Genomic DNA, 72,089 nt, shown 5'->3' with positions numbered 1-72,089 from the left:
TTGAATTTGCTCCCACTACAACTAATAAATTTGACTATGCTTATGTGGAGAGTAATAATTTTATGCATGAGACTCATGATAAGAATGCTTTATGTGATAGTTATATTGTTGAGTTTGCTCATGTTGCTACTGAAAGTTATTATGAGAGAGGAAAATATGGTTGTAGAAGTTTTCATGTTACTAAAACACCTCTCTATGTGCTGAAATTTTTGAAGCTATACTTGTTTTATCTTCCTATGCTTGTTACTTTGCTCCTCATGAACTTGTTTATTTACAAGATTCCTATGCATAGGAAGCATGTTAGACTTAAATGTGTTTTGAATTTGCCTCTTGATGCTCTCTTTTGCTTCAACTACTATTTCTTGCGAGTGCATCATTAAAACTGCTGAGCCCATCTTAATGGCTAAAAAAAAGAACTTCTTGGGAGATAACCCATGTGTTATTTTGCTACAGTACTTTGTTTTATATTTGTGTCTTGGAAGTTGTTTACTACTGTAGCAACCTCTCCTTATCTTAGTTTTGTGTTTTGTTGTGCCAAGTAAAGTCTTTGATAGTAAAGTAAGTACTAGATTTGGATTACTGCGCAGAAACAGATTTCTTTGCTGTCACGAATCTGGGTAAAATTCTCTGTAGGTAACTCAGAAAATTATGCCAATTTACGTGAGTGATCCTCAGATATGTACGCAACTTTCATTCAATTTGAGCATTTTCGTTTGAGCAAGTCTGGTGGCCTAATAAAATCCATCTTTACGGACTGTTCTGTTTTGACAGATTCTGCCTTTTATTTCGCATTGCCTCTTTTGCTATGTTGGATGAATTTCTTTGATCCATTAATGTCCAGTAGCTTTATGCAATGTCCAGAAGTGTTAAGAATGATTGTGTCACCTCTGAACATGTTAATTTTTATTGTCCACTAACCCTCTAATGAGTTGTTTCGAGTTTGGTGTGGAGGAAGTTTTCAAGGGTCAAGAGAGGAGGATGATATACTACGATCAAGAAGAGTGAAAAGTCTAAGCTTGGGGATGCCCCGGTGGTTCATCCCTGCATATATCAAGAAGACTCAAGCGTCTAAGCTTGGGGATGCCCAAGGCATCCCCTTCTTCATCGATAAATTATCAGGTTCCTCCCCTGAAACTATATTTTTATTCGGTCACATCTTATGTGCTTTTTCTTGGAGCGTCGGTTTGTTTTTGTTTTTGTTTTGTTTGAATAAAATGGATCCTAGCATTCACTTTATGGGAGAGATACACGCTCCGTCTGTAGCATATGGACAAATATGTCCTTGGTTTCTACTCATAGTATTCATGGCGAAGTTTCTCCTTCGTTAAATTGTTATATGGTTGGAATTGGAAAATGATACATGTAGTAATTGCTATAAATGTTTTGAGTAATGTGATACTTGGCAATTGTTGTGCTCATGTTTAAGCTCTTGCATCATATGCTTTGCACCCATTAATGAAGAAATACATAGAGCATGCTAAAATTTGGTTTGCATATTTGGTTTCTCTAAGGTCTAGATAATTTCTAGTATTGAGTTTGAACAACAAGGAAGACGGTGTAGAGTCTTATAATGTTTACAATATGTCTTTTATGTGAGTTTTGCTGCACCGGTTCATCCTTGTGTTTGTTTCAAATAAGCCTTGCTAGCCTAAACCTTGTATCGAGAGGGAATACTTCTCATGCATCCAAAATACTTGAGCCAACCACTATGCCATTTGTGTCCACCATACCTACCTATACTACATGGTATTTTCCCGCCATTCCAAAGTAAATTGCTTGAGTGCTACCTTTAAAAATTCCATCATTCACTTTTGCAATATATAGCTCATGGGACAAATAGCTTAAAAACTAGGGATTTCTATTTTCGTGCCCTCCGGTCCTTAGTTGTACTCAGTTTTCCCCAGCTCCTTAGTTTTTCCTCAGTTTTCCCCAAGCCCTTGTTTGAAACCCGCAGAAGCAGCTCAGACGGCGGGATTCCCGTTTAGTTGACCGTTCTGTCACGTGTGGGGCCGCGTCTTGTGGGGCCGAGTCGTGTGGGCCCGCGTCGCGTGGGGCTGGTAGAAAGGGCCCGCGTGGGACAGGACGAGAAGCGTTTGGTTGCACGTGAGCGGGAGCTGGGTTCTGTCTCTCTCGGCCCCAAATTGGCATCCCTATTAAGTGCACCTTTTTCCCCTCTTTCTCTCTGTCCTTTTCACCAAATTAGTATAAAATCTAGAGAAGCTTGCATTTCGACTTTCTTCAATTATTTGTGCCTTTTGGCCCTCGTTGTTTGCCCAATATGGCAGCAAATCTAGTACTCCCTACGGTTCATATGTATGTAGTTAAATCTAGAAGCAAATCTCCGGGATAATGTACGATAAATTCACGAGTCATAGTAAATCAAGAAAACTAAGTACGGCCAACAAAATATAGTAGACTAGGGATAGATAATCCCTAGATAATATGGATAGATAATAGAGCTGCATACACGGCAGCCAACATAGTAACGAGGTTCTTCACGGCACCATCATACTAACATAACAACAAGGGATCCCTAGCTAACAACAAAGGGATCCCAACAACAAACTAGGAGGCGGCGGCGGCGGCAGCACACGTCCGGGACTCCGCCTACCCCATCCGGCTCTCCCTCCACTTGTTGCTCTTGCTCCCCTTGGGAGCCTTGGGCTTGAGCGGAGGCATGCGCCCGGCGGAGATCTCCACCCGGCTGGAAGGCTGCGGAGGTGCATGCCGAGCGCCACGTGCTTGGCGCGGAAGGAGTGGACGTTCACCGTCGTGCCGACCTTGGGGAAGGTGTTGCTGATGTTCTCGGCATGCGTGACGAGGCGAGTTGAAGTCCGTGGCGCCGAGTCTCCTGGTGCAGAAGGGACACCTGTACACCTCCTTGGCGAAGTAGGAGATGTCTCGGCCGACCTGCGGCCTCCGCGGCACTGGCGAGTCTTGACGTCCTCCTGCTCTTCGTCGCTGCCGACGTCGCTGCCGGACATCCGATCCATATCAAACAGAAACTAGTGAATGAGTTGCAACGATGACTAACGTACATGATAACAAAGTTAAGAAAAACGAGTCAGCCTCGGTTAGAGTGGACATGATTATATATCTACGGGGAAGGGGTAAGCGAACTAAAGCTCATGCACAACAGATTTGTACACGGCAATGGTTCGCTGAACCCTCCCCGTAAAAATTTGTGCCCAACCATTCATCATAGGCAAAGAAACAGATTCTAGATCTGAACTAGATCTGAACTTGAACACATTCGAGATTATTTGCAAAATTAAACGGTTGATATCTTTTGATTAGTGCATAAAATAACTGATTGAGATCCCATGATTACTTGCATAAATTAAGCTGATTGAGATCCAATATTACTTGCATAAATTAACCGAACAGCCGAACCCCAAATCAAGAAGTGATCAAAACAAAATGGAATAAAATCGGCGCAAATATTAGCCCAATACTGATCCATCTACGGATCCATCTACACCAGCAAAAATAGGGTTCAAAAAGGAATGGGGAACAAAAAAGGAAGCAAACCGTAGTTACCTCGTTCCATGGGTCCTCCAGGGGAGGTGTCGTAGGGGTTCGGGGGCGGGACGTACGGCACGGGGTCGTAGGGGTCCCATCCCGCCGGGATCCGACGCCACCGGCGGCGGCGGCCTCCGATGCACCGGCGGCGGCGGCGGCGGCGGCGTCGTCCGTCGAGGGACGGGGCCGAAGATGGAGGCGTCGCGCTTCGAGCCAACCTCGACGATGGGATTGGCATTCTCCTTGTCCATCTCTCCGGCGGAGGAAGAGGAAGAGGAAGAGGGAGAGGGAGAGGGTTTTTGCTTTGGAGAAGATGATGGGACGTGGGAGAGAGTTGGCGATGCGTGAGCGAGTGAGAGTGACGAGAGACGGTGGGAGGAGGCGTCTATAAAGGCGAGGGGTGGTTAATGCGACCCGCGTCCTACGCGTGCACGGGTGCACGTACGCACGTCTTGGACTTACGCAACGCGACACGCGTCCACGATTGCACGTCTCGACTTCTCCACCGCGACCCGCGTCTACGCGTCAACAATTGCACGTGTCCTCGAGTCTAACCACTGGAAATTTAGATATACTCGGGTATACCCTCGAGTCTTATACTAGCATTTTTTGTGTGCTCAATTTTCCCCTCGAGTGCTAATACGGCTAGTGCAATATACTCAGTTTTACCCTCAAGTGGCTGGTCAACGAGAGAGTCAACAAATGGGATTAACTAGTTAAATGAGTCATTTAATGTGCAAAAAAATCCTAAAAAGAGTGGCACTTACTCATGGAGTCTTTACCACAAATTGACACTTCTCAAATCATAGATAAATCATAGATAAATCAAGTTTTACCACAAATTGCCACTTCTCAAATCACCTAGTAGCTATGAAGGTGCATGGTTTTCCACAATAAGCCCTTCCCAAAACAGCTTCCCCCAAATCATACTTTGTCTAAATGAGGCCACAATTCTCACAGCTGATGTATATTGGTATTGCAAATAGTTTGAGGTAGGCCAAGATGGGTTTCATTGTACAAAACACGCATTTTCCATTTTTTAAATCTCATATTTGAATCCCTTAGTCTATTTACTACTCGAGTGCCCTTGGTTTCTTGATAGTACTCGGTTTTGCCCTCTCTCTTCACAAATTCTCGCGGACGTGCATCATCGCTCCGATTGGTCTAGCCCATGTCACGCGGATCGTGCCCACCGACCGTTGATCGTATGATATAGGGAACGGGCGGGATAACCCCTCTCTCTCTCGTTGGCGGTTAATTAGCTTGCTGAAGGGCGGTTTTACGTATTATTTTTCACGCGCTAAAAATTATAAACTGTTTTAGGCGTTATTTTTCACGCAAAAAATGATAAACCATCACCGATTTGTTGTTACCATTACTTTTCACGCAAAAAAAATGATAAACCATCACCGATTTGTTGTTGCCATTACTTTTCACGCAAAAAATTGATAAACCATCAACAATTTGTTGTAGCCATTACTTTTCACGCAAAAAAAAATGATAAACCATCACCGATTTGTTGTTGCCATTACTTTTCACGCAAAAAATGATAAACCATCAACAATTTGTTGTAGCCATTACTTTTACGCAAAAAATGATAAACCATCAACAATTTGTTGTTGCCATTACTTTTCACGCAAAAATATGATAAACCATCACCGATTTGTTGTTGCCATTACTTTTCACGCAAAAAATGATAAACCATCAACAATTTGTTGTAGCCATTACTTTTCACGCAAAAAATGATAAACCATCAACAATTTGTTGTAGCCATTACTTTTCACGCAAAAAAATGATAAACCATCAACAATTTGTTGTAGCCATTACTTTTCACGCAGAAAAAACCTAATTTGTTACAAAAGCTGGTTTCGGTGAGACCTAACCAAGTTTGGCATACATGATGGCATACCTATAACAACAAGGAATATCTAAAAGGGAAAGTTTCGAGAAAATTTAGGGTGAAAATGATGCCATACATGATGCTTGTTTTTCGAGGTTTTGACCTCGAAAATCAATTGGGTATTGTAAAGGGAAATAAAAAGTTCGAAAAATGTAAAAACGAAACAATCTATCTATCTATGTATAGAAGATCAGCTGTATGAAATTTGAGGTTATTTAGAGAAGGTAGAAAAAATCACCTTGTTAGAAAAGCTGGTTTCGACGAGACGAAACGGCATGCGCTTAAGCAAAGTGATTTTTTCGAACATCTCCAAATGACCCCAAATTTTCCATACATGATGCCATACGTGTAACAACAAGGAACCCTATCTAAAAAGTGTCAAAAAGTTTGCCCAACCGTATAGCTCTATCAAAAAGAACCTCACCATGGCGCTAGTATAATTTTGGGATAGTTACAAACTTTCGTTACCTAACCTTCAACATGAAACTTGTTTCAAATTCATTTTGGCCTACAAGAAACAAATCCCAACTTGATTCGAGCACCACAGCCTCCAAACGATGCCGATGCCGATATCGGCATGGTCGAAACGGCTATGCTCGCCGCCATCTGCTAGGTCAACGTCGGGATGCACCCTCAATCCCGTCCCCTCATTCGATCAACGACACACCGAGAGATACCGCCGAGGCCAATGCCGAACGTACATGCTGATGCCAATGCCGATCATGCATGCACGCCGGCTGTGGGCACGGCCACGCCGACCCGCTATGCTTCGGACGCCACGGACCGCCGCGAGATCTTTCCCTTCGCCACCACACTCTCCTAGCACCCACCTATACACGCCGGAAAGGAGAGACACTAGTTTTCTCTACATTGCTCGCGTTCGTGTCCGACACGGTCGGTCAAAGTTTTGAGGTGGTCGTCGATGTCGTCGACCATTTCTTCTCTTCTTTGCATGGTTAAACGCGTCTAGTTCATATCTATCTAATGCGTCCGGTCTCGCCTCATGCGGTTCTTTGTGGACGTCGATCTCATCTCGGCACCCCGCATGCCACCTCCTCCGTGCCATCGCTGTAGAGCTCCGTTTAAAAATCTAATCCTACCCGTGTATTGCCCCTTGTATCAGCGTCATGGCCGTACTTGTCATTTGATATACCGAAGCCCCACTCGTTCGCGTTTTGGTCGGGGATACGGCGATGCTTACGGTCAAACAAAGATGGATGGTCCGACGTGTCTTTGCGGGCTCTACGTGGCCCCACTAGTCGGAAGATAACGGTCAACCGTCGGGCAACCGGCCGTTACATCACGTCCGATGGTTTCGGACAAACGCTTGGGTAAAGCCGAGGAAAAACTAAGGAGCTGGGGAAAACTGAGCACAACTAAGGACCCGAGGGCACGAAAATAGAAATCCCTAAAAACTATTGTGGTATTGAATATGTAATTATGCACTTTATCTCTTATTAAGTTGCTTGTTGTGCGATAACCATGTTTACTGGGGAACGCCATCAACTCATTGTTGAATTTCATGTGAGTCGCTATGCATGTTCGTCTTGTCCGAAGTAAGGGCGATCTACACCGAGTTGAATGGTTTGAGCATGCATATTGTGAGAGAAGAACATTGGGCCGCTAACTAAAGCCATGATTCATGGTGGAAGTTTCAGTTTTGGACAAATATCCTCAAATCTCTAATGAGAAAAGAATTAATTGTTGTCAAATGCTTAAAGCATTAAAAGAGGAGTCCATTATCTGTTGTCTATGTTGTCCCGGTATGGATGTCTAAGTTGAGAATAATCAAAAGCGAGAAATCCAAATGCGAGCTTTCTCCTTAGACCTTTGTACGAGGCGGCATAGAGGTACCCCTTTGTGAAACTTGGTTAAAGCATATGTATTGCGGTGATAATCCGGGTAGTCCAAGCTAATTAGGACAAGGTGCGGGCACTATTAGTACACTATGCATGAGGCTTGCAACTTATAAGATATAATTTACATGATGCATATGCTTTATTACTACCGTTGACAAAATTGTTTCATGTTTTCAAAATCAAAGCTCTAGCACAAATATAGCAATCGATGCTTTTCCTCTATGAGGACCATTCTTTTACTTTCAATGTTGAGTCAGTTCACCTATTTCTCTCCACCTCAAGAAGCAAACACTTGTGTGAACTGTGCATTGATTCCTACATACTTGCTTATTGCACTTATTATATTACTCTATGTTGACAATATCCATGAGATATACATGTTACAAGTTGAAAGCAACCGCTGAAACTTAATCTTCTTTTGTGTTGCTTCAATACCTTTACTTTGAATTATTGCTTTATGAGTTAACTCTTATGCAAGACTTATTGATGCTTGTCTTGAAGTGCTATTCATGAAAAGTCTTTGCTTTATGATTCACTTGTTTACTCATGTCATACACATTGTTTTGATCGCTGCATTCTCTACATATGCTTTACAAATAGTATGATCAAGTTTATGATGGCATGTCACTCCGGAAATTATCTTTGTTATCGTTTTACCTGCTCGGGACGAGCGAGAACTAAGCTTGGGGATGCTGATACGTCTCCAACGTATCGATAATTTCTTGTGTTCCATGCCACATTATTGATGTTATCTACATGTTTTATGCACACTTTATGTCATATTCGTGCATTTTCCGGAACTAACCTATTAACAAGATGCCGAAGTGCCGGTTCTCGTTTTCTCGCTGTTTTTGGTTTCAGAAATCCTAGTAACGAAATATTCTCGGAATTGGACGAAATCAACGCCAAAGATCTTAGAATCCCCGGAAGCATCCAGAACACACGAGAACCGCCGGAGAAGGGGCCGGGTCCACCACACCACAACCCGGCGCGGCCTAGGGGGCGCCCCCTAGGGTGTGGACCCCCTTCGACCTTCTCGCGCCGCCTCTCCGCCTATAAAAAGCCCCTGGATCAGAAAACCCGATACCAATTGACGAAACCCACGTAAACCTCGCCAGAGCCGCCGCCATCGCGAAGCCAAGATCTGGGGGACAGGATCTCTGTTCCGGCACCCTGCCGGAGCGGGGAAGTGCCCTCGGAAGGCTTCTCCATCGACACCGCTGCCATCTCCACCGCCATCTTCATCACCGCTGCTGCTCCCATGAGGAGGGAGTAGTTCTCCATCGAGGCTCGGGGCTGTACCGGTAGCTATGTGGTTCATCTCTCTCCTATGTGCTTCAATACAATAATCTCATGAGCTGCCTTACATGATTGAGATTCATATGATGATGCTTGTAATCTAGATGTCATTATGCTAGTCAAGTGAGTTTTACTTATGTGATCTCCGGAGACTCCTCGTCCCACGTGTGTAAAGGTGACAGTGTGTGCACCGTGTGGGTCTCTTAGGCTAGATTTCACAGAATACTTATTCACTGTTGAATGGCATAGTGAGGTGCTTATTTATATCTCTTTATGATTGCAGCATGTTGCATCACAATTTATCTATGTGCTACTCTAGTGATTTGTTATTAAACTAGTTTATTCCTCCTGCATGTGTGCAAAGGTGACAGTGCGTGCACCGTGTTAGTACTTGGTTTATGCTATGATTATGATCTCTTGTAGATTATGAAGTTAACTATTGCTATGATATATTGATGTGATCTATTCCTCCTACATATGCATGAAGGTGACAGTGTGCATGCTATGCTAGTACTTGGTTTAGTCTCGTTGATCTATCTTACACTAAAGGTTACTTAAACATGAGCATTATTGTGGAGCTTGTTAACTCCGGCATTGAGGGTTCGTGTAATCCTACGCAATGTGTTCATCATCCAACAAAAGTGTAGAGTATGCATTTATCTATTCTGTTATGTGATCAATGTTGAGAGTGTCCACTAGTGAAAGTGTAATCCCTAGGCCTTGTTCCTAAATACTGCTGAGTTACTACGGCTTGTTTACTACTGTCTGCGTTACTACTGCTGCGTTACTACTGCTTGTTTACTCGTCCCGGGCGAGCACTTTTCTGCCGTTGCTACTACTTATTCATACCACCTGTATTTCACTATCTCTTCGCCGAACTAGTGCACCTATTAGGTGTGTTGGGGACACAAGAGACTTCTTGCTTTGTGGTTGCAGGGTTGCATGAGAGGGATATCTTTGACCTCTTCCTCCCTGAGTTCGATAAACCTTGGGTATCCACTTAAGGGAAACTTGCTGCTGTTCTACAAACCTCTGCTCTTGGAGGCCCAACACTGTCCACAAGAATAGAAGCTCCCGTAGACATCAGCGAGCCACGGGAAGATCGCCGGGAATCAGAGGGCGGAAGCAAAAAATCTTACAGGCCCCCTCGCAGGTCCCCTTCACCACCACCCAGTGGCGGAGGCGGAGGCGGAAGCGGTGGCCGGAGATCTCGTTCTCGCTCAAAAACCCCGGGCGGCGGCCCACGCGATGCCCGAGAACGCCTCAATGAGTACAGATCTGATTACATTGGCCCAAAGTGCTTTGGCAGGATGATTCGAGAGGAACCAAAGCCAAGGATGAACCTCAAGCTACCCGGAAACTTGAAAAATTATGATGGCACTGAAAGGCCGGATACCTGGATTGAGGACTACTACAATGCAGTAACCTTCGCCGGAGGAACCCCTAATATTGCCTGCCGCATGCTTCAGTTGTACCTTGTAGGTCCAGCCCGGATCTGGCTCAGCGACCTCGAGAAGAACTCCATCTTTTGCTGGTTCGACCTGAAGAACGCCTTCGAGAAACACTTCAGAGGCACCTACAAAAGACCTGCCACAACAAGCGACCTGCAGGCATGTATTCAGAAGAAGGGTGAAACATCAAGGAGCTTCCTCACCCGATGGTTGCAAACCAGGAACGAGTGCGAGAACGTTGAAAACCGCACAGCAATGCATGCCTTGATTGGTGGCTTGCAGAGAGGAGGACTGATGCGGCACAAGCTGACCTGCTTGGTCAATGCAAATAAACTGACTTTGGATGACATGATCACCATCGCCAGTGATCATACTGCCGCCGATGACGACGCAGGCGGAGATCTAGCAGCTACAGCAATTCCCCTGCATCAGCAAAAGAAGAACCGTGACAACGGCAGCAGCAGCGGCACCAAGCGGAAAAATCCCCCTGATGACCAAAAGAGTGGCGGATCCGACTTGATCGCCATGGCCTTCCAGCGCGGAGGCCAAGGAGGCGGAAGAGGCCGCGGCCGCGGAGGCGGAGCTGGAAGGGGCCAGCAGCGTGGCGATGAGGTCACTGCTGCCGGAATCCGCCCCCCTGATGTCTACGGGAGCTTCTATTCTTGTAGACAGTGTTGGGCCTCCAAGAGCAGAGGTTTGTAGAACAGCAGCAAGTTTCCCTTAAGTGGATACCCAAGGTTTATCGAACTCAGGGAGGAAGAGGTCAAAGGTATCCCTCTCATGCAACCCTGCAACCACAAAGCAAGAAGTCTCTTGTGTCCCCAACACACCTAATAGGTGCACTAGTTCGGCGAAGAGATAGTGAAATACAGGTGGTATAAATAAGTATGAGCAGTAGCAACGGTGGCAGAAAAGTGCTTGGCGTGTAGTTGATGGTGGTGGTATTGCAGCAGTAGTAACGCAGTAAAACAGTAAACAAGCAGTAGTAACGCAGTAGTAGTAAACAAGCAGTAGTAACTCAGCAGTATTTAGGAACAAGGCCTAGGGAATAGACTTTCACTAGTGGACACTCTCAACATCGATCACATAACAGAACAGATAAATGCATACTCTACACTTTTGTTGGATGATGAACACATTGCGTAGGATTACACGAACCCTCAATGCCGGAGTTAACAAGCTCCACAATAATGCTCATGTTTAAGTAACCTTTAGTGTAAGATAGATCAACGAGACTAAACCAAGTACTAGCATAGCATGCACACTTGTCACCTTCATGCATATGTAGGAGGAATAGATCACATCAATATTATCATAGCAATAGTTAACTCCATAATCTACAAGAGATCATGATCATAGCATAAACCAAGTACTAACACGGTGCACGCACTGTCACCTTTACACACGTGCAGGAGGAATAAACCACTTTAATAACACATCACTAGAGTAGCACATAGATAGTAGTGATACAAACATGCTGCAATCATAAAGAGATATAAATAAGCACCTCACTATACCATTCAATGAGTAAGTATTATGTGAAATCTAGCCTAAGAGACCCACACGGTGCACACACTCGTCACCTTTACACACGTGGGACGAGGAGTCTCCGGAGATCACATAAGTAAAACCCAATTGACTAGCATAATGACATCTAGATTACAAGCATCATCATATGAATCTCAATCATGTAAGGCAGCTCATGAGATTATTGTATTGACACACATAGGAGAGAGATGAACCACATAGCTACCGGTACAGCCCCGAGCCTCGATGGAGAACTACTCCCTCCTCATGGGAGCAGCAGCGGTGATGAAGATGGCGGTGGAGATGGCAGCGGTGTCGATGGAGAAGCCTTCCGGGGCACTTCCCCGCTCCGGCAGGGTGCCGGAACGGAGATCCTGTCCCCCGGATCTTGGCTTCGCGATGGCGGCGGCTCCGGCAGGTTTCGTGGGTTTCGTCAATTGGTATCGGGTTTTCTGATCCGGGGGCTTTATATAGGCGAAGAGGCGGCGCAGGAGGGCTGACAGGGGGCCACACCATAGGGCGGCGCGGCCCCCTCCGGCCGCGCCGGCCTAGGGTTTGGTGGCCCCGTGGCCCCCCTCCGGTCCTTCCCGGGTGTTCCGGATGCTTCCGATGAAAATAGGAACTTTGGCGTTGATTTCGTCCGATTCCGAGAATATTTCGTTACTAGGATTTCTGAAACCAAAAACAGCGAGAAAACGGAACTGGCACTTCGGCATCTTGTTAATAGGTTAGTTCCGGAAAATGCACGAATATGACATAAAGTGTGCATAAAACATGTAGATAACATCAATAATGTGGCATGGAACACAAGAAATTATCGATACGTTGGAGACGTATCGGCATCCCCAAGCTTAGTTCTCGCTCGTCCCGAGCGAGTAAAACGATAACAAAGATAATTTCTGGAGTGACATGCCATCATAAACTTGATCATACTATTTGTAAAGCATATGTAGTGAATGCAGCGATCGAAACAATGTGTATGACATGGGTAAACAACTGAATCATAAAGCAAAGACTTTTCATGAATAGCACTTCAAGACAAGCATCAATAAGTCTTGCATAAGAGTTAACTCATAAAGCAATAATTCAAAGTAAAGGTATTGAAGCAACACAAAAGAAGATTAAGTTTCAGCGGTTGCTTTCAACTTGTAACATGTATATCTCATGGATATTGTCAACATAGAGTAATATAATAAGTGCAATAAGCGAATATGTAGGAATCAATGCACAGTTCGCACAAGTGTTTGCTTCTTGAGGTGGAGAGAAATAGGTGAACTGACTCAACATTGAAAGTAAAAGAATGGTCCTCATAGAGGAAAAACATCGATTGCTATATTTGTGCTAGAGCTTTGATTTTGAAAACATGAAACAATTTTGTCAACGGTAGTAATAAAGCATATGCATCATGTAAATTATATCTTATAAGTTGCAAGCCTCATGCATAGTGTACTAATAGTGCCCGCACCTTGTCCTAATTAGCTTGGACTACCTGGATTATCACCGCAATACATATGCTTTAACCAAGTATCACAAAGGGGTACCTCTATGCCGCTCTGTACAAAGGTCTAAGGAGAAAGCTCGCATTTGGATTTCTCGCTTTTGATTATTCTCAACTTAGACATCCATACCGGGACAACATAGACAACGGATAATGGACTCCTCTTTTAATGCTTTAAGCATTCAACAACAATTAATTCTTTTCTCATTAGAGATTTGAGGATGTTTGTCCAAAACTGAAACTTCCACCATGGAACATGGCTTTAGTTAGCGGCCCAATGTTCTTCTCTCACAATATGCATGCTCAAACCATTCAACTCGGTGTAGATCGCCCTTACTTCGGACAAGACGAACATGCATAGCAACTCACATGAAATTCAACAATGAGTTGATGGCGTTCCCCGATAAACATGGTTATCGCACAACAAGCAACTTAATAAGAGATAAAGTGCATAATTACATATTCAATACCACAATAGTTTTTAAGCTATTTGTCCCATGAGCTATATATTGCAAAGGTGAATGATGGAATTTTAAAGGTAGCACTCAAGCAATTTACTTTGGAATGGCTGGAAAATACCATGTAGTAGGTAGGTATGGTGGACACAAATGGCATAGTGGTTGGCTCAAGTATTTTGGATGCATGAGAAGTATTCCCTCTCGATACAAGGTTTAGGCTAGCAAGGTTATTTGAAACGAACACAAGGATGAACGGTACAGCAAAACTCACATAAAAGACATATTGTAAACATTATAAGACTCTACACCGTCTTCCTTGTTGTTCAAAACTCAATACTAGAAATTATCTAGACTTTAGAGAGACCAATTATGCAAACCAAATTTTAGCATGCTCTATGTATTCTTCACTAATAGGTGCAAAGTATATGATGCAAGAGCTTAAACATGAGCACAACAATTGCCAAGTATCACATTACCCAAGACATTTATAGCAATTACTACATGTATCATTTTCCAATTCCAACCATATAACAATTTAACGAAGAGGAAACTTCGCCATGAATATTATGAGCTAAGAACACATGTGTTCATACGAACCAGCGGAGCGTGTCTCTCTCCCACACAAGCATGATGTAATCCAATTTATTCAAACACAAACAAAAACAAAAGCAAACAAACAGACGCTCCAAGAAAAAGCACATAAGATGTGATGGAATAAAAATATAGTTTCATGGGAGGAACCTGATAATGTTGTCGATGAAGAAGGGGATGCCTTGGGCATCCCCAAGCTTAGACGCTTGAGTCTTCTTGATATATGCAGGGATGAACCACCGGGTGCATCCCCAAGCTTAGAGCTTTCACTCTCCTTGATCATAGTATATCATCCTCCTCTCTTGACCCTTGAAAACTTCCTCCACACCAAACTCGAAACAACTCATTAGAGGGTTAGTGGACAATAAAAATTAACATGTTCAGAGGTGACACAATCATTCTTAACACTTCTAGACATTGCATAAAGCTACTGGACATCAATGGATCAAAGAAATTCATCCAACATAGCAAAAGAGGCAATGCGAAATAAAAGGCAGAATCTGTCAAAACAGAACAGTCCGTAAAGATGGATTTTATTAGGCCACCAGACTTGCTCAAATGAAAATGCTCAAATTGAATGAAAGTTGCGTACATATCTGAGGATCATGCACGTAAATTAGCATAATTTTCTGAGCTTCCTGCAGGGCAGTGGGCTCAGATTCGTGACAGCAAAGAAATCTGGAACTGCGCAGTAATCCAAATCTAGTACTTACTTTTCTATCAACGGCTTAACTTGGCACAACAAAACTCAAAACTAAGATAAGGAGAGGTTGCTACAGTAGTAAACAACTTCCAAGACACAAATATAAAACAAAGTACTGTAGCAAAATAACACATGGGTTATCTCCCAAGAAGTTCTTTCTTTTTAGCCATTAAGATGGGCTCAGCAGTTTTAATGATGCACTCGCAAGAAATAGTATTTGAAGCGAAAGAGAGCATCAAGAGGCAAATTCAAAACACATTTAAGTCTAACATGCTTCCTATGCATAGGAATCTTGTAAATAAACAAGTTCATGAGGAGCAAAGTAACAAGCATAGGAAGATAAAACAAGTGTAGCTTCAAAAATTTCAGCACATAGAGAGGTGTTTTAGTAACATGAAAATTCCTACAACCATATTTTCCTCTCTCATAATAACTTTCAGTAGCATCATGAGCAAACTCAACAATATAACTATCAAATGAAACATTCTTATCATGAGTCTCATGCATAAAATTATTACTACTCCCAACATAAGCATAATCAATTTTATTAGTTGTAGTGGGAGCAAATTCAACAAAGTAGCTATCATTATTATTCTCATCATCAAATATAGGAGGCATATTGTAATCATAATCAAATTCACTCTCCATAGTAGGTGGCACCAAAAGACCACTATCATTATAATCATCATAAATAGGAGGCAAAGTATCATCAAAGAAAATTTTCTCCTCAATGCTTGGGGGACTAAAAAGATCATGAAAACCAGCTTCCCGAAGCTTAGAACTTTCTATATTATTGTCAACAATGGTGTTCAAAGCGTTCATACTAATATTACTACCAGCATGCAAAGAAGATTTCATAGGTTTTTTAATTTTCGCATCAAACAATCCATGTTTTAAATCAGGAAATAGAATAAGAAGCTCACTCTTGTACATTATGCCAAACTAGTGTAAACAAGAAACAAAAAGATGCAATTGCAGGATCTAAAGGAAATAGCTTTGAGCACACACACAACGGCGCCGGAAAAATACTTTACCTGAGACCGTAGTATGAGTGCCTTTTACCTTTCCTCCCCGGCAACGGCGCCGTGAAAAGTGCTTGATGTCTACGGGAGCTTCTATTCTTGTAGACAGTGTTGGGCCTCCAAGAGCAGAGGTTTGTAGAACAGCAGCAAGTTTCCCTTAAGTGGATACCCAAGGTTTATCGAACTCAGGGAGGAAGAGGTCAAAGGTATCCCTCTCATGCAACCCCGCAACCACAAAGCAAGAAGTCTCTTGTGTCCCCAACACACCTAATAGGTGCACTAGTTCGGCGAAGAGATAGTGAAATACAGGCGGTATAAATAAGTATGGGCGAGTAGCAACGGTGGCAGAAAAGTGCTTGGCGTGTAGTTGATGGTGGTGGTATTGCAGCAGTAGTAACGCAGTAAAACAGTAAACAAGCAGTAGTAACGCAGTAGTAGTAATCAAGCAGTAGTAACTCAGCAGTATTTAGGAACAAGACCTAGGGAATAGACTTTCACTAGTGGACACTCTCAACATCGATCACATAACAGAACAGATAAATGCATACTCTACACTTTTGTTGGATGATGAACACATTGCGTAGGATTACACGAACCCTCAATGCCGGAGTTAACAAGCTCCACAATAATGCTCATGTTTAAGTAACCTTTAGTGTAAGATAGATCAACGAGACTAAACCAAGTACTAGCATAGCATGCACACTGTCACCTTCATGCATATGTAGGAGGAATAGATCACATCAATATTATCATAGCAATAGTTAACTCCATAATCTACAAGAGATCATGATCATAGCATAAACCAAGTACTAACACGGTGCACGCACTAGTCACCTTTACACACGTGCGGGAGGAATAAACCACTTTAATAACACATCACTAGAGTAGCACATAGATAGTAGTGATACAAACATGCTGCAATCATAAAGAGATATAAATAAGCACCTCACTATACCATTCAATGAGTAAGTATTCTCGTGAAATCTAGCCTAAGAGACCCACACGGTGCACACACTCGTCACCTTTACACACGTGGGACGAGGAGTCTCCGGAGATCACATAAGTAAAACCCAATTGACTAGCATAATGACATCTAGATTACAAGCATCATCATATGAATCTCAATCATGTAAGGCAGCTCATGAGATTATTGTATTGACACACATAGGAGAGAGATGAACCACATAGCTACCGGTACAGCCCCGAGCCTCGATGGAGAACTACTCCCTCCTCATGGGAGCAGCAGCGGTGATGAAGATGGCGGTGGAGATGGCAGCGGTGTCGATGGAGAAGCCTTCCGGGGGCACTTCCCCGCTCCGGCAGGGTGCCGGAACAGAGATCCTGTCCCCCGGATCTTGGCTTCGCGATGGCGGCGGCTCCGGCGGGTTTCGTGGGTTTCGTCAATTGGTATCGGGTTTTCCGATCCAGGGGCTTTATATAGGCGAAGAGGCGGCGCAGGAGGGCTGACGGGGGGCCACACCATAGGGCGGCGCGGCCCCCTCTCGGCCGCGCCGGCCTAGGGTTTGGTGGCCCCGTGGCCCCCTCTCGGTCCTTCCCGGGTGTTCCGGATGCTTCCGATGAAAATAGGAACTTTGGCGTTGATTTCGTCCGATTCCGAGAATATTTCGTTACTAGGATTTCTGAAACCAAAAACAGCAGAAAACGAGAACCGGCACTTCGGCATCTTGTTAATAGGTTAGTTCCAGAAAATGCACGAATATGACATAAAGTGTGCATAAAACATGTAGATAACATCAATAATGTGGCATGGAACACAAGAAATTATCGATACGTTGGAGACGTATCACCCCCCAAACTTATGAAGAGTACAGAGACATGCCTTGCCTGGCCCATCTGGATCCGGTTACAGGGAAGTCCACTCACACCAACCGCAACTGCAAGTGGGTCAATGATCTAAAATCTGACCCGGAAGCAGGATACAAGCGAGCCCGGAAGCACCGCCCACGCGGCAAAGGAGGAAAGGGCAAGAACAAGGACAAGGAGGAAGACAGTTCCGAGGCGATGGACGAGGATGACGCTTCGCCGGATCCCAAAGCCGGATCCGCAGCAAAACCCAACCCCTTCGATAAAAAGAGTGCAGGCGCATACCACACTTTCCTTGGAACTCCAACAGTCCGTGCAAGCAAATCAGCTCTCCGGATGCTGAACGCCACAGTTCCCGCTGTGCCGCAGTATGTCAGGTGGTCGGAAACTCCGTGTACGTTTGATAGGCAGGATCATCCTACTGTCATTCCGAAAGAGTGATATGCCTTGGTCGTAAGTCCCCGCATTGATGGGTATGACTTCTCCAAGTGCCTCATGGATGGTGGAGCCAGCCTGAACATCATGTACCTGGAAACTCTGGAGCGGATGAACCTTACCAAGGAACAGCTAAAGCACAGCACCACTGAATTTCATGGTGTAGTTCCAGGTAAAAAGGTAAATTCCTTGGACAGCATCAGACTTCCCGTGGCCTTCGGCGATGCGAATAACTTCCGCCAAGAGATGATCACGTTTGAGGTCGTGCCCTTCAAAAGCTCCTACCACGTCATCTTCGGCAGGCCCACCTACCACAAGTTTCACGCAAGAGCGTGCTACATCTACAACAAGCTCAAGATTCCGGGTCCAAAAGGTATGATTACCGTATCCGGAGACTACAAGAAGGCTCATGAATGCGAGTTAGGCGAAGCCGCCTTCGCAGAGTCTGTGATATCTGGAGAGGAGCTGCAAGGCTACAGAGCCGCGGTGGATCCGACTGAGATGCAGACCACCAAGAAGCAGATCTCCGAACAGAAGACCTCGTTCAAGGCCGCGATAGAAACCAAGAAGCACGACCTCATCGTCGGAGACGCCTCCAAACAGGTTTCAGTCGGAGCCAACATGGACCCCAAATAGGAAGACGCGCTCGTCGAGTTCCTCCGCGCTAATATGGATATCTTCGCATGGAAACCTTCAGACATGTCTGGAGTACCTAGGGAACTCGCCGAGCACTACCTCAACATAAATCCGGGGGCTAAACCGGTGAAGCAAGCTATGCGACGCTTTGGAGATAAGAAGCGCCGCGCCATAGGAATGGAACTAGCTAAGTTACTAGAGGCAGGTTTTGTAGTAGAAGTTATCCATACTGATTGGGTCGTAAATCCCGTCCTTGTACCCAAAAAGAACACTGAAATACTAAGAATGTGCATCGATTACTCCGGCTTGAACAAGCATTGTCCGAAGGATCCGTTCCCCTTGCCGCGCATTGACCAAGTCATTGATTCGACGACGGGGACGGAACTTCTGTGTTTTCTTGACGCATATTCCGGGTATCATCAGATCCGGATGAAGGAGTCTGACCAAAAGGCGACTTCGTTCATCACCCCTTTCGGCACTTACTGCTATATCACCATGCCTTTTGGTTTGAAAAATGCAGGTGCCACCTACCAACGTACGATGCAGCGGTGCCTGAGGACCAAATTGGTCGGAACGTGCACGCCTACGTCGACGACATCGTGGTCATGACCCGGAAAGGATCCGACTTGATCAGCGACCTCACAGAAACCTTCGAAAATCTCCGTCAGTACAAGATAATGTTGAATCCGCTGAAGTGCGTCTTTGGCATGCCAGCCGGAAAACTCCTTGGCTTCATAGTCTCTCATAGAGGCATTGAGGTTAACCCGGAAAAAATCAAGGCAATCCTGTGTATCAAACGGCCAACTTGTCTCAAAGATGTGCAACGACTAACTGGTTGCGTCGCAGCAATCAGTAGGTTTGTTAGCCGTCTTGGCGAGAAGGCGCTACCTTTGTACAAACTGCTGAAGAAAAGAGACAAATTCGTCTGGGACGACGCATCAGATGCAGCACTTCAGGGGTTGAAGGGAATACTCACCTCCCCACCTATCTTGGCGGCCCCAGTAGAGTCAGAGCCAATGCTCCTTTACCTGGCAGCTACCAACAAAGTCATCAGTCTCGTCATCGTGGTGGAGCGAAAGGAAGAAGGTCATGAATATGACGTCCAAAGACCAGTCTATTACATTAGCGAGGTACTGACGGAGTCAAAGCAAAGGTACCCTCACTTTCAGAAACTATCCTATGGTGTGTTCCTAGGCAGTCGGAAGCTGAGACATTACTTCCAAGAGCACCCAGTAACAGTCGTGAGCAAGGCTCCGCTGTCGACGATTCTCAACAACGCTGACGCAACAGGACGCACAGCAAAATGGGGCATCGAGTTATCCGCCTTCGACATCGCTTACAAGCCCAAGACTGCGGTTAAATCCCAAGTCTTGGTAGATTTCGTTGCAGATTGGACAGAAGCTCTGGATGCAAATCTGGAGCCGGAACCAGAAACATGGGTCATGCACTTCGATGGATCCAAGCAGCATCAAGGCTCAGGAGCCGGAGTCACCCTGAAGTCCCCTACCGGAGAAGAACTGCAGTACGTTCTGCAGATTCACTTCGAAGCTACAAACAATATGGCGGAATACGAGGCTCTACTACACGGTTTGCGCATCGCTAAGGAAATTGGGATCAAGCACATCATATGCTGCGGAGATTCCGACCTGGTGGCACAACAAGTAGCCGGAACCTGGAACGCCGGAAACTCCGTCATGGTAGCTTACAGAGACGAAGTTGACGAGATCGCCAAGTGCTTCCTCGGATACGAAGTCAAGTACGTCAGGAGAGACGATAACGCAACTGACATGCTATCCAAGCTCGGATCCGGCAGGAAACCAATTCCGCCTGGCATTTTCCTGGAGCATCTACGGGTACCCTCGGTGAAGGGAGCTAACCCGGAAAACCCAGAGGTGGCAGTATCTCCGGCAAAGGAAGTGATGGTCATCATTCCGGCTTGGACGCAGCCTTTCCTGGACTACCTCATTGATCAGAAGTTGCCGGAGGACGAGGTTCTCGCACGACAGATCATCAGACGAGCAAGATCCTACACAATCGTCGACGGACAGCTCTACAAATGAAGCGCAACGGGAGTATTCCTCAAATGCGTCTCCAATCAAGATGGCATTGAAATCCTCAGAGAGATCCACGCAGGGGATTGCGGGCATCACGCCGCTCCCAGGTCCCTCGTTGCCAAAGCTTTCCGGCTTGGATTTTACTGGCTCACAGCTAAAGAAGATGCTGATAAGTTGGTGAAAACTTGTCGAGGTTGTCAGTACTACGCTACTCAACCAAACGCTCCAGCCCAAGAGCTGAAGACCATCCCTATCACCTGGCCGTTCGCGGTCTGGGGGCTTGATATGGTTGGTAAATTAAAGAAATCATCTCCTGGCAGTTTTGAGTACCTCCTGGTCGCTATTGATAAGTTCAGTAAATGGATCGAGGCAAAGCCATTGAGAAAAGCCGATGGTGCTACGACACTCAAATTTGTCTGCAGCCTCGTGACGAGATTCGGCATCCCGCACAGCATAATCACAGATAATGGCACCAACTTCGCCCAAGGAGAATTGAAGGATTACTGCCATGACGTTGGGATCCGACTAGACCTGGCATCAGTGGCTCATCCACAGTCCAATGGTCAGGTCGAAAGAGCCAATGGACTCCTCTTATCCGGAATAAAACCACGCCTTGAAGAACCGCTGCGCCGCGCAGCCGGAGCTTGGGCTGAGGAGTTAGATTCCGTCATGTGGAGTTTACGAACTACCCCCAACAGGTCAACAGGATTCACTCCATTCTTCCTGGTATACGGATCCGAAGCCGTGCTCCCCTCCGACATCATCCACGATTCACCGCGAGTCTCCGCCTATGATGAAGAAACTGCTGACGAGGCCAGACAGCTATCTGTGGACCTGATCGAAGAAGCTCGGAACTTAGCAGACCAACGCTCCACCATTTACCAGCAGAAGCTCCGACGCTATCATAGCCGTCGAGTCCGGAATCGCTCGTTCATGGCCGGAGACCTGGTTCTCCGCCTTCGCCAGGTGAAAGATCACAAGTTGCAATCTCCATGGGAAGGACCCTTCGTCGTTAGCAAAGTGCTTCACAATGTATCGTACTACCTTGTCGATTTCTGAGAGCTAAAGGATAGACCTGCTAATTGGCGCCGGAAACGCAAGAGGGAGGATCCGGATGACATCTACGACGAAACAGAACGTCCTTGGAACATTGCACATCTACGTCCTTTCCACACTTAGCATAGAATTACATACTTTGTAACAGTTATACATGATCAATGAAATAAAGCTTTTGGTTCACTCCTTGAGTCTTTTACCTCCTTTACTTATTCAGTTTAGATCATGTATGTTTTCCGACTAAAACCGCAGAGCTGGATATTTCCGCCTAGGCGCGTATTAAAGTTGTGATTTTCAAAAATCGTCCTTTAGGACGTAAGCTTAAGTCTTCTGGTGGAAATATTTTCTGTTGCGGATTCGCGGATTCCTAGTAGCGACTTCCGGCACCTTGGCTGGGGGCTTGTTTCCGCGGTTATTGACGGATTGCCATTAGGCTCCATCGCCACTGGCGAGCGTTTTCGGCTAAAGGTCTTCCGGTTCGCGGAAGGTCAAGCGACTAAGCCGGAAAACATAGAAATCAGCACTTGCTTTCCAACAAAACGAAACATGCAAATAATATTAAAGGATTGCAGGATAAGTTGTTTCCGCACATGCATAATCGTTTCGTTCCTAGCTACTTAAAAATTTAAGTTATATTACAAACCCACTCCGGGGCCAAAATGATGCATCAGTTTTAACTGTTTCACAGGTTCTACTCGGAGGATTGGTCCTCATCAGAAGCAACGTAGGCGGAGCCATCGCCAGAATCGTCGCCGGAGTCTTCTTCCTCATGATCCGCGCTCGACCCGGAGCCTTCCTCAGCGAAATCATCTTCGGGGAGGTCCTCTTCATCTTCATCCTCCGCGTCAGAGAATCCCGCGGGAAGATCATGCTTGTTGTACCAGAACGAGTGGTTAACTCGTCCGACAAAGAGCCGTTCATACCCCTGGGTCTCCGCGAGAAGGAGCCTCATGTTGGTGCCCTTGGGGGCTCCGCGTGCGACATCAGCGAAGTTCTTGGTTGGGAGCCTCATGTTGGTGCCCTTGCACGTCGCCAACACAAGGGAGGCAACTCCGCGGGCGGAAGATTCCTGCCAATCCTTGATGAGTTCCGGCACCTGCTTGATAAGTTTGGTCATGGTATCGATCACCGTAGTTCCGGCTCTCTTCAGGGATAGCGATTTGGCGACTCCGCGACATGCCTCGAAGAGGTTATCAATAGAGCTCTGCGCCTCCTCATACGCTTCAGTCCTCTTGAGGGTGGCATCTTTCGTCCACTCAAAACCAAGGCTCGCTGCGAAAAATACGATCAGTTTTTTCCGCGAACAGAAGCACAAGTATGAAGAGGTCGGAGTCACAAAGAAAGGAAAAAGAGGTCCTTACGGAAGATTATATTGTCAATCGCCTCCGCCTCCGCCTCGTAGTTCTTGTTTTTCGTGGCCAAGGTCTGGATCCGCTGCTGGCTCTTCTTCAGTTTCTCAGCGAGATCCGACAGTTCTTGAGTGTGCTTCTCCAAGAGTTCCTTTTTCTTTTTGGTCTCTTCCTCGGAGGATTCCTTAAGGAATTTCTTGAGGGATTCGTTCTCCGCCTCAAGAACTTCGACCTTGGCGGCAAGGGCGTCGATGGTGGGGCGCTTGGCAAATTCTTCTGCGACTCGGAAAATACAACAACACAGTTAGTTCAGATAGCATAATCACATTGAAGATACTGGGGGCTCACTCGGAGTTATTACCTTCATAACCCTTGAGGCGTTTCTCCAGCTGCGCGATGGCTTTTTGACTATCCGCGTCCCTGGTTTGCAGTAGTTCTATCTCTTTTTTCTGTTCCAGCACATGGATGCGCAAGTCATCGTGCAGCTTCCGCATGTTCTGTGAAAACATTTTAAGGATTAGACGGAAATTCAAACTTTTGGGGGCTGGACGGAAGTTCAAATCTTTAGCATGTGAAAATTTTGATTTTCCGCTACAATCTACAAGTTTAAGACATTGGCTCATACATGTTACTCGGAAAATGCATTAACCCAATGCCTGGGGGCTGGTGTTACCTGACGCACATTCTTGTGCTTGGCAAAGAAAGCCTTGATGCCGCTCTCAAGCTCTGTCAGCTCTTGTTCCTCCGTGTTCGCAGGCCCCCACACTTGCTCCATCATGGCGGAGATTTCCGCGTGGCGCTGTGAAAGGTGAACCTTTTGCAGAACTGGGAAGAAGTGGGGATGAGTCTGGGGCGTTCTGGTGGCGCCGCTCAAGAGGAGTTTCCGGTCGACTAGGTCAGTCGGAACTTCAGTGGAGGTAGCCGTGGGCTGCTCAGGCGGAGGTGCAGATGAGGAGGCGCCCTTGCCGGAATCGCCCTTGTCAGATTCGACATTTGGATCCTCCGGAAGGTCATCAATGTTGATGACGTCCTTGGGATCCGACTTGGCGGCGGATGAGGCCTTGGGCGGAACCTCCACTTCTGGGGTAACTGGAATAGAAGCCGGAGACGGCTTGACCTTCTTCTTGGCGATCTTGGGGGCTTGGCTTCCGGAGCTTTTGCTGCAATAAAAGAGTAAGGAGCATAAACAAGTTAGTGTATGTTAACTCACAGCAGCAACAAGATCTTGTTACGGAAACCAAATGCTTACCCAGTTGGTATAAAGAATTGCTGGATGTTGGGTTGAGCGCGGTTGCTGGTATCGATAAGCTTGAGGCGTTTCTTCTCCGCCTCCGCCTTACGGGTAGCCGCGATGCTAGGCGCTTCGCGGGCACGTTTGGCTGCAGGGCTGGAGGGAGCAGCCTTCTTCCTCTTGGAAAGACGCGGAGCTTCGGGAGCTTCCGCTTCAGACGCGGCTTCCGGGTCGGTATTGCCGGTTTGCGGGGCCCGGAGGAGAGTTCCGAGTTCGCCTTCCTCGAGGGCTTCGAGCTTTGTTACCAAACCAAGACTTAGACAAAATTTAAGGTATGAAGGAATTGACAGGCACGTCAAGATAACGTACCGCGGTCCCGGAACCGTTGGTGTGGATGTCTTTGTTACACACGTGAACATGAAGTTCACGTGGAATCTTGATGAGGAGCCGGATCCTCTTATCGATGGCGTCGGCGGAGAGGTTGTCTTTTGTGGCGCGCATCGGATCGTCGCGCCCCGTGTAGTGGAACATCAAGCGGTCCCGATGCTGAAATGGTTGGATCCGCTTGGTGAACCAAGACATGGTAAGGTCCTTCCCCGACAGGCCCTCCTCCGTGAGCTTGCAGATCCGCCTAACAGCGCGGGTCAGCTGAGGCGACTCGGAGAGGTGAGGGCATTGCGTCCATGCCGGAGTTTCGCTGGCGGGGCTGTTCTTGAACAACGGCAGCTTCCTTTTGCTCGCCGGGTCGGAGACGTCCTTCAGGTAGAAGAAGCCTCCGGACCAGTACCGCGCGGATTCGTGGCGGTCGGTATGGGGGTAGACGCGGCCGGGGCGGAGCATGAAGGTGATGGACCCGCAAGTCGCCAACTCAGAGGTTTGGCGGATCTTCTCCTTCTTGACGGAGAAATAATATTGGAAAAGAGGAAGTTCGGGAGTTACCCGGAGATGGCCCTCGCAGAGAGTGACGTGGTTGCTAATCGCCAGGACGCTGTTTGGCGATATGTTGTGGGGTTGGAGCCCGTACGCCTTCATGATTTCCGAGAAGAAATCCGATGGCGGAAAAGAAAAACCTCGCTCCACCAGCGCCTTAGTTACTACCATCTCGCCATCCTGAGGGGCTGGAGCCAGGGAACCCGGAACTGTTCGCCAGCTTCCGGGAAGCAGGAAACCTTCCGCTTCCAAGTTCTTCAGTTCCATTTCAGTGGTGGTGTAGGGCCACCATTTCCCTTTGGCTTCAGAGTCTCGCTGACGAGCCTTGGATTTCTTGGCGGCAATTTCTTCCGCTTTCTGTTCTGCCTGTTCCTCCCCGGAGGCTTTCTCCGGGTTAGCAGAGGTTCCTTCGGTGTCCTTACCGGAGTCCTTGGTGGGATCCAGGTGGACCGGGACGAAGGGTGGAGGGGCGGAGGAGATAGGGGTTGCCATGATTGGCTCGGAGGTTGGAGGCGGAGTCGCAGAAGACATCTGAAGAAGAATCAGTGGCGGAAAACATAATTTAGTCGGATCCACATCGTCGTCCTAAAAATTCATCTCTGCCAACTACGGCGCAAGGACGAAGCTCGAGAACTCACCGTAATGGTTTCCGCGGTGGTCGGAGTCGCCGGCGACGAGGTTTTTGCGCGGTGGCTCGCCGAAGTTAAGAACAGGATGAACTCGGTGCGGTGGCGAAGCAGCTCCGGCGAAACTCCGGCGGGATTCCGGCAGACTCCGGCACGGCGGGGAGAGAGCTCGACGGCGGCGCTTCGCAGAGAGGTGAAAGGGGGGTGAATGAAAGGTTTAGGGGTTGACGGTGGATATTTATAGGCCGTGGGAGGAGATTCGTGCTCCGCATCCTGTGGTCGGAACGCAAGCATCGCACCGTTGGATGCGCGACACGTGTCGAAACCCTAAACGGTAAAAATGGCTAAGGATAAATTACCGCTCAAATCGCGCGAAAATGGCGCCAGAATTGGCGGAACCGTTTGAATCTTTTAAGATTCCGGGTTGCGGCGCAAAGATAATCAGATCCTTGTCCGCTGCAGGGGAGTAACCCGGAGACATGCTGTGTGCTGTTGATGGATGAAGTCCCGCAGGGTGGGGGGATTTTCCGACCAAGTGTTGGGAAAAAGAAAATATGAAGTTGGAGTTCTTCAAGTTTCTCCGTGTTACCAAGATTGCGGGAAACCATGACGTGTTAGCAAGGCGGAAACTGGAGGTGAAACTCGGAGAACTCTGGGGGCTACTGTTGTGGGTATACTTCATGGGTGTACCATCGACAATGCCTAGATCCGGCAAGACCGGGTGGCCCATAGACGGTGATGTGGCATGTGGCCCATCGGGTGGCCCAGTTGCTGTTGATCGTGAAGGATGAAGTCCGGCCCAGGATCAGTAAGCCGGATCCGCACCGACCTTCGGAGGAACCCGTATCCGTGGAGGCCCATGAGGAACCCGGATCCAGTATGACGTATATGGAAGGCGGATCCTTGACGTACACGGCAAGACATTGTACCATAGTTAGGCAATCTGTAATCCGGCTAGGACTCTCCATGTATACCCTAGATCCGTGCGCCTTTATAAGCCGGATCCCGGGAGCCCTAGAGGCACAACTACAACTCATTGTAACAACGCGAAAGCGCCCAGATAATTCCAGACAAGCAGCAGTAGGCCCTGTCCTCGTGCAGGTGTTCCAAAGCTGGGTAAATCGCGTACCACCGTCCCGTGTGCTCCGCCCTATGGCCCCTACTTCTTCTTCCCCTCGTGAGGATCCCTCCTCCGAGGTACCGTCGAATAGGCAACGACACCCGAGCTCTTTACTTATGCACTTTACTTTGTGATAGCCATCGTGCTTGAAGTTATATATCTTGCAATCACATAGTTGCTTGTATTGCTTAGCATAAATTGTTGGTGCACATAGGTGAACCATAGTATATAGGCTTTGGACTTGATAACGTAAACGCTAGTTTTATTCCGCATTTATTAAGCCCATCTCGTAAAAGTTTTAAACCGCCTATTCACCCCCCCCCCCCCTAGGCGACATCTGTGTCCTTTCAATTTGGTTGCGCTCGAGACGATGATGTTGTTAGGCGAGCGTACTGACATGCCAGAAGCTCTTGTCGTATTTCCATCGGAGTTCGACCAGGCATACCTGCGTGCCTAGAAAAAATCCTACCTACCTCGACGAGGAGGGTCACATTCGTGACAAGATTTTCGACATTGTCTATGTTATCGGCAATCATAACTGGAAAAGCAGAGGAGAGAAGAGGAGCAGCCATAAACGAATTAAAACTACGATCGCCGGGAGGAGGCATCTTGGAGCGACTAGGAATACCTGGGGAGGGGTTTTATAGCACGCGACTCAGAGAAAAGGCGGAAAATCTTGGCGGAAATTTCTGGCGGAAAATATTAGCGGGAAAAATAAGGCGGGAACTTTAGGTAGGAATTAGGCGCGGAATTTTTCCGGGAAATCAACATTTATTTATTAATACATCTGACGAAATTAAGATGCCAATATAAATAAAATTAAAATATGGCTAATCACTACAGCAAAATTTAAGATACAACGAGAAAGTAAAACTGAAATTAACATACATAGCTACTACATATCACTCTATTTGCCCTGCGTCCAGCGTGACCATTTACCGTCTTGTCGCCGCGTTCTTCTACTGCATGTGCCTCAGCCGCCCTTTCTCTTAATCTATTCCTTTCCGCTTCACAGGCGTCCCTACGCACCTCTTTCTCCGCATACCTACGTGCAGCCCCATCATCCATCCTCTTCTAATTCACCTCACGATTTTGAGCTTGCTCCGCCCTTAATTTTTGTATATGTCTCTCTCTGTTTTATCATTAGCAGCAGCCTTTTCCCAACATCCTCTTCATGAAACCTTGCCCATGCACGCCGCTGTTTTTCCTCCACCTCACGGCGCACCCAATCCGGTTGCTCCGTATCTATCCAATGAAACCACTTGTACAGCGGCCGAGGGGACTGCGACACAAATAAGAATATTAATAAAGGAAAATAAGTGACATACAAATATGCTTTTTAATCATGCTTTTAGAATATACCGCATGCCTCGAAGACGATGAACTTGTTTGTGCGGGTGGATCATGATCGTAGTTCGCGCACATGAAACATTTCATGCCGAACTTATCGGAAAAATCCACCACCTCCTTCATCGGCTTAAAATCCTGGAACAAGCAAGGCACACTCATGCTGGCTAAGGTACGAGCACTTGTGTACCAAATAATATCGACGCCAGTTTTTGTAGAGAACACGACAGATCCTAGGGGGAGAATTAGGCGGGAAAAATAAGCGGGAAGTGCCTTAAATCAGTGCTATCAACAGAAAAGCGGAGAAATCTTTGGAAAAAGATGTGGGAATCAGTGCCGGTAGGTTTGTCGCAGCTGCCGACGCATGCCGCCCCAGCCGGTGGTGGCACCCCGCCACGCCAGCATGCCGCCACGAGCAAGGGCGACATGGCCCACCAGTCAACGGCACAGTTAACGGCAGCTTGAGCTGCCCAACGTGCCGCCACTCCTCACAGCGGCAGGGTGCCGCCACTACTTTTGACATTTGCACTGAGAGGTGGTCATTTTTGGCATTTCGTTGGGCAATAGATCCTAGCGTACAATTGATTAACATAGTCTTCACCGGTAATCCATCATCTATTTGGACTGCAATATCACGGCTTGGAAGTACTGAAAAAGGGCTTAGTTTAGCGTGTTAGCATTTGTATTTGGCGAGATAGCTGCCTCGCTATATCATTTTTTTCGAGGATCATCTTATTACAAAACCGTAACACCGAGAGAGAACCGGCGATACAGGAGAGTCTCAACTCTGATTGATGATCATGTAAACGCAAACATGTGGTTTGATATTACTCCCTCCGATTCATAATAAGTGTCGGAGATTTAGTACCAAGTTTGTTCAACTTTTGTACTAAGTTCTCGAAACTTAGGGGGGAGTACATATTTGTCAAAACATTCTCTTAGACTATATGTGCCATATATATAGGGGGATACAAGGGGAATTTGTTCGTGGCAGATAAATGTACAAGAATGCTACACGATACCACTTTTTTTCTCTGGCCTACTGAAAAGTTCAGTCTTCGCCCATAACAACTTGATCGTTTTTTGAACCTCAGCTAGTGCTTGCAGAAAATGCCCCCCTTCCAAATATAAACACTGAGCTTGCTTCTTTGTAGTCGTCCTCACTTTTCAATAATTATCCTGCCTACTGAAGTCTTTAATCACTTCCTTTGCAGACAAGAAAGCTCTTCTGTCCACATCCTCTGCTTGAAGGCAGCCGTTTTCTGTTTCCTCTGCTAGACCGTTTTTGGTCAAACGTGTATCATGACCAATGGCTTCCCTTCTGAATCGTAGACAAATACCGGCATCCTCCGTCAGACTCTGGAGTTGCTTTGGTGGTGTCGTAGAACATTATGACTGAGTGGGATCAGACACTTCGGTTCTTTTGTCTGTTTTCATCCTGATTATCGTTGATCCTCTTTTCTTGATATTGCTCTTGAAAGAAGACGCTTTTCTTGGAATAGAGCGCTGTAGGATCCGGATTGGTATCCCCCTATGTTGAAATCTTCCTTGAGAGATTTTGTCAAGAACCTGATATCTGTATCCGATAGCTGAGTCTTCCCACTCATAAAGGCGACAAATGTTGGTGGCCTCGCTTTCACCTGAGTGAAGTACTTAACTTTTGGTTGCGTAGCTGAATCTTTCCATGAATGTCTACTCATAACCTGTCAAAGAGAATTGGAGGTAACAGTTCAGTAATACAAATTTCTGTGACAAGGAAGTTCAAAAATAAACTAGAAGAAGAATGAACTCAGTAGTAACAAATATAAACGACTCATAGCAGAGGAATGATACAGAACTAAACATTTCAAACAATAACTAGTCCTAGGGAAATTGAGAAGTAGCAGCCCATTCTAGGTGGCTTATGTCACCACTAGTACCAGATCTAAATTTATAGTCGTGGTGAACAGCCTCACCGCCTGCTAGCCATGGTAGGATGCAGGGGTGTTTAGAATAGCAACCGCACAGGAGAGGGGCACGGGGGTAGGAGAGAAGCACAAGGTAGCAGACAGATTGATAACTCTACTGCTTGCCTTTTCATTGATTATGATCCTCTCATAAAGGAGTTACAACCATGAGATAGACCGGACTGGACTCCAAACCTTTCCTAATTAAACTCTTTCCCTAATACAATTGAAACTTCAAACGTAAAGCAAACTACTACCGAATTAATGCTGCCGAAGCTGGACGTACACGTCTCTTGTAATGCAGTCCAACCATGGCAGATCAAGCACTAAAAGCAAAAAAGACCTCCAAATAATTTTACTCTGCACTCATGCAATTCCACCTAGTGAACTGTGTCACTCTAGATTTGAATATAATGTTCAAGATTTATGTTCTTACTGTTTTACTTGAATGGTAAGTAGTCCTACTTGGCACACACCCTAGCATGCAAATAAAGTAACAGTAATGTGAGCAGGACGTTTACCTTACGCAACCAACGATTCAGGCGCGAGGTTGACAATCTAAAACACCATTTCTCATAAGTTTCTATAACCTGGTGCATAACAGCAAGCCTCCCCCTGCCTTCCAATGCTGACACGAACACAACTGGTATCCCTGTAACCTGTCAACACGAAGATAAAAGATTTTCCCATGTGATGTTGCCGTACGAAGCAAGCTAAAAGGTCCACGATATGGTTGTCCCCTCTTTTGATTGAGAGGGCTTTCAATTTTCAATTTATACACAAAGGCGTTACAGAAGCACACATTCAGGCCTGGGTAATGATGGTACACTTGTATGGGTAGCTCACCGGAGGCAAGGGCTAACTCTGTCGGGCAAGCGTCGGATCAGTACTGGTACTAGCGAACCATACTGGATTAGGAAAGCATATGCTCAAGAGGATTTTGCTATTTGCTTGAACTAAGAGAACTCGGTCTTCGGCAGACTCGGACTAAGTCCTCCGAGTCTCTTCCACCAAATCTAGACTCAGACTGCTGCCTAAGCCTACCAGGACTTGGCAGCGTGACTTCCTGTTGCCACAGGCTCTTGCCTCTCCGCATCCAAGTCCAACTGAAAGTGGGAACCAACTGCTGACGCCCATAATCATTGACGGCAGATATTACTATCAGCAGATACGCTAGACGTTATGAAAAGATAAAAGTACGGAGTGGAATTAAGACTCTGCATTTCCAGTTATTAGTAAACACTTTCAGAAGGAAGTGGTTTTGTGATTCTGTCCATCATGCTTAGCTGATCCACCAAACTAGACCATTATCTATATTCTCATTAAAAACAAAGTAAAGCATCTACATGTGTGATAACCAACAAAATATCAAGTTCGGCAAAAAGAAAGCAGCTCATCATAGATTCAGTGAGGTCTGACTTGGAGAATAAACAGTAAGAAAGCTACCCAGAACTACTATGATGTGTTCAGATAACACCAACTGGAAAAAGGAAGGTTCAACTGAAACGCAAGGGTCCGATATAACTTAATTTTTCTGGATTAATTCTTAGAAGGGAACCTCCTATGAATTTCCTTCAAGAAACATTGCCTACAGACTATAGTTACCACTTACTGGCAGTAGTCATATTACGAGTATCTTATTGACCTTTTGACAGTTCCGTAGTGATGGATGATCATAAGTATTTCTTTAATGTTGAAGAAAAGTACCTGAGGAATTACTGTCTGGATTTCTTTAGGAACAGCCTCTAACACTTTGTCTAACAATCGTTGGTTTTCTCTAAGGAGATCCATTTTATTGACAATCACGACAAGTCCACGGCCTTCTTCGATTGCTTGTCGTGCTATGACAACTTCTGGATGATTCATACTACTCTTCGACTTTGCAATCTGCATTTCCATAGAGCCTTGTCATGGCATTTTACATTAGAACTAAATTACATGAAACATGCATAAATACATGCGAGATTAGTGGACATTAAGGATGTTGCCTCTAATGCATACTAATTTGTGCATGGTACTAACAATAGAGCATTGACCGTCTTAACCATGGCGAGGAATTAAATAAGTACAGAGTATATGATATGGGACTAAAGTTAGATGATCAAATTTACACAAACCTACTCATGTGCTCACTAAAAGTGGAAAACACAAATTGTAAACCAGATTGAGGACCTGATTTACAACCACTCATTAGTCTGTATTATCAGTGCTGACTCAAGTTTATGAAATCCAGTTCTTAGCGGAGCATATAATAGTGTAAAATGGTTAGAAAAACTAATAATGCAATGTGGTCTGTAGCTTGGCAAAAAAATGTTTTGCCAGAAAAATCATTGCAAATGTATAAACCAAGTTCAGAGAACAGAGAAATCATGTGAAGTCAAGTTAAAAGCATATGTTGATTGAGCAAGAGGGAAGAGTTACATAAACTACTTCCAGTCATGTATACAAAAAACCATGGTACAAGATTGTAGATTGGGACCTTTTAAAACGGAAAGCTCAGAAGATTTCCAATCCAGAGGTTCTTCAAAAGTGTGAAAGCTAATCGTGAAGTGGAAGAGGGATTATGGAGGGCCCCACATGTCAGTGTGTTAGATAAACAGACTTGGATCTGTCCCGACACTCTACCTGTCATTGTGCCGGGAACCTTGTGCTCAAGGACATGTTACTCATCTATCCTCCATGATACGCCGCTTGGCGGTGCTTCACGCTTTCTGGTCATATCTAGGAGGCCCCAAGTGGCTGTCAACAGAGTTTTCATGGGTCAACATAGTCTCTCAATAGTGACTAATTCAAAAACAGTAAAACTTTGAGGTCATCCTTGTGCTGCGGTAGTGATCATGCGGTAATGTGCCCCATGGTCTGTTTCAAAGAGGAGGTGAGCAGCAATGGAAGAGGTCAAGCATGAACTTGCAGGCGTAATTATGGCAAGAATCCGCTCACGTGGAAGCTGTGATGGAGTGGACAAGTGGAGATGGAGAGGAAATGGTTTCATGGGTGTGAAGCTCTAAACAAGGAGAGGAGCGTGAAGCCCATCTTACCGAACAAACAAGGTGAAAAAATCAGGTCAATACCGCTGGCCCTTCAGCCCTCAAGCAAACATAGATAACACGGCCCTGTTTTTTGTGTTCATAGAAGAGCAGCAATTTCCCCTCTTTCACAAAAACATGTAGGTTCACCTAATCTCTTCATCTGAAATCTTCTAACCATTTTTTTGTTATGAATGAAATCTTCTAACTTCGATTGAAGAATTTCGAAGAACCTCAAAAATGGAAATTTCATGAAAAATCTAAAACCGAGTTCCTACTTAATTTACTGGTTACTGGCCACAATGCATATATAATCAGTAGAATTAACTCATCGTACCAACAAGACCTTTTATTTCGAATATGTAATCCACAAGACCTTAAAAGTACAAAAAGGATGAGTATTGAGAACCTCAACCAGATAAAAGGGAGCATATTAGTCAGAATTTTAGGCCGTAGGCTAGTGTATATCCGAATGAACATAAGTACCTTTTCTGCATCAAGCACAAGAGCTACAATATGAGCTCTCATCAGGTTCTTTCTTGATTGTACCACACTCAACGATGCTGGCCCTTTCTCCTTTCCTGACCTCTCCATCCAGCCAGCAGTATCCACCTGCATCACCAAAAGGAAGAAACGGTCGATCGTTAAGATGGAGACTACCTGAATGGACATTATGTAATGAGTTCCTCCTACACTGCACTTATAGCCATATAGGAAATGATGTTCCAAAATAAGATATTAAAACCCACTCATCGCGAGTTAACTTACCAAATATACACTTCGGTTGTCAAATTGAAACTTGGCCCGAATGGAGTCCCTTGTTAAGCCTGACTCTGGACCAACCAGAACTCTATTTTCTTGCAACAAGGTATTAAGCATGGTAGACTTCCCAACATTAGGACGTCCCACGATTGCTAACTGCAAAGGTAACTTGCTTTCATCACCTTCATTTGCCTCGGCCTCGGAAATAAGGTCATCTTGATTTAGTCCATCTGCCATATGTTAAAGAATACTAAGAATAAATGTACATAGATTTAGTCCATCTGCCATATGTTAAAGAATACTAAGAATAAAATGTACATAGATCTACTTGAACAGAATCAATACGGAGAAGTAGCAGATGGAGATATGGTAAAGCAATCTTGATACTTAGCTGAAATCCTATCGTTCTGTTTATGCGGGTTCATCATACTTACGAATATGTATTAGTTTTACCATCACTATAGTAGTGGAAGATGTTAGGATGATCTCCCGCACGTTCGAGCCCAACGGCTCGACGTGGACCTTGTCTGCGCCCTGATCGGGGGCGTCCAACCGTATACTGGTTGGTGGGCCCCTGTCACCGCGCTATATAGACAGGTGGGGGCCGGACGCACGCGGTACGAGGTTGACCGATGCACTGCTCGCTCCACCGACACCTCCCTACCAATCTAGGGTTAGCGCGTGCCGACGGGAAGCTCCACCACCGCCGCCACTGCCTCACCCACGCCACCGCCGTCAACACCATGACCACTCCCTCCGGTTCCTCCTCACAAGGAGAAGGTACGTCGTCTCTCCCTCTCGATCTCTCTCTCTCGCAGTACACACACAAAAACAGTCCCTACCCGCACAGATCTTACTCTAGTCGATTCCTAGGATTTAACATTGGTATCAGTGCATGTGAGTTTTTCCATATGGCTTTGAAGGAAAGCCATTGTTGCTTTGAGTGAAGTTCCTTTTCTTGTTGTCCTTCACATAGTTTAGAGAACCTCCATTTTGTGCTTTGGGCATGTCCTCCTCTTGCACACAAATGGCTATGGTCTTTTTCATGTCCCATTTTTCAGGAGACATGTTGTAGTTGACAACAAAGGTGTCAAACCGTTGTGGCAGTGAAGTCATAACCAAGTCGACAAGAAGTGCAGGCTTAAGTTCCAGGTCATCATCCATGGGCTTCAGCTTTGCAGCCATGTTGCTCATTCTGAGGATGTGCTCTCTAATGACATGTCCCCCTCCAGTGTACTTTTCTATCGTCACCAGTTGCTTCAGCAACTAGGTAGCATATATCGTTGAAGAACCAGTGAACTGGCTCTTTATCTTTTCAAGGTACTCCCCTACGGAAGCACACTCTGTAATTGAGCCCACAATGACATTCGCAATTCTATTCTTTATGAATGTCATGCACTTTTTATTGGTTGTGACACTTTTGGTTTTCTAGGGTGTATGCCATCTCCACTGGAGCATGGTCCCTTAAGATGCATGGCAGAAAAAGAAAAGGGACCATGCTCCAGTGGAGATGGCATACACCCTAGAGAACCAAAAGTGTCTGATAGCCAATAAAAAGTGCATGGCATTTATAAAGAATACAATTGAGAACGCCAATGTGGGCTCAATTGCAGAGTGTGCTTCCGTAGGGGAGTACCTTGAAAAGATAAAGAGCCGGTTGTTCAAAGATATATGCTACCTAGTTGCTGAAACAACTGGTGACAGAAAAGTACCCTAGAGGTGGACATGGCATTAGAGAGCACATCCTCAGGATGAGCAACATGGCTGCAAAGCTGAAGCCCATGGATGATGACCTGGAGCTTAAGTCTGCACTTCTTGTCCACTGGGTTATGACTTCACTGCCACAACAGTTTGACACTTTGTTGTCAACTACAACATGTTTCCTGAAAATGGGACATAGAAAAGACCATAGCCATGTGTGTGCAAGAGGAGGACAGACTCAAAGCACAAAATGGGGGTTCTCTAAACTATGTGAAGGACAACAAGAAAAAGGAACTTCAATCAAAGCAACAATGGCTCTCCTTCAAAGCCATATGGAAAGGGAAAAGCTCAAATGCAGCCTTAGCACAAGCAGATTCCAGTGGACAAAGATCCGTGGAGCTGCAAGAAGACTGGGCATTACAAGAAAGATTGCCCTGAATGGCTAAAGTTTATAATGGCAAAGAGAGGTAACGACATAGTTTCCTCTGTAAATGAATCCTTGTATACACAGTTTTCAAAATCTACTTGGTGGATTGACTCAGGTGCAACTGTTCATGTTACAAATTCTTTAGAGGGATTCCATTCGACGCAGACTTTGCAAAGAAGCGAAAGATGCATTGAAGTCGCGAATGGAGTTCAAGCACAAGTTGAAGTTGTTGGCGACATCTCCTTGGAGTTAGTTGATGATTTCACTATTCTGCTTAGAGATGTTTTATTTGTTCCTTCATTACACAGAAACTTGATTAGCGTTTCACGTTTGGACAAAGACAGTTATGAATGTTATTTTGGACATGGCAAGTGTGTCATATGGTGTAATAATGCTTATGTGGGTGCTGCTTTACTTCACAATGAGCTTTATTTATTATCCCTGCGTGAATAAGTGTTGTCTGTGTGTAATGTGAATGAGCAAGTATCCGTGTCGGACAAAGAACAAAAGAAAAGAAAGAGAACTGATGAATCATCGAAATTATGGCATTGTTGCTTATGCCATATTTCGAGGGAGGGATAGAAAGACTCCCAAAGAAAGAAAAATATTCAAAGCTGAAGTTGAAAATCAGCATGACAAAAGAATAAAAAACAGTAAGGTCTGGCCGTGGAGGGGAGTACTACGGTCGACACACTCCATATGGCCAAATCCGACCTTTTGCAAGGTTCTTACAGGAGACGCGCATAGTAGCCCAATATTCAATATCGGGCGAGCCTCAGCAAAATGGAGTAGCTGAAAGGCGTAACCGTACCCTTATGGATATGGTGCGCATATGATGAGCTACTCCACCCTACCGTTGGGATTGTGGATTGAGGCGTTAAAAACCGTTATTCACATTCTCAACAGAGTACCAAGCAAGTCGGTGCCAAAACATCGTATGAGTTGTGGATAGGAAGAATACCTTCTCTAAACCACTTCAAGGCTCAGTTGCACGGATACGGGGCAAGAGACCGTGTCCGTGTCCGTGTCGTATACCGTATCCGATACGGATACGGCTTGGATACCGTATCCCTACAGTTTTTTTGACGTATCGCTAAATTAATGAATTAAAAATAGTTGGTGATAAATCAATACCGATACGGTTTGGACACGTGCTCGATACGACCCACCCAGATAAAAATTCCTAACCTCTTATGTAACCCTCCCCTCACTAGTTCCCACCCTCCCCCGAGACCCCGACACAGCCGCCGCCTCCCTCTTGTGGCGGCACCACTAGATCCGCACCCAACAACAAGTGGCGACTTAGCCAGTGGAGACCCGGCAACTTTTCCACCTCAACACAGGAGCCAAGAAGTAGCAGTTCGCCACCTCGCCGGTGAGAAGCAAGAAGCAGTAGCTCGCCGCCCCACGCCGGTTAGCAGACAAGCGGCAGTTTCTAGCGACTGTAGCAAGCAGCGGATGCCAGGCAGCAACCAGCAAGCTAGGAGCAAGCTACAAATCCTAAGGTTCTACTGGGTAGTCATGTTACTATTTTAGAGAAATCAGGGGTTGTGGGACAATACCAAATGCCGGTGTATCAATGTATTGGTGTAAATTTATTTCTAATTTAGAAAGCTAGTAAAACGTATCCTCGTATTCGCACTTTTTCAAAATGTCGTATTTCCGTATCCGTATTGGCCCGATACGGATACACGTATCTGTATCGGTGCTGCGTAGCTTGAAGGTGTGGGGGAGCCCAGCTGAGGCCAAAGTATTTAATCCAAATATTGCAAAATTAGATACGAAAATAGTCCGTTGCCCTTTCATTTGCTATCCTGAAAAGTCAAAAGGTTATTGTTTCTACTGTCCATCCAAATACACAAAGTTTTTAGAAACGAGACACGCGGTCTTCTTAGAGGACGACATGATAAGGGGGAGCATGGTAGCTCAGAAAATTGATCTTGAGGAGAAGAGGGTGCAGAGGGTGCATGCACCTAATCCGATTGACTCGGGAGCCATTTTTCGCACTACCTGTTGAACCTGCACCGATAATCTCTGCGGTTGTGGTGCAAGCGCCTGTTGTGACTCCACCCATGACAACGATGAGTGAAAATTCGGAACCTGTCCGTCAGGAGCCGAATGAACCATTCATTGAGCATGAGAGGGAGCAGCAACAACCACCTCTAGAAGTTGAGCCACAAGTTGAGGAACAGAATGCTCCAAAGAATGAGGCCCTTAGAAGGTCTACAACAGCCATTTCTACTGATTAGAAAGTTTATAATACAGAAACAGTTCATATGGAAGGTGATCCCACTTCATATGAAGAAGCCATGAGAAGCCCTGACTCATCAAAGTGGGTGGAGGCCATGGAAGACGAAATGAAATCGATGAGTGCCAATGATGTTTGGGACTTAGAAAATATTACTAAAGGAGCTAAAACCTGCAAATGGGTCTACAAAATAAAATATGATTCCAATGGAAATGTAGAAAAGTATAAAGCACGACTTGTGGCAAAGGGATTTACACAAAGAGAAGGGATAGATTACAATGAGACATTTTCTCCAGTCTCATGTAAGGATTCCTTCAGAATCATAATGGCACTAGTTGCACATTTTGATTTAGAGCTACATCATATGGATGTAAAGACGGCATTTCTAAATGGGGATTTAAAAGAAAATTTCTACATAAAACAACCCAAGGGTTTTATCATGGAGGGCAAGGAAGATATGGGATGTCGCCTAAAAAAATCCATTTATGGATTAAAGCAAGCCTCCAGACAGTGGTATCTAAAGTTCAATGAGACAATTAAGAGATTTGGATTTAAAGAAAATGCTGAGGATAACTGCATTTATGCAAAGTTTAAAAATGGGAAATATATTTTCCTAATTTTGTATGTGGATGATATCTTGCTTGCCAGCAGTGATGTTAGTCTACTACAAGAGACAAAGAAGTTCTTATCCTCAAATTTTGATATGAAAGATCTTGGTGAAGCATCATATGTTTTGGGCATAGAAATTCACCGAGATAGGAAAATGGAGTACTAGGACTATCGCAAATGGCTTATTTAGAAAAAATTCTAAATAAGTATAATATGCATAAGAGCAATGCTACACCTGCCCCTATAGCCAAGGGCGACTGTTTTGAGAAATTTCAATGTCCCAAGAACCAATACGAGCTCGATCAAATTAAAGCGGTTCCATATGCTTCGGCCATTCGAAGCCTACAGTATGCGCAAGTGTGGACTCGCCCTGACTTAGCTTTTATCACCGGGGTACTCGGTAGATATCAAGAAAATCCAGGTATAGAACACTGGAAAATGGTAAAGAAGGCATTGCGTTATGTGAAAGGCACAAAGATCTGATTCCCTAGAAATAGGAGGGTATTCAGATGCAGATTTTGCGGGAAATAAAGATGATAGAAAATCCACATTTGGATATGTGTTCACTCTCGCAGGGCTATTGTGGAAGCTCCAATTATCAATAGTTGCAGCGTCCACGATGTATGCAGAATTTATAGCATGTTATGAAGCCACAGGGCAGGCATTATGGTTAAAGAAATTTATACCCGACTTGAAAGTTGTAGATTGTATTAACAAACCTTTAAAGATGTACTCCGACAATCAGGCTGCAGTATTTTATGCTCACAACAACAAGTCGAGTAATGCTACGAAACCAATTGAGGTAAAGTATTATGTTGTGAAACACAAGGTCCAGGATCACACTATAAGTCTCAAGCATATAAGGACAAAGGATGTGCTTGCGGATCCGCTAATGGAAGGCTTACCACCTAGTGTGTTCAAGGAACACTTAGCCGGCATTGGTTTAAGGGAAAGCTTTACCATTCCTGGATCATAAGAGGCCCAAACGAAAAAGAATTTGTTTTAAAACAGCTGTCTGATTCTATCGGCAATTAAGCTATGACGATGAAACATGCTCTATGTAGTTATGTACTGATCTATAATGAAACGAGTAAAGTAAAAGTATAAAGTTAAAAGTAAAGTTGAGATCAAGGGGGAGAATGTTAGGATGATCTCCCGCACGTTCAAGGCCAATGGCTCGACATGGACCTTGGCTGCGACCTGATCTGATCGAGGGCGTCCAACCGTATACTGGTTGGTGGGCCCCTATCGCCGCGCTATATAGACAGGTGGGGGCCAGACGCACGTGGTACGAGGTTGACCGACGCGTTGCTCGTCCCACTGACACCTCCCTACCGATCCAGGGTTAGCGTGTGCCGACGGGAAGCTCTGCCACCACTGCCACTGCCTCACCCACGCCACCGCCGTCGACACCATGACCACTCACTCCGGTTCCTCCTCACAGGGAGAAGGTACGTCGTCTCTCCCTCTCGATCTCTCTCTCTCTCTCTCTCGCAGTACACACACAGAAACAGTCCCTACCCGCACAGATCTTACTCTAGTCTATTCCTAGGATTTAACAGAAGAAAGCAAAGATCATTCGCCAAAGTGGTACCCAAATCAGTGAACATACAGCTACAAACTTACTGTTTGGAAGCTGAAACATGTATTCCTCAAACAATGGCCTCAATATCTCATAAAGCTCTGCCATCCCAAGGCCTGTCTCTGCAGATATTGCAACTGGGTCACCAAAACCCAACCTGTGGGCTTCTCCAGCAGCAGAGGTCAAAGTTCCATGCTCATCAAGTGCCTCCGACTTGTTCATTGCGACAATGGTATGTATCCCAGATGCATGTTTTCGCAGCCACTGCCCAACCTCAAGATCCAGCGGCTGAAGGCCATCCCTAAGAAAGGCATTATACTTTTACTAGGGACTAGAAAGCAAGTATCCACTTTTTAACCCGAGTCCAATGATAATGGGTTGATAAAAGGCAAAAGCCTACTCACCTCACATCAATCAAGAAAATGGCAAATTGAGATCTGGCCAACACATTCCCTGTCATGTCAGCTGTACGAGCAAGAATGCTCCCAGATGTTGCTGCAGTCTCGAGACCAGCTGAGTCAAGCACGCGGAAACGGAGATCTCCAAGCTTCGCAACTCCCTCACGGATGTCACGGGTGACATGGTCCCCAGGTGTATTATACACCAGTGCCTCCCTCCTCCGTATTAATCTAGCGGTAATTGGAAAGTTTCAGTACAAAGCAAGAAAAAGCTATTTAATAAGAGTGTCAATAAGCTGTGACTCCTAAGCATAAAATAAAAGATAATATGATGTGGATAATATTTGACATCCTTCAACAGGAGTATGTTATTGTGCTAACTAGGAAAACCAGATGCTGTAAAGATGTATGTATCGAAAGGGACAGCTAGAAGCTATTATGGTGATTATCGAAGGACATTATGCTGGAGACATATACATCCACATACAGACATACATAGGGGTAAGGGCTGCCTGAGGAAATATGCCATATGCAGCTACATCAACTAAGATGACAGCCACCGTTTTATGCAGATGTTATACAACAAAACAAATCGCATGTTAATTGTCGAATGCAATCCGTAGGAGAAGGTGTAATCACAACAGTATATACATGCAAATTGGAAGACATGTGAGGAAAATGCATAACTGGCGTGTATTGCAATCAAGATGGTCGCACCAGCAAGTACTGTGACAACACGGATTGCAATGATGCAGATAGTTACCGGAATGCAACACGCCAACACCAGAGATAGAACATTATGGTTGCTAGCCAGAAAGAGCACTACAAAGAAGCAGGACTACTCCAGAAAGCGTGTGTGGAGTGGAAGCTGTAAGAAGACGTAGGGACTGAAAGTCTGAAAGGTGCTTGTGGAAATGGCTCCCCCATGGAGCTACACGGGAACGAAGTGTGCGTGGCGTCTCTCACCTGTTGAAGAGCGCGGACTTGCCGACGTTGGGGCGGCCGACGAGGATGATGGTGGGGAGCAGCGCGGCGTCCACCTTGGTGAAGTCGACGCGGGACTGCTTCATGGGGCTCCTCCTGGACTTGCCCTTGGTCCTCGCGGGCGGCTCCGACTCGTCTGCGACGGTGGAGTACCCGAATCCGGCGGGGAACGTAAGGCGCGGGAGGAGGAGAGGTAGAGCGCGGCCTGCGTTGGGGGAGATGGACGGTGAGGCGAGGAGGGTTTAAGGGTTTATTGTGGGAGAGGAGGTGGGATCTTACCGATGGAAGGGGGAGGTAGGGGGACCGGCGAGGACGGGATGGTGCGGGGGAGGAGGAGGGCTGCCGCGGCTGGGCGACTCCGGCGGAGGGCGGCGCGAAGGAGGACGGCGGCGGCGCCCATATTTTTTTTGAAGGAAGTGGTCAGAGGTAGGAGGCGAGGTTAAGCTGGGCCGGACCCGGAATATAGTTCCCGTTTTGTTCTGCTGGGCCACGAAACGCCCTTGTTGTTCCATGACAATGCCACTTCGGCCTCGCTCGGATGTCTCTCAAGCAAAGAATGAGGGCGATAGTGTTTTCAGGAGTGTTTTGGCTCCCAATCCCAAGCTCTGCCTATTATATTGAGTTGAATCATATCAATGGGCACAGATTAACTACTCCCTCCGTTCTATGAAACATGTGGAAAGTTCGTCAAAATTTAAATGTATCTATCTAATACATCTAAATTTAAACAAATCTTTCATAAGTTTTATGCGACAGAGGGAGTGGAATGGATGGTCTAGGCCCATCTTTCACTAATCCAGCATGGGAGACTTGATGGAAGTTTTAAAAAATCCAAGCAAAATCAAAATCTTTGCATGGAAAGCGTTAGGTATGCTTTCCCTCAAAAAAAAAGTGAACTTGGTATTCAAAAAAAAAGTGAACTTGGCATAAATCACGAAGCAAATCTAACGATCCAGACCATTTTTCTTAGATGCATATCCACTTGCAACTGGAAAAAAATCTCAGTTACAACCCCAGTTGCAACTAAAAAAACTCAGTTGCAATTCAACTGTAACTCATATGCATGAATCACGATGCAATCGGGTGCAGTAGGATTTGACTAAGCACTAACTTAGTTCTCCGTTAAAAAACAAAAAGAAACTTCATTTCGAAGTTCCATAATTATCTAAAAGTAATTACGTTGATACATGCACATGTTACCTACATATCTATAGAGTTTTGTTGGATAATATGTTGTACCGTAGGCAACAAAAAAAACTCACAAAAATGTGGCTCCGGGCGAGAAAAAGAACGGGGAAATTGTCTCTTTTGTGCAGATCACATGTGAAAAGATATTCCAATGAAACCTTGGTCATACATACTAGACATGCATATATACTTGTTTCTAAAAGAATATTGGGAGATAGAGGAAAAAAACTTTCTACTTTCTTAAAAGGTGCGATCATCGGAGAGTCACACGTGATTTTCGTTACGAATACCGAGCATGACAAGAAGAAAACTCTGGCTACACACCTGAAGAAGCATGGGTATTAGTATGTCTCACATGCGCCGTAGTAATTGAAAAACCAAAATATGTTAACCGACCTTGAGTACTTTTAGATCCATGTCTCTCAAACGGGGCTGAAATCTATTGAATGCAATGTCCATAACATCTTTAGTAATCTTAATAGAGCAAATTCATCTATGATCATCGAACTTGCCAGCCTTGTTGAATTTGGTCATTGTACTACTTTCGCAAAAAAAAAGGTCATTGTACTTGAGAAAGAGCAAAATATGGACATTAGCTCACTTTCTTAAATACCCCTTATATGAAACTACGCTATGCGTCATCTAACTGCAAACTAGTGGGAATTGGACGCCCTAGAGCCATCTGTGCTGAAGTCACACAACCATGCCATTCCGATCTTCACAACAAACTTTCCCGCGCATGACATGAAACAAATATTTCTACATATACAACATAGAAACAAACATCCGCAACAAAACTACAAGTAAATTGAAACATGATTGCAACATTTGTAAGAGACACACAGTCACACACAAATGCCATAACATATAAAACTCCATATTTGTAGCAAAGCATATATGAACACACAACAAATCAAAATGTAGTTCGTAATAAACATTCCTAAAATCACTGACCCCACCATCAACAACGGAGGCGCCGCCAATATCACCTTCACAAGGCACGCAAGCAACAAATCTGGCTCATTTTAGCCCCACCTTTACCAAATCAGCCACCACTTCCCCTAGCTCGTATCCATGGGTCCTTAAGAAAAAAGACACAAACATTCAGAGTTGCTTGGGAGGTAAATGAAGAGATTGAAAAGGACACAGGGCACTGAGTCAGGCAAGAGAAGGCGACTGATTTCTCAGTATATTTAGTTGTTTTCCATATATTCGACAGGCTCACCCTAGTCTCTGGAGTACCATGCAAAAAATGCAGCCATGTCATGGAAAAAAGTTGGCACAGATTGCATAGCCAATAACTTAACACTTTGCAGTGAAGTTTTGTTTAGGGTTGCTTCTTGATATTGAGGATAATTAATACGTGTACATAATTTAGTTCCATTCTCAGCCCCATGTCTTGTAAAGACATATCAGCCCCTAGTCTCTGGAGTATCATGCAAAAAATGCAGCATGTCATGGAAAAAAGCTGGCACAGATTGCATAGCCAATAACTTCCCACTTTGCAGTGAAGTTTTGTTTAGGCTTGCTTCTTGATATTGAGGATAATTAATACGTGTACATAATTTAGATCCATTCTCAGCCCCATGTCTTGTAAAGACATATCAGGGCAAAGTTACACTGTTTGCTGTTCCACTCTTACAATGTCCCGGACAGCACATAAAACAATTAGACAGGTACATAGCCTGGAGTGCATTACAAGGTTAGCAGCCTACAATGATCACATCAGACAGCGCCTATCTTCTCTTCGCTATCCCCCAACTGTGTTGTCAGAAACTGTCGTACTACACCAGAACCTAGGCCTCCTATCCATAATTACAGGACATGTAAATACAGATAGATACAGGAGATACATAGATCAGAACGGCTGTTAATCTATGTCAGACTCCTCCAAAAGAGACAGCGGGAAGGCTTTAATTTAGTCGGAATCGCTGTCATGCTCGAGAAAGCGATATTCCCTTGGACCACCTAGTCGTAGCACTATGGTTCCGGAATTCCCTTCATGCCATTCAATGCCTTCCTTCTCCACAAGCTCAATAACCTATTACAGACATATTGCAACATTCAAGAGCATGGCATGTGAAGTCAAGGAAATTAACCTATTATGATTAATGAACTGGATACATAATAGCTAGGCAATGTATCCCATGAATCGTGCAAATGTGAATACTTCCAGCCTCAGCCAAAGGATCCAAGATGTAAGGCCCAGATAGGAGGTGGGATGCCCCTCAAAGCACTTAGCAACCATTTTCTGGAAGTTCACATTTGCACCGAATTGATGATTTCACGTTTGACCACAAGTGGATGTTGGGAACACAAACACCACCTAGAGCTGCACAGTAACATTCTACCTTACTGAATCATATGACCATAAAACTATAAATGTTGATAGCATATGAAAGATGCAAAATCTAACCAAATGCAATTCAGGAGAGCAGATCATGCAATTTGCTATAAAATCACTGCCAGAATTATTAATAAATAAAAACGCACAACATTATAAGCAGAACATTGAGGTGGCAAGCACATGAGCAAGAAATATTTAGTCAGACAAGTACATACCGATCGTTTTATCTTTCCCTTCCCTGTACCTTCACTACCACAACCAGTAATCACTCTAAGAAGGGTAGCTGTTTAAGGAAGAGGAAAAGGAAGACATGATATAGATGAGAAAACATTAGACCAAGACCAGTGAAGCTGAAAAAATGTGGGGCGGCAATGATTACAACACCCAAATTTATGTGAACACTCACATGGCATGCATACACAAACCAGCATGTGAACTTTCAGGAGCTTCATAGCTTGCTTGACATGTTGACCATGCAAATCAATAGTCACTGTGTTCGTTATATGTTTGTTTCTGCCAACATAAGATATAACAGGAGCCCTATTTAGTATCAAGAGATTTAGAAAAGATCTTCCTGCCATCAGAAGAATTAAATTACCTGGCTTCAAATATCTCCCTGCTGGCCTTCTCATCTTCTTCGCGACCCAATTCCCGATAATGTTTTCCCTAAAGCAAATAGACATCGGATTATTGGAGATGCTAAGGCAACACAATAGAAGGTACATGCACACTGACAGAAAATGTTCACAAGCGACAGAATCTTAGAATGCTCTAACAGGACAAACATCCGTTTACTAAATTTATGAACTGTAAGAACACAACAGCAGCACATTAGTTAGAGCTCTCCATCATTCAACCTTTAAGGATGAAAGATCAAGAGATTCTGACGTTTTGCTTTCTTTTATTATTCTGTCATACTTCTCAGCCTTAAACATCATAAAATTGCATGTCTGACCTCCTCTGCAAGGTACGAGGCATAAGATTTTTCTCCTTTGGAATATGCCAGGGCAGCCTGCATGGGAAAATAATAGACAGAAATAAGAAATACAAAAGAAGATCTGGCACAAAGAAAACTCTGACAAAAATAAATTCTTACTTTCTGATAGTATCCTTTCATTTTATCATAATGACTAGCCGAAACACCACGGAACTCTTGATACCCATCCCCTTAACGCGAAGAAATTACAGTTACAAAATTTGCAGCGGTGCCAAATACAACAATTACAAAGCACAAATAGGCGAAATAAGGTCAGCTGAATGTATAACTGCAAGAAAATAAATCAAAACTAGTTTCATTGTATATGGTAGAAAAATGTCCAAATATGAACGTACATAGAAGCATTATATGAATGTATTGGCTGAAAGCTATAAATCAAGAAACTGAGAAGTAGCAATTTCACTTATAAGATTGAACCAAAATTGTTTAGACGAGGGAGCTATTGACCTAACAGTAAGAATAATGCTCAAAATGAAACCTAGAGGAAGGAAATGAGAAGTGAGAAATTGCCAGTTTAGCACAATGAAAAAAAAAAAGTGAAATCTTGAATCACAATGAACTGGGCATCATAAGAGGCACAGACAAATCAATCCTTTGCACGATTGGCAAGCACAGCGATAAGAAGCAGAACATACCATTTTTTGGTCTTCCTTGGTTGTTTGCTGTGATAGGATGATTGTATGATTGCAGCTTCTTCACAATCTTTTTCCAGTCCATTTTACTTGGATCATGTGTGCGCTGAACCTGTCCAGGTACTTTGAACAGCGACTCAAGGACTTGCTGTGGCATCTTGGAATCCACCACGGCTGATCTTGAAGGCGGCGTTGGTGGGTGTTGCACATCGCAAACAGCCTCCATGTAGCTATGAACCAGAGATCACGAAAATCTTAAACCAAGAACCACCAGCATGGCACATAGTGCAATAACTGATACCATTGTACAGCCAAGTACTGTTGAAGTCTACGTGATTTCTGATATCATTGATGCCTAGGAGATGACTAGCTGCACAGCCAGTACTGTTGAAGTTGACAATTACTAAGACCTTTATATTGAACTAGTGAATTTTATGACGTCATAACTCACTTAGGTTGCTAAAGTACGCTTTTATCAAAGTAAATTTGTCTAGATAGTCAAAGATGATATATGTCCTTAGCCAGGAACATATATTATGCAACTTGCAAAATGTCCAAAAGTATCATGAGAAAGCAATGAATATTCTACATGGAACAGTTTCCCGCTGTTTTTCCCCCACACCACACTACAGCTATCCGAACAAAATTACTTGCACAGATTTGTGCATTAAGTATATGTTAAGTATGCATATGCAAATAGATCTATATGAAGTTCATCAACCTGACTCATTTAATATCCTCTATATAATGTTTATACTAAAAATCAAAGAAAAAACGTATATGGTCAGGTAAGGTTCACCTGCTCCGCTGTTCCCCCCAGAATAACTCATGTTGTCTTCCAAAGTGATTATATGACATACCAGGTGTTTCTTCTGGAAACTGAATAAAAAATAATAGAATATGAGATTTCACAAGGAAACAGATGAGAATTGCTAAATGTATTCCTTGTTACTAATAACATAATAGGGAACTAGAGATTTGTTCAGTTGAGTGGCACATTTATGCCAATCAAATAAAAATAGCAAGGGAATTCAACAATGATTGCTGTATCACATTACACTAGAGCCACCAAATAAACAACATCCTAACAGAAGTTCGTTTTATTTGCTTTTAGCCTTACTGGCAATAACTTCCATGACTAGAAAACCAACACACCAATGGCAAACTGGGAATAGTTGGTGCTTTGAAAAGTACGACATAAACTGTCAATCTGCAGTCAACATATCGAACGTTGGCAAGTAAGAAGGGATGATACTACATGCACTAAGTACTAATAAACAATCTATGTTCCCATGCGATCTGTAGGACAGCATATTTATCAATGAACACTATAGCTGCTAATGTATAAGTAACTAAGATTAATTGAATTTTCTGCAAGAGTAACACTGAAGAATAGGAGCTCAAATTGTAGCTATGTGATGCTACTACCTGGCATGAACTTTGGTCAATCATTGCAGAAGAAATTTCTTCATATATTCCATATCCTGGGAAAATATCTGGAGAGTGTGTGCTATTATCTTCAGCATTAGTGCACCATCCCATACCAGAGATATCAAGTAATGCATCCAGAGCCTGAAAGTACATGGTTTAGTAAAAATTCTCAATAAACTGTTGCTAAGTTACAGCATCCCATTCGGTAGAAAAAGCAGCAGTCTAATTTCGCAGTCGAGTACGTAAATTTCTCTATGTTCATGTCTCTCTATCAGAGAGTGTCCTGGCAACTGCCACAAAACGAGTGCACGAAGAAGGCACATGCTATTGCACACTGGTTACTCATGTATGGTCAATGACAAAATTGTTACAGAAGCAGCTTTTATATTTACATTCATGTATTCCCACGTGCCAATAATGGCATCTTAACGCTGTGTGCATAGGATCGTAGAACTAGAGAAATTTCTCAGAACCACATGCATACAGTTTTTGCCAGAATTTAAAAGTAAAGCAGGGCAGACAGACTGCTGATACTATCAAGAACAGGCAAAATTCTAGCTATAACCAATCAACAAACTTTAGTGAAATGTGGAACTTTGTACCCTGGTCGAGGCACTAAGATATGAAGTGAATACATATTTACCTTCTCAACATCATATCCATACTGACCTGCAAAAATGAAAGAAAGATAACATTAGAAACACTTACTGAGAAGCTAAGCATCATGTCCAACTGGCTTACCAAATGCAAATAGTGGTGTTAGATACATATCTCAATACACTATAATTCAATCGAAAAATACATCAAGTAGCTTCTGAATTAATAAATGAAAGTTTTAAATCAGCCGCTGAAGCACCATGTTGCATCTAAGAATTTAGATTGATTGCATAACATGAACTTTCAGACGCTGTATATAAGTAAACCATACAGCCTTTCTGCACACAAACATTGTCCAACTAAATCTGTGGATCGGTTACAACTGCACACCATTTGAAGGATTGTGCAATCTGTAAGCAACCTCCCATCCAGTATATCCTTTGCACCAGAAGAAGAGAAGTGGATCCACCAGTTGAGTGTGATATCATGCAATTTCCACATGTAGTTAAGCACATAAACAAAAATATGGGCAACAGTCTCCTTAGCGTCCCAATATTTAAGCTAAGAGAACAAGGGCGCAATGTGTGTTGCCTTATCAGACGCGAATCTTGCTCTTTTTTACTCTGGGCTTCTATATCCTTGCACACGATAAGCTCAAGCGTCAATTCTCTGACTTGACATTTCGGGAGGACTTGAGCCCAAAACCATGAATACTGCCTTGCTCACTGCACACATCTCTCTATAAGAAACCACCAAGCATTTAAAAGGGAGCCAATTTGATATCCTAGCATTAACACTCTTTCATTTCCAACCAGATATTTTAAAAGCATGTGATGCCGAGAATATTGATAGATCAGATACTAGCATGCGGATATCTACGGCGCAGAAGCGAAAACTGGAGATTATAAACATATCTGAAGGACAGACAAACAAGATTGGCTTGCAGATCACAAGAATGTGTCATGGATGCCTTATGCATTCCAATTTTAGGGCATCGGTCAAACTGTCAAACCATTCCCCCATTCACTAAATGGTTTGAACAAAGACGGTGCTTCAACCTTCAGGCCATGTTTTGGGTGATGTGTAGTTCTTTGGAAAGGTTTGGTATCTAGTTCAGCTATCAAAGCATTCCAAGGAAATGCCATTGAACTACTAAATAGCAAAACTTTCCAGAAAAAAGACTACCTTTCTCCTCCAAGCGTGCTTTTACTCTAATTATTTGCCGTTTGACTTGGTTATGACTTCCATCAGCAGAAAGAAACAGATCGCAGGTAAAGCAGCAGTACTTAGCAGCAAGTGTTAAACGATGACTCACCTAGCACGTCCCTGACCACACCCATGTTGAGCTCGGAACTATCCCCAAGCATGGAGCACAGGAACTGCTCGGCCTCCTCCACATTGTAGGTGGGATCAGCACCAGGCCCGCACCCATTTCTGACATCATTCCAGCCATTGCTGGCGGTGCCCTTCCGCCCGCTGGGCACGCTTACGGGTGGAGTGGCGGGCCGCGAGTAGCCCTTGCCGATGACGTCGGCGACCATGCCGGACGCGGCGACGGGGAGCTTCCTGGGCCTGCGCGCGGGCTTCCGGGCGGCAGATCCCGTGTGGGGGGAGAGATCTGGCGGCGGAGGCGGCGGGGGCGGGTGAGTGGAGGCGAGGATGCCGGCGGCGAGGAAGGGGTCGGCGCCGGCGTCGCGGTAGGCGGAGTCGACCTGGTCGATGGTGGCGCTGCCGAAGGCCTCGAGCAGCCAGGCGAGGTCGCGGCGCTCGTCGCCCGCGGCGGAGGAGGAGTCGGAGGAGGAGGGCGCGTAGAATGAGGAGGTGGAGGCGGCGCCCGAGGAGGAGGAGCTCGGGGTGAAGGAGCGCGAGTAGGCCGACACGTCCCCGCCGCTGCTGCTGCCCGATTCCGCCTCGGAAGCGGCGGCTGCTGCCGCCGCTAGGGTTAGGGTTTCCGAGAGCGGCGAGCGGGGAGAACCGGCCGCCGGCGGCGGCGGAGGGGTCGGCGGCGGCGCCCCCGCAGTGGCCGGCGGCGAGGGCCGCTTCTTCTTCTTGGATTTCTTCTTGGCGTTGTTGGAGGGCTTCATCTGGGCAAGGGATGGCCGCCGCTTTTTTTCCCCTCTCTGTTTTCCTCTCCCTCCTACGGGTTTTGACTTTTTCCTGATTTTTCTGCCTGGGACTGGGAGAATGCGGTGGAGGGAGGAAGAAGGCGACGAGCCACGGTGGTGGGCCCGATGCAGAATATTTTACTCTCGTTTGCAGGTGGGTCACGTCACCCGTGGGGCCCACATGTCATGGTCAGCGAGGTGAGTCGCGAAGATGGATGGAAGTGGGTTCAGGCGATGGGTGATACGAGTACTACTTTGGACTGGTGGTTTACCCTAGACTGACTGGTGGTGGTGGATGGGGTGGGCCGAGCGATCGTGTGATTCGTGTCCCGCCTTCCGCTGAATGAACGGGATAAGTATGGAACGGTATGCGCGCGAGAATCAGGGGACAGGGTGGGGATAGCGTTTCATAAGATTTTCAGGTTTAGTAAATCGACGTGTATCATCAATTCAAATCTCCAGAAATTAACAAACGATTGTTTTTTCTAGGTATATTCTTGTTTAAGCACAGGGTATAACTCATGATGGGATTTTGCTAACTATTTATTTTTCGGATTCAAATCCATTTTGAGTAAAAATAGATAATATATTGGTTAACCATTAGGTCATAAGGATAGAAGCCGTTAACCACTGGTGGTTCAAACTACATTTCTTTCTGCGGATAGGACACTCGAGTTAAAAGAAACATCGAATAGTACAAAGCAGATCAAGAAAAACGAAAATTTCAACGAGATCCTTCAGAAGCCCTTCATCTTCAACCTCTATACTATGTCGACGGCGAGCCGCCGCTGCCGCTCCTCCCTGAGTCGGCTTGACGTTGTTGGTTGCACAAATGAGTTTCCTCATTCCAGAAGTATTTCCAAAGAAGTACCGAGGTATTATACGACAAAGCACGGCAACAATAAGATATCACAAATTGTTGGTAAATGACAGTGTATTATACGACAAAGCACTGCAAGCTAGCTTGAAGACCCCGTGACAAAAAAATCATAGCTAACTTCCATTGTAAAACATGTTAGCTCATCCCACCGGGACGCCCCATAGCATTTTAGGGGATGGCAGTGTTTTTGGGCTCACACCAACGCGCACAAAAAAGCATTGGCACTTTTCGAGACCAATAAACCCATCGGCCCACCCTATGATCAGGACGCGAAACGGGTACGTCAGCGCCTCGCGCCACGTAGGATTTGGGTGCGGGGCCGCCCTGGCAGCGAGACAAACCAGCATCACGTTTTAAATGACCGCGTGGAGAAGGACGGCCGTCGTCTTCAATGGGTGTGCCACCTCACGAGACGACAATGCAACAAGGCGCCCCCGCCATATCCACGCGGCGACGGCATAGCTCCCCACGTCATCAGTGTGCATAATCGCCCGCTATAAACCGCTCGCCCCTCGCGTCTCTGCACATGCCCCTCGCTCTCTCCTCTGAAAACCCTAGCTGCTAACAACCACCTCCTCCACCGCCATGGAACACAACTATGAAGGTAGAAGTAGAGGCACCACCGTCGCTGCATCGAGGAGGACCGCATGCACAGCCTTACCCTTGACAAGGCGATGGTGCTTCACTAAGCTAGGCTACTCGTGCCGCCGGAGTACCACCTCCCGCACATGCAGCACATGTCCAACGGCGGGTACATAGTCCTGCCATTGCCGGAGGGTTGGAGCTTCGCGCCCTCATCAACGAACGTTGGTGATAGGGAAAAGGTGTCTGATCTTTCGATGAGATGAAGATAGATCGATTTGTTGGTGGAGTTCGTGCTTGATAATCTGACTACACGTGCAAACCTCGTGCGCCAATGCAATCGCTAGGACAATCTCTGAGAGTTACTGATCTTGCGGATGCACGATCAACCTGACCAGCGAGGGTCTTAATTCCTACCTGAAATCCAGAACAAGTACGAACTAATAATGCAATCAGAATATTACGGATGAAAGATGAAAGTTTTATTGAATAAGGTGGCATTCCTAATAATCGGTCTTGTTCTGGGCGTTGGCCTCAAAAGAAGTTCACGAAGTTGCAGCAATTGGCTAACTTTTAATCTAATCAAAATCCGAGTCTAAAAGTGACAGCTATGGGGGTATTTAAGGAGGAAAAGGTGGGGGTTTCGGTCAGCCATAGGTATGGTGGCTGGAACAAACCCTAGAAGGCCTCCCCCCCAAATATGGACTCCTAAAGGTGGCTGACTTAATTACCGAAAATAACATGGGCCTCCGACATCATCAACGATTCCCCGCGAGATTCCGCATAAAATGAAGAAAATGCAGATGAGGCTCGACAGCTATCTGTTGACCTGCTTGAAGAGGCTCGAAATATAGCTGACCAACGCTCCAAAGATTTACCAGTAGAAACTACGTCGCTATCATAGTCGTCCGTGTTCAGAATCGCTCGTTTAAGGAAGGTGATCTGGTTCTCCGCCTCCGGTAGGTGAAAGAGCATAAGGTGCAGTCTCTATGGGAAGGACCTTTCGTCGTCGACAAATTAAGTACTGCATAACGAATCTTACTACCTTGTTGATATTCATGAGTTGAAAGATAGAAATAGAAACTTCCTTCGGAAACGAAATATGGAGGATCCGGGTGACGTCTACGACGAGATAGATCGTCCATGAAATATCGCACAACTACGTCTTTTCCACACTTAGCAATTACCACATTACATATCTTGTAATAGTTATGATACATGATCGATGAAATAAAGCTTATGGTTCACTATTTGAGTCTTTTACATCCTTTTATTGTTCATTTTTTGATCGTGTATGTTTTCTGACTAAAATCGCAAAGCTGGATGTTTCCATCTAGGCGTGTATAATGTTGTGATTTTCAAAAAACCGTCCGGTAGAACGTAAGCTTAAGTTTTCTGGTATATAAATTTTCCGTTGCGAGCTTATGGATTCCTAGTAGCGACTTCTGGCACCTAAAGTTGGGGGCTTGTTTCCGCCTTTTTTTATGGACTACCATTAAGCTTCATCGCCGTCGGAGAGTCTTTTCCAGCTAAGGGTTGATGACCCACAAGTATAGGGGATCGCAACAATCTTCGAGGGAAGTAAAACCCAAATTTATTGATTCGACACAAGGGAAGGTAAAGAATACTTATCTATAATATCTAAATAGGAGCAACCCACTAAGTGATTTCTCTCAACATGCAACATGTCCACATCATCAGGTGGGTCTTCTATCATGCAAGCCTTCCACCTCAGTAAGTTTGCCACATCATCGTTTCTTAGATTATTTTCGATTTTTAGTAACCCACGACTTCACAGTCTTTGCCTCTTCACCTCCATGCCAATTACATTTCATACGGAGCTGAGATACCAATTAATGTTTCCACCAGAGACAAGCTGTCGTTTTTCCTTCCATCCATGTGCTCCACTTTCTTATTCTCATGTCGTTCCTCTTCTCCTTATTTATCTTCTCAACAACCAGTTTCATCACCTCCTCGTGCGCTTCATTTTCACATTTCTTGGTTTCAGGCTTCTTCCACTCACTGACTGGGTATTCTCTGTAATCTCCACTTCAAAGTAAGTTGTAGCCCCATTTCTTCTCTCTCTCCTGGGAATTTTCCAAGCTGGTAGATGCCTTCCGATCTGGTATTTTTTCCTATGCCCTTTGTTTGTAATCTAAGGTGCTCATATATTCGGTGGAAGGAGAAGCCAGGAGTTGAAATGTTCTTATGCTAATTGCTAAAACACTTTCTTGCTGATCTGCTCTTGAATCGGCCTCTTCTACAATTTGTCTGACAAAGCATAATATTATTTAATATTCAGTTGGTATTTGCAAGATTTTATTTTGGCATGGATGTCGATGGACTGATCAGGGACATACACTATCCAGATTGCCAAATGGATATTTTTGATTCAGCCTCTTCCATATATATTTTTAGATGGACTATTCTTTTGTTTTCCGCGTAATTTTTTTTGCATGAATGTCCATTTTGTTATATTACTTTCATTTGTGCAATCTAACTTTTTTGTTCTTTTCGTGCAGTTTAACCTAAGAAGCAAATGCCAATATTTTAGGTTCGATTTATGCCTTTGGGAGACCGAATCAACAAATGTATGCATCTTCATGAAGTGGTTTCGCTTTTGCCTATCTGGTTGTTGTCTAAAACAAAATTTATCGGAGACACACAAAAAGCCTCTAGACCAATTGGTGACTTATTGTTCTGCATACCAACTATTGAGGGTTATAGCTGGTGTATTTCAGATTAAGAAACATTGTTGGAGCCTGGTACGTATGTAGGAAGTCTATTTCACAGTATGCTTAGTGCCAACAATTTCAAAGAATGTTTATGTCAATAATCGATGAAGTATGAGAATGGTCCTTCTAATTTTCAGTTGAAATGAATTGATGATAACAATATATGGTGATATCAAGTAATGCATGGATTGGTCAAGAATTGATTAACTCCACGCGCCCCATGATCTTAAGGAAATATCTTCAACTACCTTATGGATGTATGTGGCTACTGATACGCTATCACTGTTGACTATCATTTTGTTTCACGAGATGATTGATGTTTTTATGTTTGCAAGATAAGTGTACAACTAAAATTTATGCAGTTTTTTATCACCTTCATTTTTGTGTCACCACAGAATGTCGATGTGATCACATCTTTCTGTACTTAATTACATGCATAAAAAAGTCCTCCGGACACCCATGTTATATTGTTATTACATGTAAAGTAAATATTTTTTATTTTGCTCACAAATTTTAAAATTATATTAACCGATCTTCTATTTTAGCCAAATATTCCCGCAGCAACGCGCGGGGTATCATCTAGTAAGACTTAACAACGGAGTTGTCAATTCAGCTGCACCTGAAAAAGCACTAGTAACAGGAGGTGAAAGCAGCAGTAATATGAGAGAAATGATAATAGTAACAAAGCAGTAGTAGCACAGAGGAGATGGCACCGGAAAATATCCCAGTGCGTAGTTGACTTTAGAGCAATGATGATGACATAAGGACCGGGGTTCCCAGCTATCTACACTAGTGTTAACTCTCCAAATAACATGTGTTGGGTGAACAAACTTCAGTTGGGCAATTGATAATTGTGAGGACATGACAATGCATGCTATGATAAGATAAAGGTTATTGCAGTATTTAATTGGGTATTACAACATGATACATAGACCATAATCCAACTACATCTATGACTAATAATCCACCTTCGGGTTATCATCTGAACCCCTTCTAGCATTAAGTTGCAAGCCACGTGACTATCGCATTAAGCAATGTGTGTAAATTAAACAATATAATTATCCTTGGACAATACATTGTTGTTTTCTCCCTAGTAGCAACAACACATTTACAATCTTAGAAGTTAAAGTCACTTTTCCAGAAAACTAGATGCATGAACCCACTATCGAGCATAAATACTCCATCTTGGAGATACAGACAACTACTTGATCAAGATAACTACAAGTATCGGAGAGCATGCAAGATCTTAAATAACAGTAGTATGCTAAGATGATGAATATCTGATCACAATTCCAAAATTTATTAGATCCCAGCAAACACAACACCGATTACATCATATGGATCTCAATCATGTAAGGCAACTCGTGATATCATTGTGTTGAAGTATATGGGTGAGAGAGTACCAACTAGCTACAACTGAGAACCTGTAGTCCAGGGGAAACTACTCCAAACCATCATGGAGTCAAAGTGGAGGCGGTGGAGTCGGTGTAGATGGCTCTGGGGGTCAATCACCGTCCCGGCAGGGTGCCGAACAGGAACTTCTGACCCCCGAAACTCGTCTGGACGATGACGTCAGCGACGGAACTTTTTGTGGACGAAGGCTTGTATTTTCAGGGTTTTCTCATCGAAGGGAATTTATACGCGAAAGGGAGAGGTCGGTGGGCGCCAGGTGGGCCCAGACCACCCCTAGGCGCGGGCCAGGTCCAGGTCGCGCCTAGGCATGGTCTGGCCGGCCCCTGGCCCCCCTCTGTCTCTCCTCTGGACTCTATCTTCGTTTCGGTAAAATAGCAACTTTGGCTTTTGTTTCGTCAAATTCTGAGAATATTTCTGTACAATTTTTCTGAAATACAAAAATAGCAGAACATAGGGAATTAGCATTGTGACATCTTGCCAATAAGTTAGTTCCAGAAAATACATAAAAGCGCCATGAAGTGTAAACAAAACATATTGGAATTGGTGTAAAACAAACATGGAGCATCAAAAATTATAGATACGTTTGCGAGTTATCAAGGGTCTTCCGGCTCGTGAAAGGTCAAGCAAGTAAGCCGGAAAATGCAGAAACCAACACTTGCTTCCAACAAAATAACACGCATACATAATAAAACGGTAGCAGGATAAGTATTTTCCACCCAGGGACATTGCATGCGTAGTTTTCCCTAGCTACTTCAAATAGTTTAGATATTTAATTGACAAACCCACGAAGGGGCCGAATGGTGCATTGTTTTTTCATCTACACATGAACACGTCATTTCTCCGCATTAGTTGTCGGAGAAGAAGATGCATTGTCCGCCATCTTGGTCTTGTTCTTCTCAACCTCTTTTGAGCTGGTCCAAGTAAAATCGCTTTCACCATCGGTTCCGACAGGTTTCTTCTCGGACTCCATCTTCTCCGGAAGCTCTGCTTCGATGGCTTCGTCCTCCGGAAGAACAACCTTGTCGTAGAACTCGTCGTGGTGGATGTGCCTAACGATCTGAGTGTCGTATCCGCTGCATGCATCCAGAAGCTTATTCAGATCTCAGTCCTCCGGAACGGAAGCAGTAGCTTCGTTCATGTTGAGGGTCGGAGCCCGGGCAAGACACATGGCAAGTGCCATTTGAGCAGCACCACGAGCGGAAGAGGCTTGAGGATCAACGACCATCTCCGGAAGGAGCGCCATTTTCCCCATCAGTTCCTAGACGTCGCAACTGCGGCTGTTCTTCAACGCCAAGTTGTAGCAAATCTTGCGAGAAGCGGAGATCAGATCTTTGCAATTGTCTCCGGCAAGCTTGATCAGGTCATCACGCGGGAATTGATCACGGCGCTCTTGATCGTATCCGAGAGGATCTTAAAAAAATATGCAAATTTATGAGAGCACGAAAGAAAAGCTATGAAGCTGGTAACGACGAACGGAATAGGGGCTTAGGGTGGAGGGAACGATGGTGATGGACATGACACGATGACGATGGAGGGGGGCGGAGCGGGCGGCGCGGTACGAACAATCTCGATCTAAACAAGTAGCCCGATACGTGTCTCCGTGTGGTCCCACCAGTCAACAAGAAACGATCAATGCACAGTCAGCGTGGGCCTCACTCGTCAGAGTTAACGGTCAAGACGGCAAACGCCCGCTATGAGCATTTGTGAGAGTTTCAACTAAGAAAGTGGGGAAAAGTGAACAAAATTTTGGAGCATGGGGAAAAGTGAGCACAACTAAGAAACCAGGGGCACATAATTAAATATCCCTTTATAATAAGAAACACCTTTTCAACACTATTACCATGCCTTACATTTTCTGAAATTATTAATTTTGAAAGGGAAAATTAGATTCATACCATTAAAAGATCAGATTTTTAGAAAAATACCACTGAAAGTTTTAGACTTAGAAAAATACCATCCAAAGGTTGTTCCGTTGCTGCTTTCTACCATCACTGTCAACTCGCCGTTTTCTTGCTCAAAATAACGTTTGAAGATATATAACATCACCATTTCAGCAGCGATTCATCTCCAATTTCAGCAGCATAACGCTTGCATTCCATCCCAATTTCGAGCAACATTTCAGTACCAAAATTTAACAACACGATAGTCAGATATAACAAGACATATGAACACAACTTTCAACACCACATTGGGATATATAAGAGCCCCGACATTGTCTCGAGCCCAATAAAACCGTCGGTAACCCCGTGTCGGCCCCTTCATGCGGGTGCCGAAAAGGCGTGCCGGCGTCTCGCGAGCACGCCGGACTTCGTCCGCGGACTTGGTGGTATAGTCGCGACGTCGACGGGACGCTCCTGGCGTACGGCTACCACCTGCGGATCCACGGCATCCACCCGCCTCGCTGGTGTACGACCAAGTCCGCGCATGCGCGCACCGACACGGGCGGCATCAGGCGCTTCTCTATCCGCTTGCGCGAGGCCATCCGACGGCGTCGTCATCAGCGACGGCCCGCGAGGCAGCTCCTCCGCATCGACGAGAAGGATGCGTCGGGGCAGCACCTTCTCGTCGGCCGCTCCGTCGAAGAGGACTAGTGGACTACCGGCAGGTGACCTAGAGCGCGCGCGAGGCGGAGATGTGGTCCACCAAGGAATCTGGCAACGTCCTTGACCTCGCCGCAGCCGCTCCTTCTCTACCACCGGCGCCAAAAGAGGAGGAGGACTGGAAGTTCTCCTGCAACGACGATGGCGGCGACGACCTTCAACCGCTAGTTTATTTTCTGTATTCGTCGTCTTTTGTACAAACACGCCAGAAATCGAATGATATTCGCAGTCTTTTGCTTTTTTAAAAATTTCACTTTTATTGGAGTCTCCGTTTGGATGCGCCGGTATTAGAAAACCTTCCCCAAATGGAGGAGCTGTGTCGGCCGCCCCGATAGGGCACTGTCCGTGCCTATTTTGGAGGCGTCGACGGAGATGCTCTAACAACACCAAATTAGCATCCCACAGCTAGATATATAACACATCTTGGACACAAAGTTCAGCAAAAGTACCAGCTAATTGTTCGCACTTTGTCCACGGCAAAACTACCAGCAGAAGCCCGCAGTTCATAGAAAAGTACTATCTAATCATCTACCGTTGATTCCTCCAGGTGAAGAGTGTTCGGAGGAGCCGCCGCCGCCGGGGAGGTACGCCGCGGCAGATGCGCGTCGCCTGGTGGTCTCCGTTCGTCCTGGACAGGGTGAGTTGCGTGCGTGTGGGCTGCGTGTGTCTGGGATGGATTTAGTCTTTTTTTTCCTGTATGTAACTTGATCGGTTTGTTTCAGTTAACGTGTAGCTGACGGTAGTGGTAGAAAGTAGTAACGGGACTAGTTTGGATGGTAATTTTCTAAGTCCAAAACTTCTGGTGGTATTTTTCTAAAGATCTGATCTTTTAATAGTATGAATCTAATTTTCCCATTTTGAAAATACAAAAGTACTTTTACTATTAGAAAATTCAAACAAAAACCCAAAATTCGTTTACTTTATTATTTTTACCTTCTTGCCTAGTTAAAGATTGTTTTTACCTTGTTTATTTATAAGTTTATCTCATCTTACTAATACGAAACCTTGTGCTTGACAACACTACGGTGAGGTTGGAACACATGGCAAATACTTTGTTTTGTAGGTTGCTTGAAGAGGAAAAATGAAAGAGGTTCTCTACCAATTCCTTGAGAGTTTGATATAAACCCTCGAATCACCCTTGTGGGGGGGAGGGGGGGGGGGGGGCATTTACTACAACACTCTGCCCCAACGAGTTGGTACACACTGATTTGTTGCAATCACTATGCCGCGGCGGTCATTCCTCTCGGCCTCTCGCACGAGGAAGCCCTAAGAGCGCTCGTGGAGGCCTCCCGCATGGCGTCGACACCACCGCCGTGGTTGCCTTGGCTTGCGCTGCAAGCCCTAGCCTACCGCCCACCACCACAACAGTGGTGTACCCTACAGGTAGCAACCACTAGTGGTAACTCCTCCTCCTTCTCCCCCCTCCTCATCCGCCACCGTCGGCCCTCTACCTGCCTGCGTTGACACCGAACTGGCCGAGGGTGATGCCTCCGTTCATCGACTCGACGCATGATGACCGGTAGAACATGCATGGGGCTTGGCCCATTTTATTTTTCAATGTTTTTATTTACCTTTTTAATCAATGTAAATTATGGTTTCCTATAAATAAAAATTGAAAAAAAATGCGTCGGACTGCTAAGGCAGCCCCCGACCCAAACGTACGATAGGAGCAGAACGGCCGATTTCAGCATCCGTAGCTCGATGCAAACAAAATGAAACGAACACAAATCGTATCTAAAATATGTCGAGTCGTCGAAGATGGCGTAAGTGGTCATCTTGAGCTGGTAGCTACGTGTCAATGGTTCCTTATATACGAGTTTGTGGCTCATAGTTTTTGGTAGTATAAAAATATACCCCAGTGTCCATGGATCTATTTTTTCTATACCGCATTCAGGCAACAAAGCTCTCAAAATTTGCGAGAACTATAACTATCTACCAATGAAAGCATATATCTAACTGCTTTTTTATTTTCGGTTCGAATCTGTCTCATTTTCGATTCGAATCTGTAGTCTGGTATATCCTTTCGAATCCAAAACAGATCAACATCCGCTTCGATTGAAATTCAAAAAAAAATATGATAAAAAATATGGTACAAGCAAAATTCAAAACCAATCCGATCCGTTTACACCTCTAACTGTCCCTACTTCTCAGAATCAGCTGCACGGAGTTCAGGTTGTGCGCCAGGGAGCCAAGAAAGCAAAGTAGGCACGTGCCGATCGGAGCTGCACAGGAACATGGCAAGGTCCCCAAGACACGCACGGAACTGGAAACCGCAGACGTGACCGGAACGGCACATCTTATACGTGGCCCAATCAAAGCGCGCGTAAAATCTTTTTCTTTTAGTACTGTACCAGAAAAAGGAAGAGAAATCAAATGGATGCACCCCTACGTTCTGGAAGCGTCGGCGCGCGTCCGCATCATCATCAGCTAAGAGCATCTCCAATCGTCTCCCCGAGGCCCCCGAACCACGTTTTTTCATCCGGACGGTGAAATTCCCTAGTCGCGCTCCCGGTTCCTCGATTTCGTCCGGATTGGGCCAAATTCATCCGGCGATCCCACGCCAACCCCGGCCCCCGGGAGCGCTCGGAGTCCGGACGAAACGAAACGCGGAAACGCCGAGGAAACTTCCGCGCGTCCGGTGGCCCCAACTTGTCGGCGAGGACACCGATCGTCGTCCTCATCGCATCGTCTTCCGCGCACTGTAAAAGCCTGCCGCCGTTCAGCATTCGCCGGCCGCGTAGCTTCCACGCGGCGAGTTAATGTCGTCGCATCGTCTTCCGCGCACGCATCGTCTTCCACGCGGCATTAATCGCCGGCGCCCGCCGCGCCTATATATAAGCCGCTCCGCTCGCCGCGACGTCCCTGCTCCACTCTTCCTCCATTCTCCCTCCACTCACCCTCCACCTCCACCGATGGCGTTCTACGGCGACGACGGCGCAGCCAACAACGGGTTCCCCCGCCGATCTCTCCACGCGTGGGAGGGGCACCTCCTCCACCAGGCGTGGGAGGGCCATCCTCGAGGCCGTCATCGCGAGGTCCCTCCAGGACCTCGTCCCCGCCGAGAACGCCATGCTGCTCGACCAGGCCTGCGCCTGGTCGAGGGAGCAGTGGGAGAAGGAGGAGGCGGAGCGAGCGGCGAGGCTCCTCCGAGGACGTCGCTCGCTACCGACGGCTCGCGACTCCTCCATCCGGCGCTCGTCGTCCCCGTCGTCGACCTCGAGGCCTCCGACGACGACCTATACAAGCCATCGCCATCCCCGCCTCGCACCGGTGGCCGGTGGGGAGACGCCGGCCAAGGCGGCGAGCCCGGGGCGGCTTCGGCGCGCCGCCGGCTCGACGACGACGGCTCCGACGACGATGGCGGCGACTACACGGTGTTCTACCGCCATTTCGGCATGTAGAGCGCCGTGTTTTTATATTTACAGATTAGTATTCCCCTAGCCGAATTCGAAATATAGTCGAATTCGGTCTCTATGTATGAACTTCGCCCTCTATATAGTAAATATCATTAAATTTAGTCCAAATTCAACCGTTTTATGCCGTAGTTTGTCAAGTTTCCGTTTTTCAAATTTAGATCGCCGTCTTCGCCTGAGATCGCGGCTGGGAAACTACTCCTCCCCACGCCAAATTTACGTCCAATCCGGACGTAAATTTCCCGGATTTCGGCGTGGGGAGGGCAAACGAGTGGAGATGGCTCTAAACAACACAAGCCGGCACCGATCTCACCCAACTGAAGCGCTGAACGCCACTAAAAGCACGTGGCGTGGAAAATGTGTTCGCGCTCTGGCGATCATAAGATATCTGAATATTTGATCGTTCGTCATCTTATCTGCCTTCTTCCCCAGTGCCCAGTGGATCAGATATTCAGATAGCAGGAGAGGGTGGGCACTGAACGGGATGGAGTAGCGGACGGGCCGGTCACGTATCGTCGAGGGCCAGTAGGCCACGATGGTTTTTGTAGTTTGTACGCCAACACAACATAACTTGTCTTCTTTCCCCTGAAAACAGGCCGACCTAGCTGCTACAAAAGAGTCTTCATCATGGCGATGAACTGGTCAACTGGATACTAGTAACAATAGCTCGCTAGCTATCATGAAGTGATGTTGATTGCGCGAATTCCAGAGTGCAATAGACCGTTAGTGTTTTGCACGGCAACGCTAGCCAGCAACATGGAGCTTGCTTGATTTAAAGATATCCTAGTATAAGTGTTTTGTAGAATTTACATCTTTACGAACAATTTCTATATATGTGCATCTTTTGATTCGTAGGATTAGGAATTCATAGGAATTTTTTTTTTTTTTTTCCAAGCGACCCAGCGGGGTCGATTTTCATTACCTTTTCGCAGATAACGAAAAGCAGCACACAGGCATACAACAAAGTGTTATACCGCGCACGGCAGGAAGAGGGGGGGGAGGGGACGCCGCCTAATGCTAACGTCAAAGGAGAAACTACTGTCTTTTTACGATTATTACAAAAGCGAGCTGAAAAGCAAAAAACACCAGCAGTTTTTTGAAAAGCAAGGCCTCCATCTTGATCAGCAAGGACTTGCCCAAAAGCATCTAGGCAGGAAGTGTCAGCTCTTTTTTGAACAGCAACAGGACAGCATTGAAAGGAAGCCAAGCATCAGTCATCCATCTCCATCTGATCTTCAGCAAGGTCCTCCATCGTGGCATCAGCAATTCGGAGAAATCTTCCTGGGCGCCCCTCCGTCGAAGCGACAGGCATGTTTGTAGCCAACTGAAGAAGACTGGCAGCACCCGCCCTGATGTTTTCAGCGTCTGGCGAACTGTGAAGACCTGCCCAGTAATTCATAAACACAGTAGCAAAGCTAATCAGTTCACTAGGATTTTTGATAAGCTTATGTTCAAAACAGGATCTATTTCTTATTTTCCATATGGCCCAGCAAATAGCGGCAAGACCCGCAATTTGAACATTTCTGCTTGCAGGAATTATTCTGGGAAGCCACCAGAAGAAATGTGTGAAACTTCCAGGTCTATCAGCAGCCCCCAAAGCTGTTGCAACTGAGCTCCAAACGAATTTTGCTGCAACACACTCAAAGAACAAATGAGAGATAGTTTCATTTTCCTGGCAGAACTGACAGGAGGCACTTCCCACCCAATTCCTTCTCAACAGATTGTCTTTTGTTGCAATGGCATTATGCCAAATCAGCCAAAGCCAGATTTTGATCTTCAGTGGGATTCTACTTTTCCAGAGGTGTTTGAAGGATCTGTCCATTGAATTTCTGCAAAGGTGATTGTACATGGATTTAACAGTAAATTTTCCATTTTTTGTCCATTTCCAACATGGTTTGTCCCCTTCATGAGATAAGACAGTCTGTCTCACAATGTGCAGCAGGCCATGCACCTGTTGATTTAGATCAGGTGTAAGAAATCTTCTAAAGGACAAATTCCATCCAAGAGCAGCAGACTCTGCCACAGTCACATTCTGTTCATTGCAGATATAAAAAATATCTGGAAACATATCTTTCAGAGGCTGGGAGCTGCACCAAGCATCATGCCAGAAGCTAGTCAAATTTCCATTTCCCACCTTCATTCTTCTCCCACTAAGATAAGTGGATTTGATTTTCATCATATCAGCCCACAAAGGTGAATCTCCCACACATCTTTTTGAATAAAAAATGCCTGTATCTTTCACATATTTTCTATTCATAAAATCTTGCCAAGGGCCTTTCCCTGATTCCAATTTCCACCACCACTTACACATCAAGCTGATGTTAAATTTTGTTAAATCCTTCAGACCCAAACCACCTTTTTTTCTTGGCTTACAAATCCATCTCCATTTAACAAAGTGATATTTTTTCTTATCTGCACTGCCTGCCCAAAAGAAGGTTACGCTGGCTTATCCATCTCTTCAATAGTGGATTTGTGAAGAAGCCTCATAGACATCTGATAAACTCCAATGCTAGAAAGGCAGGAGGATATTTTAATCATTCTTCCTCCAATGGACATGTTGTTGCCAACCCAGCCACACATTCTTTTCTTAGTTGCTTCACCTAAGAAATTCATTTCAGCAATCGATGAGGCCTTCTGGCTGCAATGGGGGTACCCAGGTATTTTATTGGCCATTTTCCACTCCGACAGTTGAAGAGATCTGAGTAACATTGCATTTTATTGTCATCTGACATAATCAGCATAATCTCACTCTTGTCAAAATTAATCTTTAATCCAGACATAGCCTCAAAGAGATATAAGAGGAGTTTCAAATTTCTAGCCTGTTCCACATCATCTTGTATCAGAAGAATAGTGTCATCTGCATATTGAAGCATGGCAACACCATGTTGTACAACATTATCTGCTAGCCCTGTCAATAATCCATTCTGCTGTGCAATTTGAATCATTTTTGCAAGACTGTTGGCTGCCATATTGAAGAGGAAAGGTGCAAAAGGATCTCCCTGTCTCACTCCTTTGTGACTGCCAAAATAAGCACCTTTTCTGTCATTAACTTTGACACTAAGTGTCCCATCAGCAACAACCTTTTTGATCCAAATCATCCAGCTATCACTGAAACCTTTTTGTCTACAGCAGTCAAACAGAAAATTCCAATTAACCTTGTCATAAGCTTTTTCAAAGTCAATTTTTAACACTACTCCTTGCTGTTTTCTAAATTTGGCTTCCCTCAGCACTTCTTGCAGCAAAGCAACCCCATCAGTGATAAACCTCCCTTTAATGAAGGCAGTCTGGCTCAGATGAATGATCTTATTCATAACAGGAACAGTTCTGTTTGTCAAAACCTTAGTGAATATCTTGAACAGGACTCCGCAACAAGCATATTGGCCTAAATTTCTGTATCTTATCAGCCTCAGGTCCTTTTGGTATTAAAGTAATAATACCATAATTTATTCTCTTCAAGTCAATTTTATGACTGTGAAAATCATTAAAAGCTGCCATAATGTCCAACTTAATGATATCCCGACAAACTTTGTAGAATTCGAGCAGGAATGCCATCGGGACCACGCTGCCTTATTATTCTCCATTTGATCAATTGTATTCTTGATCTCTTCTTCATCGAAGGGTCTATCCATTGAAACTCTGTCAAGATCATTTATTTTTTCCTCGCCAGACCATGTTTCATTAGCAAGTCTGATTCCAGAATCACTTGCAGGACCAAAAAGGTTTTTATAGAAAGCAGTAGCATGATTTAGCAAATCAGGAGTCCCTTGGATAATATTATCTCCATCTTTCAAGGAGAAAATGGTTCTTTTCCTTTTGCATCCATTGGACATTTTGTGGAAAAAGGCGTATTACTATCACCCCGCAACAACCATTTTTCTCTTGATCTTTGATGCCAATAACTCTCCTCTCTGTCTATTATAGACAGCAGCTCTTTCTGTATATGGGCTCTCCTTCTTATTTGATCTGCATCAAGGGGATAAGTTTCCTCCAGCATTTCCAGGGCCTCAAGTTCACAGCTGATTTCCTTTTTTCTTTTAATATCTCTCCCCCTCAGATTGGCACCCCACCCTTTCAGATCATTCCTGACATTTTTCAACTTCATTTGAATAGTACCAAGACTATCATTAGCTCTCACCTGGTTTATTCCGGACTACGCTCACTCTATCAAGGAAATCTTCATGTTGTAGCCAAGATTTTTCGAATTTGAACTCTCTAGCTGATTTTTCTTTCTGCTCCATAGTATCAAGAATGAGTGGGTTATGATCAGAAATCTCTCTGACAAGCTTGTGTACAGTTGTAAGAGGAAATAATTTTTCCCAGGCATCACTCATGAGAAATCTGTCCAGTTTTTCCAAAGTTGGATCTTGCTGATTATTTGACCAAGTAAACTGACCCCCAGACATAAAAATCTCTCTCAAGGCATGGCTGTTGATGATTGAGTTGAAAATATCAGTCCATCTATTTTTCCTCAAAACCTTATTTTTTTCAGAGGAAAATCTGACAATGTTAAAATCACCTCCTACAAGTAGAGGAAGGCTTTGATCACTACAGACATTGCCCAATTCAGCAAGGAAATCTTCTTTATCTTCCAGTTGAGCTGCACCATAAACAATCACAAGATTCCATTTCACCTGTAGCTTCAAGTCCAGCAATTTTACCTTAATATGAAATCTGCCCAAACTAGTCTCACAGATGTCAAACCTGGATAGCCTAAAGCCACCCAAAATCCCACCACTTCTGCCAACAGATGGTACCCACCTCCAGTCAAAAGAGTTGTATGGATCAATTTTCCTGAAGAAACTAGGAGAAAAATCTTTCTTGATTGTTTCCTGAAGCCCCACAAAATCAATATCTTGCTCTCTCAACAAATCTGACAAGAAGACACTCATACCTTTTTTACCAACACCTCTACAGTTCAAAGTTGCACCTATCATAAATATCTCTTGTTTTGTCTCCTGTTTCTGGCTCCAGTTACAATGCCACACAAAGGGTGGTCATTAGCAACCTTCACCGAGGCAGCACTTGATCTGGTATGTGCTCCTCCCGAGGCAACACCTGATTTGGCCAGTGTCCCTCTCAGAGATTTCCTATCTGCTGACTTCTTCTTCTTTTTTGACCTTCTGGATATCACAGGTGTATACTCCTCCATATCATCATCACCATTATCAGATAACCCAAGTAACAAAATTTGGGGGGCAGATTGAGCAATTGATATGTCATCACCTTTCCCCTGCATCTCATTGATTGAATGTCTAGCAATCTCTAAGTCTTTGAGATAATTAACTTTTTCAGAAGGAAAGGAATCCTGACTGATTCCCATTTCCAGAGCTCTAGCAATAATATCATCATCATCAAGAACAGCAAAAGAATTGGAGGAGTTAAGAGTTGTACCTGACAGATTTTTCTTCTCTGCAGCAGCCATGGCCTTGTCATCAATTCTGGTAGAAGTGCTCCCTTGACCTGCCACCCTTGTGCTCCTCCTCCTTTGATCATCACCATCATTCTGGATAGACTGCTTGTTTCTGGAGGCTTCTGGAATATTCTCCTGGGAGGCCAGCTCTTCTTCTTCTTGGGTGCTCTCCACTTCGGCCGAGATCCACCCACGGGGATAACCACTGCAGCATGATCTTGCCTAGCAACTGGAACAGCAAGAGCAAGGATACCTGTTCCTGAAGGAATAAAAGGCATATCAGTAGCTTGACTAGATTCGCCACTCTCACCACTACTACCATAATCCACTTGTTCATCAGGCAAATCTTCATTTTCTGCAGTGTTCTCAACAATGGGAGGTAAGATCTGACTGAACTGTTTCTTCAGATGGAAAGATTTGTCACTGCTGGAGGAGGTAAGCCCACAGATAAATTTCTGGAAGGAGGGATCCTTTCTTTGTGCAAGGAGTTCTTCATCACAATCAAGACGTTCACTGTTTATCTGCCTAGAGGCCTGACCAGCAACCACCACACCTTGGGACACAAGCACATCAGTCTGAACCCTTGCTGCCCCATGACCAGGAGAAAGAGAAGAAAAATCTTCAACAACATGGTTCTTACCTTTTTCCGCCTGTGCGACCTGCCTTCTGTGAGTGTTATTGTAAGTGATCTGTCTCTGAACACCAGAAGAAGAACCCAACCCAACAGCAGGAGGAGCAGACTGTGATCCGGCCTCAGAATCATTGCCACCAGTTCTCTGCCTCTTAGGTGTCCCCTGTCCATTGTCATTTCCATCAATGTGATCAGCAGCAGCAGTCCTAGCAGCAGGAGGAGGACTTGGTTCAAAGAGCTCTCTGGTAAACTGCAATTCATAGAAACCCTTTTTGATTTCAGCCAGTCTTGTGTTAGGGATCAAAGAAAGATCCTGGCAACCAATTTTGACCCTGACATAGGCAAAGTTTCTCAAACAGTTCTTGTCAATAGCCAGAGGCTTCCCAGCAAGACTAGCAGCATAGAAAACAGTTGATTTACTTCTGAACTTCATAGGGATCCCTTTGATTCTAAACCATGCCTCTTCCATTATCTTAACAGGTTCAATATCACCTGTCCATTTCTCCAGGTTGATGATGGCGCCAGGAACAGTTTTCATGAACAACTTACCAAAATGAGCAAGCTCCTCAATAGCTTTTGCAGAGGGGAACCTAGTCCTAAATTTCGTGGGAGAGACAACTTTTGCAAAGAATCTCCAGCTAATCTTCATGGAGTCAGCCCAAACATCAAACTCGTGCTCAATATCTCTACTACTAACATCACCCTTCTCCACAAGTAATATGAGCGTAGTTCATCCGATCTAAAGGAGGTGATTCAAGCTCGCGAGCAGAATTGAATAGAAGCCAGAACCAAATTCCTCACTCCCATAAAAAGGTGCAACATACTCCCAAGGTTCACGATCTTGACAGACTTGTACCAGATGATTCGAACCACAACAAGCACAGGCTAAGCGAACAGAATGAGCAACTGTTGTCTGTCTGTTTGAAACACCAGCAGTAGCCATCACCAGTGGAGGTACAAAGGACCCCACTGGATCCGGAGCAGAAGACAAAGTAGCAGATCTAGCAGGAATCCTAATGCTTGGGGCAAGACCCTCATGGGCAGGTTGGTTGCTGACTACAGTATCAACACGATCAGACTGAGGAATGATAGAGGTGTTTCGACTTACATCAGGAGATTTGCTTCGTGCGGAGGGGATGGTATTGGAGGAATCTGGCAGCATCTCAGATCGATGTGCCCATCTGTCTCTTGCGCGAGCTTCATCCTCGATACGTTGTCTCTCCTCCAGGGCTCGTTCACGGGCCAGACGCTCCGTGTTGCGAGCAGCATCGCGGCGGCGTTCATCATCCAATCTACGCCGATTTTCATTCCGTCTTCGCTCTTCTTCGCGGAGGCGCTCTTGATCTGCTAGCCGTCGATCTTCTTCACGACGACGTTCATCTTCCCAGCGCCGATTATCATCACGGCGGCGCTCTTCTTCCCACCGTCGCTGCTCATCACGACGATCCGCATCAGATCCGACACGCGGGCGGTACCCAAAGTATCCGCGCGGCGGAGATCGACCACGAACGAGGAGATCTTCGAGGCGGGGATCCGCGAGGAGCACCAAACCTTCGATCCATGCTAGGAACTGTGGATGCGACGGTGGCGAAGGATCTACGATCACCCGATCTCACTCCTTGCCAATTTTGGGGTGGATTTGTTGGACGGAAATCACGAGATTTGGGACTGGGGTTAGGGTTTGAGACGAAGACGACCCTCGCGTATGAAGCCGATCTAGGGTTGATGCGAATGGGGGAACTGGGGAATAGAGAAGGCCGGTCCAGATTATCACCAGATCTCAACGCGGCGCCATGAACAGTGTTGGGCTGAGGCCCGCAGCCAGGATCCACCATTAAACCAACCGGGCTCAGATGGCCTCCCGTGCGGATCACAGGACACACACGCGCGAAGGGCGGCGTGGCCTGACGATCGCGCAACAAAATCGAATTCGTCTCCGGCCCAATTCGGAGTTTGAAACCATCAATCGTGATGTCGGCGCCAAAATCCAAACCCCGAATCCGATCCGCCCGCCGGATTGGATCCTTTCTCCATCGTACCTCGTGAACCAAGATCGATCCGATCCCGTATGGATGTAACCTCGATGACGCGTCAACGGGCCTTCGCGAGAGACCGCAGAGAGGATCGCTTCTCGTCCGATGCGAGAGGGAGAGGGCGGCGATAATGGCGACACGGTGGTGACGACGGTCGGAGAGGGTGCCTCAGGAGCGCCATGCGAAGCGGGAGCCATCTCTTCATTCATAGGAATTTTTATTATAGGATTGCATTTCAATATGTTTTGGAGAAAATTTCCATCCATTTAGCCTCGTGCAACAATTATTTTGGCTTTGTCGTGAATTAAACGTCACTTTTAAAAAAAATATGTAGGTTCTGAATCCTGTAGGATTCACCAGGACGTGACATTTAATCCTATACTTTTCTTATTTCTGTGTTATAAGAAATCATAGGAATCAAACATGCCCTATGTTGTTAGTTTTTGTTGTTGTTGAGAAGTTTATGTTGCTAGTTGTCATCGCTCGTGACGTAGAATTGGTCTAAATGAGGAAGTTTATTGCTGTGTTTCTCAGCTTGTTCGCGTTATCGTGTGCCTGAACCTGAATCCTTCCGTCCCATTCCGTGATGGCGTTTTATCTACCGCAGGTACTGTACAGTCTGTACCAACACATCTTTCCGAATAGCAGTGCTACCCAATTCGCTGAGGATGCTGATTTGGTTTGGAACAGAACTTTTGTTGTATAATCTGGCGTTTGATGTTGCTCAGCCAATACTGAATAAACTGCAGACAACAGTAGGGCGTGATACACAAGTACCAGTGGTACGCACATCATGGGCGCATAGGACGGCTGGACCTGCCCCGCCACGCAAGCCGCAACAAATACTCCACTCCACCTAGCCAACAGCGTGTTCAGGCCGCAGCAACGCGCTCGGGAACAGAGAGCGTGTCCGTTTCCTTCGCGGCCACTTCCCTTCCCCGTGCCCAGGCACAAATATCGCCACCGCCATCGCC

At 45.2% G+C, this 72,089-nt stretch overlaps 3 protein-coding genes across 4 annotated transcripts in view; 1 reads left to right on the top strand and 2 right to left on the bottom strand.

The window, feature by feature from the left end:
• Positions 1-29,585: 29,585 nt before the first annotated feature.
• On the bottom strand, positions 29,586-42,287 carry LOC124664688 (GTPase Der-like). Its single transcript, XM_047202148.1, is given in 9 exon segments — positions 29,586-29,964; positions 29,967-30,141; positions 30,906-31,043; positions 32,092-32,271; positions 33,897-34,022; positions 34,179-34,402; positions 40,784-41,040; positions 41,144-41,368; positions 42,104-42,287. Coding segments are annotated over 9 exon segments (1,566 nt in total). The 5' UTR covers positions 42,208-42,287; the 3' UTR covers positions 29,586-29,827.
• Positions 42,288-44,847: 2,560 nt separating this feature from the next.
• Positions 44,848-51,474, bottom strand: LOC124660665 (SMR domain-containing protein At5g58720-like). Of its 2 annotated transcripts, none has more exons than XM_047198489.1 (11): positions 50,629-51,474; positions 49,360-49,385; positions 48,714-48,857; positions 48,085-48,164; positions 47,289-47,515; positions 46,753-46,823; positions 46,612-46,668; positions 46,255-46,322; positions 46,063-46,169; positions 45,872-45,939; positions 44,848-45,350 (listed from the first exon to the last, which is right to left on the bottom strand). In XM_047198489.1, the coding sequence occupies exons 1-11, from the start codon at positions 51,395-51,397 to the stop codon at positions 45,228-45,230; spliced, it is 1,740 nt and encodes a 579-aa protein (XP_047054445.1). In that variant the 5' UTR covers positions 51,398-51,474; the 3' UTR covers positions 44,848-45,227. The 2 variants fall into 2 exon arrangements, with proteins under 2 accessions (XP_047054445.1, XP_047054447.1); XM_047198491.1 differs by lacking the exon at positions 44,848-45,350 and adding an exon at positions 45,358-45,641.
• A 20,529-nt stretch (positions 51,475-72,003) lies between these two features.
• Positions 72,004-72,089, top strand: part of LOC124664753 (mitochondrial arginine transporter BAC2-like) — a 4,131-nt gene continuing 4,045 nt past the window's right edge. The window contains exon 1 of the mRNA XM_047202199.1: positions 72,004-72,089. This exon is cut by the window's right edge and continues 666 nt beyond it. The gene's annotated coding sequence lies outside the window, so the exon portion shown is untranslated.

The sequence above is a fragment of the Lolium rigidum genome, chromosome 6 (genome assembly GCF_022539505.1).
Source record: "Lolium rigidum isolate FL_2022 chromosome 6, APGP_CSIRO_Lrig_0.1, whole genome shotgun sequence".
NCBI lineage: Eukaryota > Viridiplantae > Streptophyta > Magnoliopsida > Poales > Poaceae > Lolium > Lolium rigidum.
This window is presented reverse-complemented; position numbering and strand designations above follow the sequence as displayed.

Bases quoted from the DNA above. Each gene is read 5' to 3' on its own strand.
- LOC124660665 (XM_047198489.1), bottom strand. From the start codon at position 51,397: ATGAAGCCCTCCAACAACGCCAAGAAGAAATCCAAGAAGAAGAAGCGG. The intron at 48,858-49,359 runs GTAAATATGTAT...ATGTACTTTCAG, and splicing joins ATGGATATGATGTTGAGAAG to GCTCTGGATGCATTACTTGA. The intron at 46,824-47,288 runs GTATGTTCTGCT...CTTCGCGTTAAG, and splicing joins CCAAGGAAGACCAAAAAATG to GGGATGGGTATCAAGAGTTC.